At 46.2% G+C, this 59,607-nt stretch overlaps 2 protein-coding genes across 2 annotated transcripts; both read right to left on the reverse strand.

The window, feature by feature from the left end:
- Positions 1-4,811: 4,811 nt before the first annotated feature.
- LOC119522464 (claudin-34-like) lies at positions 4,812-35,600 on the reverse strand. Its single transcript, XM_037820918.1, has 3 exons — positions 35,587-35,600; positions 30,925-30,984; positions 4,812-5,481 (listed from the first exon to the last, which is right to left on the reverse strand). The coding sequence occupies exons 1-3, from the start codon at positions 35,598-35,600 to the stop codon at positions 4,812-4,814; spliced, it is 744 nt and encodes a 247-aa protein (XP_037676846.1).
- A 140-nt stretch (positions 35,601-35,740) lies between these two features.
- Positions 35,741-38,923, reverse strand: LOC119522465 (protein Shroom2-like). The gene is made up of 2 exons (XM_037820919.1): positions 38,653-38,923; positions 35,741-36,142 (listed from the first exon to the last, which is right to left on the reverse strand). The coding sequence occupies exons 1-2, from the start codon at positions 38,767-38,769 to the stop codon at positions 35,741-35,743; spliced, it is 519 nt and encodes a 172-aa protein (XP_037676847.1). The 5' UTR covers positions 38,770-38,923.
- Between the last annotated feature and the right edge of the window lie 20,684 nt (positions 38,924-59,607).

Genomic DNA, 59,607 nt, shown 5'->3' on the forward strand with positions numbered 1-59,607 from the left:
AGGACGACCCAACAGTGGTGAGTCCCACTAGTGCCCAAGTTCTGCTTTCTAGATACCACTTTCATTTCCAGGGCTCATGGAGGCATGACTAACTCTAGGTCTGAGGCCTGGAGTGCACAAGATGCACCGGGAACATCCTGTTCAAGGACCCAAAAGCAAGCCTCAAAGACGAACAAGGACTGCTAATGCCTTCCGGGTTTCTTCTTGGGGTGATGAAGATGTTCTGGAATTCAGTAGTGGTGAGGGCTGCACACCTCTGTGAATATACTAAAACCCACTGAATTGTACATGTTAAAGGGCAAATTGTATGGTATGTGAATTGCATTTTAATAAAACCATTAGAAAATATTATTTAAATAAAGCATTTTTAAGAAAATAAAACAAAACAAAAACAGGTTAATGGGAAACACTGTCACAACCACCCTGCAAGCCGTGGGAGCCATGGCTAACAGGAAAATCCTAGGAAGCGTCTCTCGGCTGGTGAGGGCAGTGCTGATGACCAGGGAATTCACCAGCTATTGACGATTCATTAAATGGTGCGACGCTGGGTTCCAGGCAGAGGGAGATGACCACTGCCAATGCATGCTGACAGTGGGATGTGCAGTGAGCAGAACCTTGCTGGTATAGGATACGAATCTCAGAGAACTGGAAAATCATGACAAAAGGTATAAAGACAAAGAGTGTAACTAAGCTGAAGAATGTGGGAAAAAATTGCTGATAGCAAAAAGCAGATGTTTCAAGCAAAATGCGTAATGGAAAATATAGTCAAGGATATAATGCTTGGGAAAGGGACTGCAAACACGTATGAGCATTCAAAGAACTAGCACATTCTCACATATCCAAGAAAATACTGAAAATAAGCTGGAATTGATTTGAAAACAGTTTCATAGTCTTTGCACCATCCGTGAACTTCAGTAAAATGTGGAAAAGCTCCCCAAAGTAGAAGAAGTTCAAGAAACAAGCATGGAAACAGTTTCCAGGTCAGTTTTCTTGACTGTACAGATGCCTGCATGATCTTACCAGATTTAGAATTTTCTGTGCTCCTGAGATAAAGTATGTTTACAGTTAAATCCCTTCCTTGTAAATATTAACGCATTTTAGTCATATTTCTTCAAAGAAAGAAAATGACTTCAGCATAGATTTAATTTCATTAAAATTGCTTTTTCTCAGACTTTAAAGGTAGGGAGTGACACTCAAAAATGTTCAATCAAATATTTTTAAGCAGGATGTATTGTTGCACATTAATAGTTTCAGTAGTTTTTTTAACTTTTAAAGTTAATTTGTTGAAAAAATCAGCTGAAGATTATGAGAAGGGGGAGTTTTCAGGAGGTAAATGAAAGAACGAATCAATTTTTGAAAATCGTTACTTTTTTAAAAATTAGCTACATGAATAGGCCTCAGGAGGGTTGTGGACATGTGCAAAATTGTGTGTCTGTGCACTACTCCAGGGAGAGTTTTCATGAGCTTAAAATCACTGGTATGAGAGGTGTGTAAAAGATGTAGAGTAAATAAACATGCTTTAACTTCTACAACTCTCCTTAACAATTGATGAATTGTTCTTCTACCTTTTTGCTCTTTAGGAAAATCATTTTCAGAAAACAAACTTTATTGATAAAGTGAAGAGTTGTTTGCAGTAAACAGTGTGTCATGATGGTCTTGAATAAAGGATTTTTTTTTTTAATCTGGGAGAAAAAAAGGACAAATGGAGACAAGTCAAAGGATATGTGTGTAACTGAGGCTCCAAGGACAAAAATGGCATGATTGGATCATAAAAAGGAATAATGGATGCAACTAAATGATACACTTTGAATACATAGAAACCCACAAGTTACAGTTAGATGCATTTCTGAGCCAATTAAGGACATTGGAACATCAACTGAGGATTTGATTAGATTAAGAAATGATTGTTAATCTTTTGTGTGTGTGATAAATGACAATGGAGTTATTTTTAAAAAGAAGGAGTCCTTATTTTTTTAGAGACGCTTATTGAAATATTTCTGGATAAAGTGATGTGTTGCCAGGGACTGGTTTCAACATAATCCAAGATTGGAGTTGGAGGCAGTGAGTGAAAATACAGTTGAAACAAGATTGGTGACATATTGATAATTATTGGGGCTGGGTAATAAATATATGTGGGTTCATTAAAATAGTCTCTCTACTTCTGAATGCATTTGGAAATTTCCATGATAAAAACATGGAAGAAAATTCCATGAGGTCATACTCCAGAGTTGAGTCAATACTCAGAACCAAATAGCAAAATCAATAAACAATGCTGTGAGGATTAGGTTCATGTGTCAACTTGGCCAGGTGATGGTACCCAGTTGTCTAGTCAAGCAAGCACTGGCCTAACCATTACTGCAAGGACATTTGTGGCTGGTTAATAAACCAGAAGGCTGGTTTATTAAATCATCAGTCAATTGACTGCATCTGTGGCTGATTACATCAACAAAGGGTGTATCTTCTGCAATGAGGGAATTTAATCAGCTGGATTTAATCCAATCAGTTGAAAACTTTTAAAGGAGAAGAGAGAGAACTTTCACTTCTTCTTCAGCCAGCCAGCCTCTCCTGGGAAATTCGCTGAAGACTCTCATTGGAGTGCCAGCTTGCAGCCCACCCTATGGAATTTCTCTTTAGCCAGCCTGCATCTCTTGGGAGTACATCAAAGACCTTCATCAGAGTTGCTGCCTGCCCTACAGAATGTGGACTTGTACATCCCCACAGTTGCGTGAGACACTTTTATAAAAGCTCATATTCACAGATATCTCCTGTTGGTTCTCTCTCCCTACAGAACACTGACTGATACAAATGCACTGATCACCACTGAAGTGTTACTAGGGTAGCCTCCCTCCTTACTCTGGAAAGTTTTAATTAGAGGGAAAAGATGAAGCATTTATCCCAGATTTTTAAAATGCAAACTGAAAAACCATAGTTGACAAGAAAAATTATTTGTTACAAAAGTGTGCCGGTTTGAAACCATTATGGACCCCAGAAGAGCCATGATCTTTTAATCCAATCTCTTTGGTTGTTTCCATGGAGATGTGACTCACCCAACTGTGGGTGAGACCTTTGATTAAATTATTTCCATGGAGATGTGGATCCCACCCTGATTAATTCACTGGAGTACTTAAGAGAGCTCAGGAGCTGACACAGACACTGATGCTTGGAGACACTGGGAGATGCAGACGGGGCATTTGGAGATGCTAAGCTAAGAGACGAAGCCCAGAGCTTACCCCTAAGAAGTTGAGAGAGGACTCCCAGATGCTTAGAGAGAAATGCCCTGGGAGAACAAGCAAAGAGCTGAGAGAAGCTGAGAGAGACAGAGTGCCAGAGACATTGTGGAGAAAGTCATTTTGAAATGCAACCCAGGAGCAAAGGACCAGCAGACACTAGCCACATGCCTTCCCAGCTGACAGGGGTGTTCCAGATGCCACTGGCCTTTCTTCAGTGAAGGTATCCTCTTGTTGATGCCTTAGTTTGGACAATTTTATAGCCTTAAGACTTTAAATTTGTAACCTAATAAATCCCCTTTATAAAAGCCAATCCATTTCTGGTATTTTGCATAATGGCAGCTCTAGCAAACTGGAAGAAAGCATCCCAGCCAATGAATCTGGCAGGAATATGGGAATTAGAAAGTCACCATTTTCAATTTTTAATGAAATAATTGATTCAAACTGGGACCATCAATAGACGAAACCATTAGGTGGAAGTTGGATGAGGAAATTTACAAGGGGCATCAGGCCTTCACCGGGAGAATCCACTGATCAAAACAAATGTCCATGTACCTCCTGGTACAATGCAGTCAGTAGGAAGTACCTGGTATTACCTATGAAATCCTCGTCCTTCAAAAGCTGAGCCTGAATCTATTCAAGCCTGTAGAGATAACAAGTTAAATGACATTACAAGGCAATGGACCAATTCAGATTGTGGGAAATTCTACAGGATGATTGACCCAGTTTCCTCAGCAAATTAAAGAATCAAAAAAGAAGGAAAAAGGAGGTGGGGTGTTAGGGGGTGGGGAGTGAAGGAACCACTTTAGATTAAAACTTAAGAGAAAAAGTGGGCACCAAATGTCAAAAGAAAAACTCTAGAATTATTTTGGAGGCATTGAAAAATTCTGACTGGGTAATCAATGATAACAAGGAATAGTTGTTAACAGTTTGTTTAGGTAGAATGTGGTCATGTAAGGAAATATGCCTATTTTTTAGAGAGGGACACTGAAATATGTGGGGATGAAAGGACATGATGTCTGGGCTTTGCCTTAAATTACTTTGGAGAAAAAAATAGACAAGAAGGGGGAAAGACAGGAGAGAGGACGCTAATGTGGCAGGATCTTGGTGACTGTTGAGTCTGGAGAAGGGTGCACACGGAGGGCTCACACCATTCTCTCTACTTTTATGTGTTTTGGAAAATTTTATAGAATAAAAGAGGGATGTTCTTATCATGCCTTAGGAAATAAGGTCAGTCACTGGCTAGCAGAAGTTGAAGAGGGAGGTGTGCAAGGTTAACGTGATCACAGACGCTGATTTCCACACATAGTATTGATTGTTTATTTTAGCTAAGATTAATGGAAATCCAGAACCAGTCCGAAAGATTGGCAGGGAGGCAAGATTTTCTTTTTAACAAAAGTTCCTTAATTCAACCAACCAAATAAGGAACCCGCTTCAAACACAGAAGGTAACAGAAGGCAACAGTTGGTGACTTTCTGCTCAAACGCCCTCCACTACAGTCTTGAGACCCTGAAAATAATTGGATGACCAGGGTGACCTTCCCCTGGTAACCAAGAATTGGCAAAGCCAAAGCAACCAGGAAGTTCACAGCTCTGAGATCCTGGGATGCACTTGGCTGTTGAGGGGAAATCTGTAAAAGAGGAAAGAAAACCCGCTCAGCAGCAGCAAGAAGTTGGCCAGCAACACCATGACACTGGCACTCCCAACTTCCTGAGCATCTGGCTTGAAGGGCAAGTCACAAGAAGGTGGAAAGGAGATGCCCTCCTCCTTCATCACTGAGAAGTAATTCCAGACCACGGTGGCTGAGATGCAGATGCCAGCGGCTACGTACAGAATCCCCGAGGCCATGAATGGGACGTGGGTGGCCTTCTTCTGAAGAATTCCCATGTGCGTGTTCCTAAGGGCAAAGATGATGGAGGCTTTCCCCAGGAGCCCTAGAAGGCTGGTGACCAGCAGGAGATTTTGAGCCATGAGGATGTCAAGAGGGAGGAAGGGTTCGTGGGAGGTGTAATGGTAACAAAACGGGACTCTGTTGACATTGCTGACGTGGTGGTAGATGCAGACTCGCCACATGCCCACGCAGGCCAGGCTGGAGGGGAAGAGCGGGTTGTTGTCAATGTACCACACTTGCCACACCACCAGGCCCATGGAGGTGATGGACAGGATCCAACCCACGGTGGCAGCAGCAAAGCCCACCCCTTGGCGGTGGATGCTACCGAGGGACAAGATCACAGGCGCAGCGTGCTCAGAGTAACTGCAAAGAAATACAGGGCATCGTGAGCGGGCGCCCGCAGGCCTGGGACAGCCCCATTCCGTCCCTGGAGGCGAGGAGCCCCCGGGAGGGAAATGCCGCACTTGAGAAAGGAGACATTTGACCCTCACGCTCTGCTGGTGGGAGTTCGGGCTGAGCGAACTTTGTAAAGGGCTGTTTGGCGATATTGACTGGAAGCCTTAAAATGCACAGACCTTTTAAACATGCATCCAAAGACATAATTAAAGTTGATGAAATTATTTAGTCATGAAGATGTTCACTATAGCACTGTTGGTAAGATTGAAAAATGGGAAACAACTTCAAAACCCACAAGAGGGGCTGGGTTAAATAATTTATGCTGGATCCATGCAATGGAGTTATGCGGCAATGTTAAAAGTATAAATGGAGTCATCAAATGTGTAACATCTTGTGTTTGGCTCTTTTCACTTAGTATAATGTTTTAAAGGTTCATCTACATTGCAGCACGTAGGAGCAGTTCATTCCTTTTTTTTTTTAAATGCAATTTTATTGAGATGTATTCACACACCATACAATCCATCCAAAGTGTAGTCAGTGGCTCATGGTATCATTACATAGTTGTGCATTCATCACCATGATCAATTTTAGAAAATTTTCATTACTCTAAAAAAGGTTTGTTCCTTTTTATTGCTGAGTTGTATTCCAGCAATATATGGAAAGACCACAATTTCTTTATTCATTCATGGGCTTTTGGATGTTTGGATTGACTCCACATTTCGGCTACTATGAATAACACAGCTGAATGATCTTATCTAAACCTTTGTATGGACCTGTGTTCTTAGTCCTCTCAGGTAGACATCTGGGCATGGAACTGCTGGATTGCATGTAAGGGTATGTTTAACATTTTAAGAAATGGCTAAACACCTCTATCAGGTGAGAAGGCATGTAGCTGGCATCTGCTGGTTCCTTGCTCCCAAGTTCTGGTTTCAAAATGGCTTTCTCCAAAATGTCTCTGGGCTTCTGTCTCTCTTAGTTTCTCTCTCTCAGCTCCTGTGCATCCTTGCTTGTTCTCCCAGGGTGTTTCTCTCTAAGCATCTGGGGATCCTCTGTTAGCTTCTCCAGGGCAAACTCTGGGCTTCATCTCTTAGCTTGGCATCTCCAAACATCTTTCTGTCTGCATCTCCAAACATTTGGATCTGTGTTGGCCCCTGAGCTCTCTTAAGGACTCCAGTAAACTAATCAAGGCCCACCTTGAATGGGCAGGGTCACACCTCCATGGAAACAACCTAATCAAAAGGCCCAAACCCATAATAGTCTGCCCCACAAGATTGCTTTCAAGAACATGGCTTTTTATGGGGTACATAACAGATTCAAACCAGCCCATGGCCGTAACATTTTACATTCCCACCAGTAATGTACAAAAGTTCTAGTTATTCCATCTCTTCTCCAATGTTTTGTATTTCCAGTCTTTTTGGCGATAGCCATTCAACTTGCCATTAAAACAAACATGACTAAATGAAGATACTCATCATATATTGAGCACAGAGAGCATGTCACAGATAGATATAGAACTGGGAGTCTATATGCTAAGGTTGTAAGAGAAATTTTTAACTGGGCTGGAGGGATTATGATTTTTTTCCTTTAAAACCATAGAAAAGCACACAAAACCTAAGCGTACAGCTTAATGAATCATTGTGGGGCAAACCCCCATGGAGCTACCACTCAGTTTACGGTATAGAATACCACCACTATTGTGCTTTTCTGTTCAGTTTATCATCCCAGGATGCATCCTCGAACACCACAGTTCCATTTTGCCTGTTTTTCAAAATTGAAATCGTGCCGCAGATGCTCCTTTTTGACTGGCTTCTTTGACTCAACTTTGTGTTAAAGCATTTGGAGGCAGGAGGCCAGTTAGGGCACTGGTGATTCAAAAGTCCATTCAGAATGGGGGTGGGGGTGGGAGTTCCAACCTGCAGTTCTGATGGTGTTCAAATCCCTTGCTCCACCTGTCCCTGAGGGCCAGCTCTAAACCTGGTTGGATTATAATGGGGCCTATAAATCCTCTTCTTTGCTGACAGATGCATCTTGGGACTAATAAGAAACTCTGGAATCCTTAGCCTGGCATTGAGGCCCCTCTCAATCCAGTCCCAATTGACAGTTGCCATCCCAGCTCTCCCTGCACCTCCAAACCACCTGCCACTCTGCCCATTCCTGGCCTGACCCCATCCCCTCCTGCCCATGCCCTCTTAAGGCAGGAGAACAGAGGATGGGGTTTGGAAACTTCTGGGTCACTTACATGCCACCTTCTGTCTAGAATTCCCTCCACACCAAACCCCTTGTCCAACACCCACCCATCAAAGTCTAAATCGTGCCTTTATGCTCTATTCACATCCTGCCCCTCTCCAGGACCAGTTCAAATTCCTCAATTAAAATTTATCTCTGCCTTCTTATTGCATATTGAGCTTCTGTCAAAGCATTTAACAAATTTGCTTTGAGATAATAATTATTTATATCACAGATCTAATTGTACCTCTAGTGAATGGATCTCCAAAGAATGGAGTCAATGCCTTTTTCTTTTAACCTTTGTATCATGCTCAATGTTTGGCAACACAAATCGAATGAATTTCCTTGTACAAAAGTGTCCTGGAATTGTCACGTGCTGTAGAGAGTCAGGGATAATGAAAATAATAGTGATCCAAAAAAAAAGTCCATTCACCTATGGAGACTGGAGCATACAAGCTGGATTCCTTCCAAGTAAGACACCACATGTCATGGGAAGCCCTTGAATGGATCTCTCATGTGGGACTGAGATTCCCTTGAGATCCCCATGGAATGCTCTTTCCTTCTTCTGGAAAGCAGATGGCTCTGCCAGGCTGTTTGCAGACTGCTGTTCTTGAAGCAGACTGTGGCATAATTCTGTGAAGGAAATGGTCAGGCTGAGGCCCTACTGGCTGAGGGTGGGACCCAAATCCTAATGACCGGTGTCCTTATAAGAAGAGAGAAAGGTGGACACGGAGACCCAGACACAGAGAAAATGGCCATGGGATGGTGGAAATAGAGGTGAGAGCAGTGCAGCCACAAGCCAAGGAAGGCCAAGGATTGCCTGCACCCACCAGAAGCTGGAAGAGGCAGGGAAGGATTCTGCCCTACAGTTTTCACAGGGAGCACGGCCCAGCCGACCCCTGAATGGTGAATGTCTGGCCTCCAGAGCTGTGCAAGAATCCAGTTCTGACTTTCAGCCACTCAGTTGGCGGTGCTTTGTCATAGCAGCCCTGGCACACTCAGCCCCTCGCCCTTGCCGGTTCTGCTCACCGCTGTGTCAGAGCCCCTACAACACTGCCTGGGGTGGAGGCAGCCTGCGTGAATGAGTGAAGGACTGAGTGAATGGAACTGACCATCCTCCGTGTGATGACAGCTCCTGATTTCCTTGAGTGAAGGATGCACGGTGTGCCCCGGTCACTGAGGGTTGCATCCTGCTTCTCCACCCTTCGCCAGCTGCCCCTTCCTGGCAATCCAGCTGCTTCCCTTTTCCTGCCTGTTTCTCTGAGGACAACAGACATCCCAGAGGGTGGTGAGGCTCTTCTTGTCACACCCCTCTCTTTCCTGTTTGCCTTTCCCAGGAGACCATATTTTCCAGTAATCAACACCACTTGGGTTGAAATCCGGACCTGTGTTGTTGAAGCAAATGGCCCAGGATAAGCTAGACTCGTGGTCTGCCCAGCCTTCCAGTCAGCCTCAGTTTTTCCAACATGACCTATGAGTTCCAGAGAGATAGAAGGTAAATGTCAGTCACGTACACAAACCCAATGCTTAGCCACGTGGGCCCCAGGGGCCCATCTCAATTACTCATGAATAGGTATTCTAGTTGCACAGCACAAAGCTTACTTTTTGGTGGATGCTGCCATTGTTTCCTCTTGTGCTTAATAAACCTTTTATAGATGGGATTTTTTTTTAACCATAGAAGGATCCAGAAGAGAAGTCCCTTCACACCTCACACAAAATGTCTTCCTTGCTTCGGGGAGGGCCTGGCTATAGATTTCAAGGGGAGTCTGCTTGGCTCAGTCAAAGAAGTTGTGTGGGTCTCAGAGGTGCTGCCTTCCAATCCTTGCGAAGAAATGGGGAACACGTGACAGAACGGGGAAGGCACATGGCTACCTGACCCCATCCCCACATGACCTCACCATGTCATTCACTGTGTCATATCAAGTGTTGTGGGCCCCCCAGACCATGGGGTCTCCCACCCCAAGGCAACGTTCAAAACCTCCCTCAGGGAGTCGGGCCTTGTGGGGTCTCTTGCTTTTGTCCCTGACACCCCAGGCCTCTTCGATATTGGACTCTATGGACAAGAACACTTTTTGCTTTCAGATTCAGAAGACATGTTTTTCTTTTTAATTAGGTAGTGCTCCTTTTTCTTCAATTTTTTCCAAGAGTTTGAGCAGGAATGTGTCAATTCTTTTAGGAAAGCTTGGTAAAATTTTATTGGGCTTTTATTTGTAGGTAGATTTTTGATGACTGATTGGATCTCTTTGCTTGTGATTGGTTTGTTGAGGTCTTCTATTTCTTCTTGGATCAGTCTAGGTTGTTCATGTGTTTCCAGGAAATTGTCCACTTCCTCCAAATTGTCTAGCTTGTTGGCATACAGTTGTTCATGGTATCCTCTTATGATTTTTTTTATTTCTTCAGGATCTGTAATAATTATGCCCTTCTCAATTCTGATTGTTTACTTGGATCTTCTCTCTTTTTGGCTTTGTCAGTTTAGCTAAGGGTCTGCCAGTCTTGTTGAACTTCTCAAAGAACCTTTTGGTTTTATTTTTTTTTTTTTTTTTTTTTTTTTTTTTGTTCTCCAGCTCATTTACTTCTGCTTTAACCTTGTTATTTCTTTTTGTCTACTTGCTTTAGGGTTAGTTTGCTGATCATTCTCTAGCCTCCTCAGTTGTTCAGTTAGGTCTTTGATTTTAGTTCTTTCTTGCTTTTTGATATATGCATTTAGAAATATAAATTTCCCTTTCAGTATTGCCTTCGCTGCACCCCACAGGTTTTGATATGTTGTGTTTTCATTTTCATTCATCTCTAGATAATTGCCAATTTCTCCTGCAATTTCTTCTTTACCCACTGGTTGTTTAGGAGTGTGTTGTTTAACCACCATATATTTGTAAAAGATCTGGTTCTTTGTTGGTTGGTGATTTCTAGTTGCATTCCATTGTGGTCAAAGAATGTGCTTTGAATAATTTCAATCTTTTAAAATTTATTAAGGCTTGTTTTGTGCCCCAGCATATGATCTATCCTGGAAAATGTTCCATGGGCACTAGAGAAGAACATATATCCTGGTACCTTGGGATGTAAGGATCTATATATGCCTGTTAAGTCTAATTCATTTATCATATTGTTTAGGTTCTCAATTTCCTTATTGGTCCTCTGTCTAGTTGTTCTATCTATAGAAAAGAATGGTGTCTTTTTTTTTCAAGTTTAAAACATGTGCTTAAAATACAATTAATAAAATGTAACTACTGTTTAAAAATAGTAGAAATACAAAAGAAGTGTTATCATAAATTGCAACAAATGTTCCACACTGAGGTGTTGGTGGTAGTGTGGTGTATGGGGATCCTGTATTTCATGCATATTTGTTCTGTAAACCCACAACTTCTCTAATAAAAAAAATAAAAACAAAACAAACAAACAAACAAACACTCTCCTGGGTGTGGGAAGGACATGGAAGGGTAGTGTGCATGTCCCTCCTCCAGCTCACAAGCAAAACTGTTATGAACCCCAGAAGAGCCATGATCTCTTGATCAAATCTTGTTGGATGGAACCTTGTGGTTGAGTGTTTCCATGGAGATGTGACTCACCCAACTGTGGGTGGGAATTTTTTATTAAATTATTTCCATGGAGTTTAGGTCAGGGTCAGTCTTGATTGGTTCACTGGACTACTTAAGAGAGGTCAAGAGCTGACACAGATTCTGACACTTGGAGATGCTTGGAGATGCAGACAGAAAGATGTTTGGAGATGCTAAGCCAAGACATGAAGCCCAGAGTTTGCCCCAGAGTAGCTAAGAGAGGACCCCCCCCAGATGCTTACAGAGGAATGCCCTGGGAGAAAGAAGCAAGGACAAATACACAGCAGCTGAGAGAGAGAAGTGAAGAGAAAAGCCCAGAGACATTTTGGAGAAAGCCATTTTGAAATCAGAACCTGGAAGCAAAGGACCAGCAGACACCAGCCATGTGCCTTCCCAGCTGACAGGTGTTCCAGATGCCACTGGCCTTTCTTCAGTGAAGGTATCCTCTTGTTGATGCCTTAGTTTGGACACTTTTATGGCCTTAGAACTAAAAATCTGTGACCTAATAAATCCCCTTTATAAAAGTCAATCCATTTCTGATATTTTGCATAACCATATCTCTAGCAAACCAGAACAGATTTTGGTAGACCAGAGAAGTGGGGTCCTGCTGAGCTTGCCAATACCAAACATGTTAGAACAGCATTTTAAATGGATCAGGAGAAGATTCTGGAAGAATTTTGTGGAGCTTGACAGAAAAGGCCCAGATTGCCTTGAAGAGACTGTTGGTAGAAATATGGAGTCTAAAGTTACTTCTGATGAGGTCTTAGAGAGAAATGATGCATGTGTCACAGTGAACTGGAAGAAAGGCAATCCTTGTTTTAAAGTGGTGGAGAATTTGGCAAAATTGAGTCCTGGTGTAGATGGAGGGTGGAATTTGAAAGCAATGAGCTGGGATCCTTAGCTGAAGAGATCTTCAAACTAAAAGCGGAAAATTCAGCCTGGTTTCTCCTTGTACCTTATAGCAAAATGCTAGAGGAAAGAGATAAGCTGAGAACTGAACTCTTGAGTACAAAGAAACCAGAAATTGATGGTCTGGAAAATTCTGGGCTTCCAGAAAGTGAGACCCCAGAGGTTAGTGCACCATGTGAGGATTTAACAAAACCAGGAAACAGCCAGCCATTTTGGTACAAGCCAGGATTGGAGATGGAGTTATCCAGAAAGGATTTGTGGAAAGTCGTATTGTCTGACAGTTTTGACCCCTGTATGCTGCATGCCAAGCCAACAGATTTTCTGTGAGATCTGTATAGATGGAGCCACTGCCAGTCAGGACTGGAGGGGATGGAGAAGGAACAAATTGAGAGAAGGATGACTTCAAAGGCAGAACCATGGAAGCTAAGGCCTGGAGCCAAGAAGTCTCAGGCCAGGAGAGCCGACCTACCCATGAACACACCTACCCATGAACGTGGAAAGGGTGAGTTTGCCCTGGAGGCAGAGGGCGGGCCTTCTGCCTCGATGCTCAGGAAGAGTGCTACTGCCCCAGTCCTCAGAGAGGGTGGGGCAAATTCCCTGGGGATTGGGGAGAGCCTGGCCATCACCCTACTGTTCTGAAGGGGTTCAGCATGTGCCTTGGAGGTGGAAGAGAGACCGATGCCACCCTGATGTTTGAGGAGGGTGAGGCCGAGAAGAAGGTGGTCTCCCCAATGCATGGATATGTTGGAACAATCACCCCAGCATTTGGAGAGAAAAAAGGCCTCTGTGTAAGCCTTTGGAAAGGGTGGGACTGTTGCTCTCTCAAGACCTGAGGATAAAACGTCCTTCTGTAAATGACTCCCAGACTTTGAAATCTACTGAAGTTTGCCCTGAGGGTTTTAGGACCTGTTTCAGTCCCGTGAACCCTGTTTTCCTTGCACTTTCTCCCTATGGAAATGGGAATGTTTATCCTATGACTGTCCCTTCTTTGTATATTAGAAGCAGATAAATTCTTCTGAGTTTCATAGGTCCACAACCAGAGGGGAATGTTGCCTTAGGACAAATCATGCCTGTAACTGATTTTGATAAGACCTTGTACTTATCTATATTGTGATGGAATGAATGTATTTTTGCAGTTGGAAAGAACATATCTTTCTGGGGTTCAGGGGGTGGAATGCACTAGTTTGAAACTGTTATGGACACCAAGAGAGCCATGATCTTTTAATCCAATCTTGTTGAGTGGAAACTTTTGATTGAGTGTTTCCATGGAGATGTGACCTGCTCAACTGTGGGTGAGAACTTTGATTAAATTATTTCCATGGAGGTGTGGACCCTGCCCATTCAGGGTGGGTCTTGACTGGTTCACTGGACTACTTAGGAAAGCGCAAGAGCTGACACAGATGCTGATGCTTGGAGATGCTTGGAGATGCAGACTGAAGGATGTTTGGAGATGCTAAACTAAGAGATGAAGCCCAGAGTTTGCCCCAGAGTAGCTAAGAGAGGACACCCAGATGCCTACAGAGAAACACCCTAGCAGAAAGAAGCAAGAATGCATAGTAGCTGAGAGAGAGGAGTGAAGAGAGAAGCCCAGAGATATTTTGGAGAAAGCCATTTTGAAATCAGAACCTGAGAGCAAAGGACCAGCAGACACCAGCCATGTGCCTCCCCATCTGTCAGAGGTGTTCCAGATGCCATCGGCCTTTTTTCAGTGAAGGTTATCCTCTTGTTGATGCCTTACCTTGGACACTTTGATGGCCTTAGAACTGGAAATTTGTAACCTAATAAATCTTCTTTGTAAAAGCTATCCATTTCTGGTACTTTGCATAATGGCAGCATTAGCAAACCAGAACATCAGGGAAAACCTGCTCTGGAAGAAGGTAGACTTTCAGGTGACAGATGAAGACAGGAAGAAACTGGTGTTGTGAGCCAGGTACAAACGCATGCTATGGAGAGCTGAAGATGGAGAGATGAAGGTAGGTGGGCGAGAGGGGAGGGCCCTTGGAGGAGAAGTGTCCTGACCCTACAGGAAGGATCCAGGACAGGCTGCTGTGGGGACAGCTGTGCCCACGAGCTGCATTAAGTGGGAAGGTCAAAACCAACAGTCTCATCGGGCAGGCGGGTCGGTGGTGTTAGCAGCATGCGGTCTATACAAGCGCAAAGCAGGAGGGGACACGGATACCAGTTTACAGAGACAGGGAGGGGCCTGGGCTTTATTATGGGATGCCGGGAGCTCAGGGTGAGGGTGGTTCCAGGCTGATGCCAGAAATCCCTTCTGGCATGAAGAGCATCCATTGTAGAGACCGTATTTATAAAGATTGTTCTTTTGGGGCGGAGACTCCTGAGCAATTTTGAAGAGACAATTGAAATGATGCGTTGGCAGGAACTGAACAGGCAAGTTGGGTGTGTTTAATTGACTGTGAGTGCTGGAGCCTGGGGGCTTGTGGGAAGGATTTAAACACACAAGGCAATTGAATAAGCTGTTAAAGAGGGAACTTCAAGTGTGTCCCAGTGATGGCCAGCCACCCCAGCTGGCAGGGACGTGGGTGTTGGCTTGCCCTGCTGCTGAGGGACATGGGGACCTGAAGCCCACGTATCTTTAATGTGATGCATTCAGGAGAACAATGCTTTAAAGGACATGAATGCGTAATGAGATAGTCACTGGCATCCCCTGAAGTCCCTGGGACGGGCAGGCCATGGGGGCACAGAGCCTCTCTCAGAGTCCAAGGCACCCATCAGTGCCAGAGAAGCCACACTGGAAGAGTCAACGTTCCTCACCCCAAATCCGCGGACTCTGCAAAACAGCCTTGCATTCATTCCAGCGCCCAGGCCTGTTGCTAGAAACCCCGACTCAATAAAGGCTTATGTTGACATCTGTCTGTCCAGTTAGAAGGTTTACTCTGCAGGATGAAGAAAGGGGTGTGGCAGTTTGCAAGGGAATGCTTGTGGTGATGCCCCCTAGAAGGCTAGCTGTGCCAGAAGGGACCAGAAGACAGGAGGGGCTGCAGAGAAAGCGGTGGCATGAATTAGGATTCACACAGTTACAAAAATACTCTTGATAACTGTATTTCAACATAACGGGATTTCGCTTGTGATTCTGGGTATTTAGATTTATGCATCTATGACCACTTTTTCCTGGGAAGGGGTCCATAGCCTTCAGTGGGTGTTAAAGAGGTCTGGGACCCCTGCTCTCATGGGTGGGTCCTGGCTGCATAGCTGACAGCCGCCTGCAGGGGGCGAGAGTGGGACCAGGAAACCCTCCCCCAGGCTACTGTAGCGATCCAGATTAGAGATGACACAGATGCCTCCCCACCCCTATACACCTATATGCACGTGTGAATGTGTGTGCATGGCCACACCCTGGGGTAGACAGATCCCTCCCTGGGGAGAAACATTACACAGCAAAGTGAATCTTAGAGACCCCTTTGGGTAGCTATGAAAAGATGCACGTAGCTTCTTTCCATACCTACCAATGTGCATGGAAAATTCTGGAAAGACACCACCAGGGACTGTTGAAGGAAGCAGGGGTCTGGGACGGGAGGGCAGTGTCCCACTCAGAGTCTTCTTTGGGCACTACTGTAAGTATTTAAATAGTTACCGTCCATGTGTGTGGTTTCCATTAGAGAGAAAAAGAATAAGAGAGAGGGGAGAGACGGCTAAGCATACTCATAAGGAAAGTCAAGAAAAATGCAAGTGGCAGGAGAGTTTGTACAGAGATGGCTCAATTTCTGTGAAAATTAAGTGAAATATATAATACATGTTTGTACATTAATAAATTATCCTATATAAATATATAATACATATGTTTGCCTATGAATAGAAAATTTGGGGGTTCAGAACTGGTCAAATGTTTTTTGTTCTGGGAAGTGGAACTGGGATTGGGGTCACTGGCAAGAGAACATCATCTTCTCACCCGACACCCCCTTTGCAGGTTTTAATTTTTTGCCATAAACAAGTATTGCTATTAAAACATAACCAATTAGTTAACTGACAGCAGTGGGAGCAGAGGAGGGTGAGTGACATCACCGAGGGAGGAGAGCAGGCAGACTAGGGATTCCCGGCAGCGCTGGGAGAAGAGCCTGTGCAAATGGGGAAGGAGTGGGCAGGCTGGGGCAAGGTGGGTGGCTTCTGCTGAGATTCAGAACCTGCACCCCCCAGCCCAGGGGACTATGGGCACCCACCCCTGCACATCCGAGAGACAGGCGCAGCTCCAATTCAGCTACTCCACAACATTCTGGTCTCAGGACCAAAAAGATCTCCTCTATTTACACAATTAAAAATTCTCAAGGACCCTAAAGAGTTTCTGTTCATGTAGGTTGTATCTATTAATATTTATTATGTTAGAAATTCAACTGAGAAATTAAAAAGTATTTATTAACTCATGTAATAATAACCCCATAATACTACTACTACAGGCAAACATAAATAATGTTAACATATCTTTATGAAAAGAACCGTGTTTTCAGACAAACACAATTTAGTGAGCAGAGGGGCAGTCTGTGACTCGCTTTCACCTCTGGCTTAACAGAAGGCAGCTGGAGTCTCACATCTGCATGCAGCCTTTTTGATATCAAATGTCTTGTGGCCTCTGTAAACTTCAGTGCACACCCATGAGGGAATGAGAGTGAAAAATGCTCACAACATCTTAGCATTATGAGGAAAAGAGTTTGGACCTTGTGGAACCCCTGAAAAGGTCTTTGCACCCCCAGCCCAGGTGCCCCAGTTCTTTGAGAAGCACTGCTCTATGTGCTATGTATTTAATCCCCCAACAATCCTACAAAGTGGGGACAGCATTCTTAATACCCATTTTGTGAGAGGACAGAGATGTTAAGTCACTTGCCCAAAGTCACACAGGAAGTAGGTGACGGAGCGGGGCAGCCAGGCACAGACTCCATCCTCTTCCCCACCACTGTGGTGCAAGATGAGGGTAAGTGCAATTGAGATCCGTGGTAGTGAGGCTTATCTGAGGAGGAAAGGGCACATCTTTGAGCTGAGAGGGGAGGAGAAAGAAGCTGGGGCAGTACCTCCCAACCACCTGTTCCGAGTGCCTTGTCTAGTTAACTACTAATTGAATTAGATCACTAATGAGCTACTGACTGAATTAGCTCAGGGGATAGAGACTGGGCACAGATATTTTTAAAGCCCCCTGGGAGGTTCCAGTGTGCAGCCAGAGGGGGAGAACTACTGGGTGAGGTGCAGCCAAGAAATTCAGAGGGAGAGATGGAGGATCAGAAGGACTGGATCTCAGTCCTCACTTAATTTGAGTGAGGGATGTGTTCTACCCTGGAGGTGGGGAACAGGCTAGAAAAGAAAAAAAGAGAGATTCTGCAAAGAATGCAGTGGGGAGATTAAAAGAGATTTAAAAAATTAAAAGCTGGCCAGCAGTGGTGTGCCCCCATCCAGGGCAGGATGGTCTGAATTTGTGGTGGCCCCACTCAGCCCTGCTGTGTGACTTTCTTTAGTACACATGTGCGGGAGGCGACCAGATGGCATTCAGTCAGGCTTTGGGCTGCCCTTTCAGCTCAGGAAGCAGCCCAGCAAGGCAACCTCCACAGGCGAACATGGCAAAGATAAACAAATGAAAGCTTTCATCCTAGGCTTCAGGCACAGTGCTCAGTTCCCAGCACAATCACTACTAAGTGTGGAAGAGGTGGCCAGCCAGCTGTCACAGCTGTTGTAGAAAGGTGACACAGCAAGCAATGGACAGTAGGGCTGGAGTCTTTCCTGAACCACACACTTAGAAAGGACACAAACATCACCCTATTCATTTTTCTTCACTCATCACAACTTCCTCATCATATCCTTCATCCACTAAAAAAGCGAGAAAAGGAAGGCAGTCAGCCCACGAAAACATTAGAGGATGCTAGTTCTTTAACATACAGGAGCTTGAGGGATGGAGGGATGGAGACAGACAGACAGGAAATGCCTGCAAAGCCAGAAGCCCAGCACCGGTCTGAGAGCCTGGCACAGAGAAGCCCCTCAATCATTTGTAGCCTGGAAAATCAATCAAACATAAGGAAATCAAAGGACTATTCTTCATGAGTTTAGTTTCAATTATACTATTACCTATAGCCTGTATTTCTTACCTGCGGTATTGGCATTGGCTTCTTCCTGCTCTCTTTTAACTTTCCCTGGCTTAAGAATCCTTGGGAATTTGATCCTCCTTCCTCCACCAGGTCTCGGGTGCACTTCCTGTTCTTCCCACACTCCTCACAAGCTCATCTTGTTCACATGTGGCTTTATCTTAGTTGGTTTCCAAATACCCAATAGGCACCCTGTGTGGACCACCATCCCCTGGAGGGAATGCAGCACCTGCTCAAAGAGCTCAGAACACCTTCTGTGGGCTTGGCCTGCAGAGTGAACTTTCAGTGGAACCCCAACCCTCTCAAGAGTTCCAGCTGCAAACATTCCCCAACACCACAACAGTGGGGTCAAGAAGAAGCCGAGGGGGAGAAGATGACTCTCTAGAAGACTCCTATGCTTCACAGCCACCGAAGGTCTCCAGAAAATCCACTCCTGGCCACACCCACCCTTCAGAGTCCAAGTTTGCATGTCACACCCAGGATGCACAAATACAGCAAGCACTATTTCCTTCACAACCACTCCACACACTGCATTCTAAGTCATTCTGCCCTTTCTCAGGATAGAGATTACCAGAATAAACAGGCATGGAGCTAGATCTAGACTATGCTAAAAATGACACATTTGTATGCACAGCACAACTGGATCCGGTTCTGCTAAAAAATAAATGAGGGGGCTGGGTAAGATGGCAGCATAGAGAGGTGTGGAATTTAGTTAATCCCCTAGAGCAATTAGTAAATAGCCAGGAACAACAAGAAAAGAGGAACAACCGATGGGGGGACATCCGTGATGGGACAACATCGTACCCCAGTCTGTAATGGGTGGAATGGCTGAGATTGCAGCACAGAACTGTAAGTAAAGCTCCCCAAACTGTGGAGCTGGCACTCTCCCCCATGGCATGGCAGGCGAGTTGCAAAACTTTGCTGTGGGGAAAAGAAGCATTCCCTGCTGGAAGCAAGGGAATGTAGCTCAACCAGCTCCAATTGCAGTTTTAATTAATAAATTTGGACTACTGAATACATGCTATGAGCAGAGATCAACTGGGAGCAAGCAGAAAAGGAACCTGGAGGTTTATCCTGGCAGAGAGGAGGCATGGCTGATGGAAAAAAAAATACATAAATAAAAATGGAGGCTTTTGGAGTCCACAAGACAAGAACACTGGAAAATGGCATGTCCCAAGAAAAGGACCACACAGAACCAGGTACCAATTCTGGTTCTTGCCTGGTGAACTGGACAGCTGGTGACTGCCTCTGAAAAGGGTACTTTTTCCTTTTCCTTGCTTTTTTCCCTTTTTTCCCATCTCATTCTAAGTAGCTAACTAGAGAAAGACTCAGGCATTTTCAATTGTCAGCCCTGATCCAGGGAAGAGTGGAGTTAAGATACTCAGAGAGTCAAAGGGAAAACTCAAGTGTAGGAGACAATTCACTAAAGGGCTTATCTTTCCTAAGAAAAGAGGGGGGTGGGGCTCAGTTCATGTGGTTGCCCTCCCTCAGAGAACTCAGACCCCAGGGTGGGGGGTGAGGAAAAAAAAACAGAAACAGCTTAAGTTTGGCTTCTGACACCCTCAGCCCCTGGTCAGGAGACAGGGTCCACTGAGAATTAAATATGCTGCACCTCTTTACACCAGTGGGGAGCTGTGGGCCAACAAGCACCACCTGCTGGGCAGGATAGGAAAAGCACAGAGTCTAAAGGCTTCACAGGAAAGTCTAACAATCTTCAGGGTCTCACCCTCATGGAAACCTGGTATTGAATACGGCCTCCTCCTGCGACCTGGGCCTGTCAAGTCTGGGAAAGTCTGATTGGGGGTAATCAGGGAAACCAGATGCCTAGACAACAAAAAATTACAAATCACACTAGGAAAAATGAAGATATGGCCCAGTCAAAGGAACAAACTTACACTTCAACTGAGATACAGGAATTGAAACAACTAATTATTAATCAAGCAAATCTAAATCAATTCAAAAATCAAATCAACAAGTTGAGGGAAGATATGGCAAAAGAGATGAAGGACATAAAGAAATCATTGGGCAAACATAAGGGAGAACTTGAAAGCTTGAAAAAAACAATTGGCAGAATTTACAGGAATGAAAGGCACAATAGATGAGATGAAAAACACAATAGAGACATACAACAGCAGATTTGAAGAGGCAGAAGAAAGGATTCATGAACTTGAGGACAGGACATCTGAAATCCTAAACACAAAAGAACAGATAGGGAAAAAGAATGGAAAAATATGAGCAGGGGCTCAGGAAACTGAATGACAATACGAAGCGCATGAATATACATGTCATGGGTGTCCCAGAAGGAGAAAAGAAGGGAAAAGGGGCAGAAACAATCACGAAATAATTACTGACATTTTCCCATCTGTTACAAAAGACATAAAATTACAGATCCAAGAAGTGCAGCATACCCCAAACAGAATACATCCAAGTAGACTGACTCCAAGACACTTAATAATCAGATTATCAAATGTCAAAGACAAAGAGAGAATTCTGAAAGCAGCAAGAGAAAAGTGATCCATCACATATAAAGGAAGCTCAATAAGACTATGAGGAATTTTCAGTAGAAACCATGGAGACAAGAAGATGATGGTATGATATATTTAAGGTATTGAAAGAGAAAAACTGCCAACCAAGAATTCTATATCTGGCAAAATGGTCCTTCAAAAACAAGGGAGAGTCTAAAATATTTTCAGACAGACACTGAGAGAGTTTGTGAGCAAGATATCTACTCTACAAGAAATACTAAAGGGAGCACTACAGGCAGATAGGAAAATATAGGAGAGAGAGGTTTGGAGAAGAGTGTAGAAATGAAGACTACCAGTAAGGGTTAAAAGAGAAAGGGAAAAAATAAAAATAAAGTAAGATAGACATATTAAATCCAAAAGACAAAATGGTAGACAGTAGACATTATGTTGCATGAAATTAGCCGGAAACAAAAGGACAGAAACTGTATGGTTTCACTAACATGGACTAACAATGATGAGCAAAATTTGAGAGTTGCGAACACAGGTTCTCAGGAGATAGAAAGAGGTTGTAGATTGGGCATTTGAAGCTAAAGGAGTACAGAAGCTTCAATGGGATTGATTGTATAGATCCAGAAACGGATAGCACAATAATGTGTGATGGTAGCACAATATTGTAAGTACTCTGAACAAAGATGAGTGTGAGTATGGTTGAAAGATGAAGGCTAGGGGCATGTATGACACCAGAAAGAAAGATAGAAGATAAAGACTGGGATTGTATAACTTAGCAAAACCTAGAGTGGTCAATGATCATGATTAAATGTACAAATATAAGAATGTTTTTAAGTGAGGGAGAGGAAATAAATGTCAACATTGCAAGATGTTGAAAATTGGATGGTATAGATGAAAAAAATGCAATCAATGCAAACTAGACTCTATAGTTAACAGTAACATTGTAAGATGCTTCCATTAATTGTAACAAAGGCAGTATACCAAAGCTAAATGTCTATAAGAGGGGGATTTAAGGGAGTGATATAGGATTCCTGGTGGTGGTGGTTTGTCTGAGCTTTTCATTGTATTTTATTTTTATTTTTCTTCTATCTTTTGTATTTTTCTTTTTTTCTCTCCTTTTCCTCTTTCTTTGGGGAAGAGGTGGAAATGTCCTCATATAGATTGTGGTGACGAATGCATAATTATGTGATTATACTGGGAATCATTGATTGTTCACTTAGGGTGGATTCTATGGTGTGTGAATAAAACTGTTAAAAAATAAACAGAGGGATACACGTGCTGGAGAAAATTGAAGAAAGGGATGTACCTAGTCACTGTTGGTAGGGAAGTAGAATGGCAGAGCCCATCTGGAGGGCAAGTGCGGTGGTTCCACAGGAAGCTAAGCATGGGGCTGCCTTATAATCCTCCAAACCTGTTATTGGGCATATATTTGGAAGAACTGCGAGCAGGGACATGAGTGCATATTGCACAGTGGTGTTTATGGCAGCCATATTCATGATTTGCAATGGATGGAGTTGGCCTAAGGGTACATCAACTGATAAATAGAATGGTGAACTGTGGTGCATACATACAATGGAATACCAAGTGGCAGCAAAAAGAAATGAAGTTGTGAGGTATGCACCATGAGGCATGTTGAGTGAAATAAGCCAGAATCAAAAAGACAAACTTTAGAATGCCTCACAGATATGGACTATCATGTGCACACTCTGAGAATTGAATCTGAGAGCATAGGTTATCAGGGGAAGGCTTATGGTAAAAGTTCCTAGATTGTAAGCTCTTACAGAGTCACATCGATTCATGAGTTGTAATGGTTATCTCTAAATTCTGAGATGCTGAGCTGTTTGTGTATAACCTGGTGGGTCCCTATAACTTCAGGTACCTGTGTGACACCTGAGACTCAGAGCCAGAGTTCAGCAGCAACAAATGTCAGCATTACCCCATATAGCAAATGTTAAAAAAAAAACTGAAAAAGAGCTCAATTAGATATGATATTAGAAATATGAATGAAATTGACTTGATTATAACAAAGGTAAACCAGACTAAAGGGTAAAGGATGATATTGACTGTTTTTTTAATTAAATTCAGTTTTACTGAAATATATTCACATACCATACGATCATCCATGGTGTACAATCAACTGTTCACAGTACCATCATATAGTTATGCATTCATCACCCCAATCTATTTTTGAATATTTTCCTTAAATCAGAATCAGAATAAGAATAAAAAATAAAAGTAAAAAAGAACACCCAAATCACCCCCCATCCAACCCTATTTTTCATTAGTTGTTGTCCCCATTTTTCTATTCATGCATCCATACACTACATAAAGGGAATATGATCCACAAGGTTTTCACAATCACACTGTCACCCCTTGTAATCTACATTGTTACACAATCATCTTCAGGAGTCCAGACTACTGGGTTGGAGTTTGATAGTTTCAGTATTTACTTCTAGCTATTCCAATACATTAAAACCTAAGAGGTGTTATCCATAGAGTGCATAAGAATGTCCACCAGAGTGACCTCTTGACTCCATTTGAAATCTCTCAGCCACTGAGACTTTATTTTGTTTCATTTTGCATCCCACTTTTGGTCAAGAAGATATTCTCAACCCCACGATGCTGGGTCCAGATTCATCCCTTGGAGTCATATCCTGTGTTGCAGGGAGACTTACACCCCTGGGAGTCAGGTCCCAAGTAGGGGGGAGGGTGGTGAGATCACCTGCCAAGATGGCTTTGCTAGAGAGAGAGGGCCACATCTGAGCAACAAAGAGGCACTCAGGGGGAGACTCTTAGGCACAATTATATGCAAGTTTAGCCTCTCCTTTGCAGTAATGAGCTTCATAAGGGCAAGTGCCGTTATAGAGGGCTCAGCACATCAAATCACTATTGACTGTGTTTTAAAACATCAACCTCTGTGTGAGACCAAGGGAAGAGATGTTTATTTGGTGCAAAATGTATACTTTCTGTAGCACACCATATAATTTAACTTGTATGGTCAGTTTATTCAAACACCATAAGTAAATGGAAACTTGAATAGGGGGTGAGAGCTGGTTGGTTTGTACAGGGTAGTGTGAGAATAAAATGTGCAAAGCCCCCTTGAGGGCCTGGGGAAAATTGTGGAAACATTAAATTTCTCAACCTGGGGAATTCCTGATATTCTTGCAAGCATTGGGGAATATCATTGTAGTAGTCCAAGACCTCGATCTTGGGGTTGTCCTTATGAAGCTTGTTACTGCAATGGAGGGGCTAAACCTACTTATAATGGTGTCTAAGAGTCACCCCCAGAGAACCTCTTTTGTTGCTCAGATGTGGCCCTCTCTCTCTAAGCCAACTCAGCAGGTAAACTCACTCCTCTCCCCTCTATGTGGGACACGACTCCCAAGGGTGTAAATCTCCCTGGCAATATGGGACATAAGTCCCAGGGATGAGCCTGGACCCGGCATTGTGGGATTGAGAAAGACTTCCTGACCAAAAAGGGGAAGAGAAACAAAACAAAATAAAGTTTCAGTGGCTGAGAGATTTCAAATGGAGTTGAGAGGTCATTCTGGAGGTTATTCTCATGTGTTATATAGATATCCCTTTTTAGTTTTTAGTGTACTAGAAAGGTAGAAGGAAATACCTGAAACTGTTGAAATGAAACCCAGTAGCCTTGATTCTGGAAAACAATCATATAGCTATATGGTGGTGCTTATATGGTGTGACCATGTGATTGTGAAAACCTGGTGGCTCCCACTCCCTTTATCCAGTGTATGGACAAATGGGTAGAAAAATGGGGACAAAAATTAGATGGATTATGGGGGAGGGAGGGGAGTAAGAGATGTTTTGGGTGTTCATTTTTACTTTTATTTTTATTCTTATTCTTATTTTTTGGAGTAATGAAAATGTTAAAAAAAATTGATTGCGATGATGAATGCACAACTATGTGGTGGTACTGTGAATAATTGACTGTACACTTTGGATGATTGTATAGTATGTGAATATAGCTCAATAAAATTGCATTAAAAAAAAACAAATCCTCAGTTCCATTTCCCAAGTATTTTTGAGTTCTTGTTATGCAGACATTGAAACATACATTACTGCAGAGGATGTAAAAGGAAGGGGTTGTTCCACCCCTTAGAAGCTGATGGTGGAATAAGACACGAGACAGGGCAGTAGTCACACGAGGGTGAATTCTCTTCCAAGAACTCCTTTTGGAGTAGCTGCTGCTGCTTGGACCTGAGTGGGGTCCCCAGTGGTCAGCCCCTATGCGGCAAACATCACAGAGGGGGGCCCACCAGCCAACAGCTATGGGAAATGCTGGAGGGGACACGGAGTGTTCTCGAGCTCCACGAGGAAGCTTGGTCAGGTGAAGCTTCTCTGGAAGGAAGACATGGGAGCCAAAATCTGCAGGTGAGAAGGAATCACTTACGTAAAAAGCTGTGAGAACACTCTCCAGGCTGCAGACAGGCACAAGCAAAAGCCCTGAGTCAGCCCAGAGCAGGAGAGAAGGTTCTTCAAAATCTCGCTCTCAGCTGCACTGAGTTCCTTCTGTTTGCCAGCTCATTTATATGGCTCCAGTGATTTAATTTAGACCCACCCTGAATGGGTGGGGCCACACCTCCATGGAAATTATCCAATCAGAGTCATCACCCACAGTTGGGTGGGGCGCATCTCCATGGAAACACTCAAAGAATTCCAATCTAATCAGCACTGATAAGTCTGCCCACACAAGATTGCATGAAAGATAATGGCATTTCGGGGGACATAATACATTCAAACTGGCACACCCACTCACCATGCTAGCATGTTCTACTGAGCACCCAAGGTCTGCTGAATGGACCAAACAGGTGTACCAAACATGGGGCCCCCTCCAGAACTTTCTCTCTGACCTGAATCAGTCCGTAGCGGGGAGAGACCCAGACTGGAGCTAATGACTGAAAACAGGGCTTTCTCACAGAATCAGAGAGCCTTTTCAACTCACACCAAGGCATTCTCTCTCCTACATAAATGTTATGAAGCAACATGACCTAATTGGGATAAAGGAGGAGAAAGTCACACGTTTGCTTCCAGCCATCACTCTGGGGGTACTTGCTCCAGGAATCTGATATTCCCCTCATTCACTGGCAGCCGTCATCTTCTCTCCTGTGCCACTTCGTACCCACCATCTGACAAGGCCTGAGGGACTCTGAAGCATGCTGCCGAATTCTCCTTGTCACAAGAGGAATCATGTCATCAAAGTCATATGGCTCACGTACGAACCATTTTAAAACTACATATGCACTCATGGAGCATTTTATAGCCTTGTAAAAAAGCTGTGGAATGACGATATCAACAGCCATTGCGACCTGGGAGCCGAGGGAACGGCCAAGCTTTCTAGAGGTTCTCAACCGTGTGCTAACAGCACGGGCCACCTACGAGAGGACCCTAAGGAACAGAGCTGGTTTCCTGGTGTGGCTTCCGGGAATCCACCTCCTAACTTCCCGGGCACACTTTGTCCATCCCTGTGTATCTTTTTATTTTTTTTTCATTTTTTTTTTTTTACTTTACTGAGATGTAATTCACATACCATGAAATTTACCCTTGTAAGTGTACAGTTCAGTGGGCTTTAGTATATTCACAAAGTTGCACAACCATCACCATTATCTAATTCCAGAAGAGTTTTCATTACCTAAAGAGAAACCCCATACTCCATAGGAGACACCCCCCATCCTCCCCCTCCCCCAGCCCTGGGCAACCGCCAGCCCACTTTCTGTCTCTATGGATTTGCCAATTCTGGCACTTCATTTAAGTGGAATCATGCAAAATGTGGCCATCTGTGCCTGGCTTCTCCCACTTAGTGTAATGTTTCCAATGGCCATCATGTGGTAGTGTGTCTCAGTATTCTTATGGCTGAATAATACGTCATTGTGTGGCTATGCCACATTTTATTTATCTGTTCCATTGTTGATGGACATTTGGGTTGTTTCTACTGTTTGGCTATTATGGATAATGAACATTTATGTGCAAGGTTTTGTGTGGATGCATGTTTTCAGTTCTCTTAGGTATTAACCCAGGAGTAGAATTGCTGGGCCATACAGTAACTCTGTTTAAGATTTTCAGGAACTGCCAGACTCTTTTTCCAAAGTTTTTGCACCATTTTACAATCCTACCAGAGGCATATGAGGGTTCCAATTTCTCCACCTCCTTGTCAATACTTGCTATTATCTGTCCTTTTTATTTTAGAACACTGCATTATCTTGAACCACTAGGTATTCTCAGTGCAAAGGAATCTTGGGAACAGGGGATACATTAAGACTAGGCTTAATTACAGTTTTCTGGCTATTGTTTTGGCCTGATGTAATTTAAAACACAAATTTCCTAACCAGATCCTGACTCATAATATAAAAGATCCAGGGATTTGGATCCCTTGAATTCAGCACAGCTCTATGGACTCTGAAATGCTTTCTGTAAGATAGGGAAACTTCCAGTTGGCTGGGGTGAACTTCATAGTGGCTGTAAAATGGATTTGAGCCTCTAAAGGGAAAACAGGACAATGAGATACCAATTGCCTACCTTTAAGAAAATAATAGTGAGGTTGTTTCAAGATGACAGCACAATGGTGTCATGGTGCAAATACCACATAATGAAGGAGGGAATTTGTGAATGTTCTACATGAGATGACATGGCTTGACTGGAAAGCAATCTATTTGTGAAGGGCATTTTGGCCAATGACTGGCCAGCTGCCCCTCCTCCCATCAGGCATTACAGATGAATAACACTTACAAAATCTTATTTGAAACCATGTCAGGAGAGACCCAGGAAAGGAGCATCAAAATGTTAAAAGCAAGATATGGTCAGTGCTCTCTCTTTGAGCCCACTCTGCAAATAAACTCTCCACACACCCTTTTATATGGGACATGACTCCCAGGGGTATAAATCTCCCTGGCAACATGGGACATGACTCCCAGGGATGAGCCTGGCCCTGGCATTGTGGGACTGAGAAAGCCTTCTTGGACCAAAAAGGGGAAGAGAAATAAAACAAAATAAAGTTTCAGTGCCTGAAAGATCTCAAATGGAGCTGAGAAGTCATTCTGGAGGTTATTCTTAAACAAGCTTTAGCTAGATATTGCAAACTACCACAGTATGTCAAGCCCCAACCAACACTATTCCCAAAAACCCTAGGGAGTGCCCTGGGCTCTATCTAAGTCTCTATAAAAAATCTTTCTTAGTAAGTTTTTTTTTTCCAGAAATTTAAGGCCTCCAGATTGATCCCACGCTGGATAAGCCCTGAATCCCAGAGGCACCAGTCTCTCCAAGGACACCAACCAGTTTCAAGCCTCTACCCCATAAAGTCAACACCCCTTTCCAGCACAAAGAAGTTAAAATGGTCATTACCCAGATATCCATGAAGACTGAGAGAACGGTGAAATGAAAGGGAGAAGGTGTAACTGAGAAATCTGAATTTAACAAATGACTGTGAATACTGACTCATTATATAGATATTTCTTTTTAGTGTCTGGTGCTTTAGAATAGCCAGAAGAAAATACCTGAAGTTGCTGAACTGTAATCCAGTAGCCTTGATCTTTGATAATGATTCTATAACTATATAGCCAAAAAAAAAAAGTCAGTTGCCTGTGTTTGTATGAATCTACTTCTGGATGTTTTGTGCTGTTCCACCAACCTATATATCTATCTCTGACAATACTGCACTGTCTTAGTTAACCTACCTCTATTGAAAGTCTTAAAATTGGGTAGAGTGCAATATTCATCAGTAAGGGGGTATGTGTGAGGGATATGGGATGTTTGGGGTCTTCTTTTTTCTTTCTTTTTCTGGAGTAAAGCCAGGTGATCATGGTGATGAATTCACAAATATGTGATGATACTGTGAACCACTGACTGTATACTTTGGATGGATGGTGTTGTGTGTGAATCTATCTCAATAAAATTACGTTTAAAAAAAAATTTGGCCAACAACCCATTGTGAGCGAGTGAAACAAACACCTGCACAGCCAAAGAATAAAAACATAATCAAGAAGGACTGCGAATCTGAGCATGCTAGAGAAGGGCCGAGCCTCCACTCACCTGCGACGGGCTCTCCAAGGAGAAGGGTGCCAGTGGAGGAGGGCGGCCGGCTCACTGGGCCAGCGGGGCGGACGCGGCCCCGGCCCCTCTCAGATGTGTTGCCGGGATCTTCTCCACTGGCTCCAGAGGCAGTCTGGGGTTCTTACCTTTCCCAGCCTTCCGTTCTGGTTCCACCACCCATTGTCATCGCCTTCCACATTCTCGGTTGCCCACGCCGATATCCATGCCTTGGTGACCGTGTGGTCCTTTTCTTCAAGTATCCTCATCGTCTTGCTGTCAGCTTTTTCAGGGGGTGTAGGTGTCTGTGTTTGTTAATGGATCATGAGAATCCCCTTTCAAGGGCTCTCTGACCAATTGAGACTCGCCTCCCGATCACTTTCTCTCCTGTCCCCCCATGTTACCGGGAGGGAATTTTGACCTTTTGCTGCCTTTGCCATATCATTGTCTGCCTGCCTGCCTGTCTGTCTGTCTATCTATCTATCTATCTATCTATCTATCTATCTATCTATCTATTTGTCTATTTTCTGAACATTTCAGAGCAGGTTGCACACATCATAATCCTTGAACACATAATACTTCTGTGTACATTTCCTATGAACAAAGATATTCACTTATGTAACCACCTTAAGTGCAGTTGTGAAGTTCCAAACATTTAACATTGATATAAAGCTTATGTTCTATGTTCCAAGTTTTTCTTACATCCTAATGTCCTTTTGAGCCCTCTTTCCTCCATTTTCAGATTCCATCCAGGATAATGTGCTGCATCTAACTGTCACTATCTCTTTAGTTTCTCTCTCTCTTTTTTTAAATTGTGGAAATATATATACACATAAATCTTCCCATCTGAACCCTCCCAAACACACCACTCAGTAGGATTAATCACATTCACAACGCTGGGGTACCCTCACCAGTATCCATTACTAGGACTTCCTCTTCACCCCAAACAGAAACCCTACACTCATTTTGAATTAAATCACAATTGCCTTTGCTCCCCCTCCACTCCTGGTAACCTGTACCCTAGTTTCTGTCTCTATGTGTTTGTGTGTTCTCTGATATATATATTTTTTGTGGTTACCACGAGGCTTAAGTTTAACATCCTAAATCTATAATAATCTTGTTAGCTTTGATACCAAATTAACTTCAATAGCATACACAAGCTATGTTTCTATAACCCTCTGTCCCCCTACCTTTATACAATTCTTGTCCCTAGTTACATGTTTATATATTATGAGTCCCAAACTACTCATTTATCATTACATTTTATACATATACCTTTTAGATCCTGTAGGAAATAAAGAGTGGAGTTACAAAGCAAAGATATAATAATCTTGGCATTTATATTCACCCATGCCATTATATCTACGAGATCCTACCTCTTTTAAGTGGCCTTTGTTTTGATTCAGTACTCGCCCTGCTACTGCCAGTCCTTTAACTGTTTTCTGGAGCTTTGAGAAAGATGCTGCTGCTAGTTCTTGGTGGTCGTTGAAAGCTTCTGTGGGGGAAGGAGCCCTGAAGTTCTCACTCCACCATCTAGATCAGATTTGGGGGGCTGGGGGGTATTAGCACTTTTTTAAAATGGAAAAATCAATACAGACACATGAATTTTCCTCCAGTCACTCTGCAAAGGCCACTCAAATGACAGGAAAGGTGTACAGGAAGCGTTCACCCTCCAAGCCATGGCCGATGATTTACCAAGACCATTCGGGCAGCGGGAAGGCTGAAGGCAAATGATAAGGGACTTGGTAGGTTACAATGCTGACAGGTGGACCTGCAGGGAACAACACTCTTTGGAGGCACCAGACATCTCTGTAGGGAAGGGTTTGCAGACATGTGAGGGCAGGGGCAGGCTCTTTCAGGATCCTGCATCTCTGTGAAGAGCAGGTGTGTGTGCAACTAGAAACAGGGTATTGGCTGAGAGTTTGTGTGCAATACCCCAGACCCCTCATTCACCCTAATGGCCACAAGATCACAGTTCCCTACTTGGTCAGAAGAAGGGAGGATCAATCTCTAAAAAGGCTGACCAAGAAGGACACAACTTGGGCACAGTGGGCTATGTTTGCGGGAGCTATGATGGAAAGACGGGGAACAAGTGGAAGTGCACATAATAACAGCCTTGCACCCTCTCACCTGTTCTCCCTTTCTCTCATCGCTTGCCTCTTCTCCTCATTGGTGGAGCCCAACTGGGATCTAGAAGGCAAGGGAACCCACTGGTAGGGTGGGTCCACACAGATCAGACTCTCAGGACACAGATCCAGGTGGCAAAGGCTGGAGAGTGGCACTGGAGGGACAAATGGAAGCCGTCCAGTACAGTGATACATGAAGACAAGACCCTGTGGCAAACTCATACTTAATGGAGAAACGGTAACACATTCTCTTCAAGGCGGGGACTGAGACGAGGCAGCCCATCATCTCAGCTGGACAGCACTAACTGTCCTGGACCATGCTATGAGGACAGAAAAAGAAATGAGGTGCAGGGATTAACCAGTCTTTAGTTGTTGAAGCTATGATAAGCTACTTGGTTAAACCAACAGAATTAACAAATTATTAGAACCAGTATAATTTCACCAAGAATGCCAAGTAGAAAACTAATCACAAAAATCACCATCTTTACATCACCATTTATCACAGAAATTATAATATAAAATAAAGTGGCATCATAGTAGCAAGGAAAACTATAAAGTGTCTACAAATTGCCTAAACAGAAGAATACACAAGACGTGTATAGAAAAATTCTATTAACATAAGAGAGGAGCTGGAAGGGGAGTTGTGGGGCTGACCGATTCCTCCAGAATCTAGATATTTCCCATCCCCAGAGCGTACACTGCAGTGGTCCTTGGCGAATGAGGGCTGACGGGGGATGAGTGATTTTTCTTCCCACCATCCAGGAGCTTCCTCACCGATGGTCTCATCTGTTAACAGGGCTGGGGGCTATTTCCTGTTGACCGGCAGAGACCCTGGGCCCACGCAGCCACCGTTGCTCATGCAGAAGCAGGATCGGGCTCAGATCCCAACGCAGCTTCTCCCTTCATTGTAAGTGTACCCCGAGGGCAGTGTTTACTGTGGCTAGTGGGCAGCAAGCTGGTGGATGGACTAATGAAAAGATCGAGGGAAGAAATGAAGCAGACAACGGAAAAAAAAAGACGCAAGGGCAGGCAGTTGATTCCGAGGGCTGGAGAGCGAGGCACTGGATGGCTCCAGGCAGCGACGAGGAGGTGGAAGCCGAGCCCGGAGGACTCCTGGCCTCTGTGTCCCGCCATCCTGGTCAGCTGTTCAACCCTCCTGCTCAATGCAACGCCGCCGGGAGAGCTCCCTGAATGGCGGACACGGCCCAGGGGTTACAAAGGAAATGCATCTTTCAATGTGAAACCAGGATTGGAAATTACTTTTTCTCAACCACATGCGAGAAAGCAACCAAAGCCTTCAGGGACTACGTTTCACACACAAGAGCATGGGCTCACGAGTGTGCATGATTCAGGAGAGACCCTCCTATGCGCCTCTGGTGGCCCACACACCCCTTGGTTGCAGGGCTTCTGCTCGGGTCCTGCTCACCCCCTGGCCTCTGTGCTCCCAGCCCTCAGCACCAGCTTCTCCATCACCAGTGGTGCCCGGAGTTACCCTGGCTCTAGGACACTCCAGCCTGCCAGGCCCAAGGATCACCCCCATCTCACACCCATGCCCCAACTTCCCCACAGCGCCCTGCACTGAGCCCCACGCTCATGTTGCTTCCACACCCTGAGGGCCTTCTCTCACTTCTGGGAGGACACTCCTGTCCCCATGCACCTGTTACATCCACATGCAGTCATACTGCCCACTACCTCTCATCACAGCCACGCTCTGGCCATCCAGGCCCCACACACCCCAGGGCCTTGTCCTATTGCGTGCCCCGCCTGCCAGGCCCAGGAGGAAATACAAGTACTCTAGATGTTGTTCTCTATGGAAAAAAGGGGAAGGGAAAGAGGAAAGAAGGGAGGGAGGAAGGGAGAAAGGAAGGGAGGGAGGAGAAAAAAGAAAAGAAAAAACTAAGCAAACACCCCCTTCCAAAAGAAGGCGCACAGGCTCTGTCCATGCTGGTGGGTACTAGTGAGAGGCCAGAAGCCACTGCTGCCCAGAGGACCAAAACTTTGACCAGTGCCCATCCTGGTTCCTCATCTCCCTGAGCAACCTCGGCCTCCAACTCCAGCTTTGAGAAGCCACAGTTTTCCCTGCCTGCCTGGCCCCACCCAGCCACCCCAGACCTAGACCATGTTTCCACAGCTATGGCTGTGGGGTGCAGGAATGGGGACTGGTGGCTGGTTCACTCTTGCCCCCAGTCACAGCAGCTGGAACCTCAGCACATGGAGAGAAGCCAGCCTGGATCAGCTGGCCGTCCAAAGACTGATGAGCTAAACACTTTTCACTGCACACTGCTGAGATGTTATAGTTGTTATGCAGCATTACTGTGGCAATAACCAACTGATACAACCTGTGTCCCTTTTTCTTGACTGCAATTATCAGCCTCAACTAGATTGACATAAGTACTTTATATATATATGTAATCACTTAGTACCACAATTTATTCTTTGGTTTATAATAAAAATCTGACTTGTGGCAAGGATAGTGTGATGTTTAAAAAACATAATATAGATAAATCAAAGAGATGCTCGAGTCACTCAAATAGACACTATTTATTTTGTTAAGGTCAAGCAGGATGATCTGTTGATGGGTACGTGTTAAGTGTCAAGCATGAAATCTGTACACACTTCCCACAAGGACTGCAGGATGAAGACACAGGCAAAACCCCTGATGGAAATCTGGTGACTTGGAGCATTCCACAGCCGAGCTAACAGAAGGGGAGGACCAGGCCACCGTCTGAGAAGGCCGAGGGCAGAACATTAGCACCAGATTGTTTTTATATGCAATAATATAACTATATACAAAGTTATGTGCATCAACTCACTGGAATCTTTGGCTCCCCGCCTAGCAGATATTTAAGGGACAAACAGGGGAAGGGACAGAACAGCTGTGATTATATGTGCTTTGCTTAAAAAGATACTCTAGAACTATATATTGCTATGTAAAAGAGAAGCCCTAAAAAAAAAATTAAGAGGTTAGATACAGACACACAGATTTCTATTATTCACATTTTACATACATATCATTGAAATGATCACAATACTGGTATTCGAAGGGGCAAAAAATCACAGGTAAGAGAATATAAGCTTTGTCTACCTTAAAAACAAAATCCCCTGCTATTACATGGGTTGTGTCTGCTATGGAGAAAGATGGAGCCGCAAAGACACTCAGCTTCAGCTTTTCTGTCATGACCAGTTTAACAGCATATGACTTTTAAGTGGGAAGGAGGAGGGCGCTTTGTTGGAAGTACAGGGTTTTTCAAATTAGGCATGGTTTAGCTTGAGAGGCATACAAACTTTTGCAAATACCTTTATCTTTTTGGCAAGGGTAGCCTGCCATGAAGGCTCTTGACTAAACCCACTGCAGAAGGTGGCTGATCTGTGCTCTCTGCTCGGAGTGGGCGCTGACAGTGACACTGCCCCAGAGCCCCAGCTCAACTTCAGCTCAGGCAGCTCCGTCACCAGCCATGACAACCTGCCCGACTTCCAGCCAGGCTGTGGGCACTGCCGACACGGGGAAACTGCTCTACTTGCTCGAAAACTTCCTTTAGGGAAATAAGAGGGAAAAAACAATCCCTTCATATGACAAGTGTCCTAACATTATCTAAACGTGAAGTCATCCAAGAGATTCTCTCAACATTATCCATGCATTTAATTAGATGAAAAATTTTGAAGAAACACACCAAGTCTACAATTATTAGATAAAACTAAGCAATTATAACCAAGCTGTTGGAGGTTGAGCATCTTTTTATGTGCTTATTTGCCATGCGTATATCCTCTTTGGTGAAGTGTCTATTCAAGTCTTTTGCCCACTTTTTAACTGGGCTGTTTGTTTTCTTACTGTTGAGTTTTGAGTGTTCTTTATACATTCTGGATACAAGTCCTTTGCCAGACATGTGATTTGCAAGTATTTTCTCCGAGTCCTTGAGTTGTCAGTTGGAAAGTGATGGCACAACACTGTTCTTTAATGAAAAGACTCTTTAGAACCTTGCCATTTCAACTGCTATAAAGGGTACAGACTCTTTAAACTCTATAGCAGAAAACAGATCACATTGAGTGCACAGGACCTCTGAGAAAGCAGAGGATGGGTGCTTAAAATAAACAGACCATGGCTCATGGCACACTAACTGATTTAAGGAGGCAAAATGACCACAAGCACAGAAAATAAATGCGCTGGAGAAAAAGTAATCTAAAGAACATTAAGTTGGTCTTGTAAAATATCTAACAAGCACGTTACACCGGACACACCTTTTAACCCAAATAATTTACTTTGCAACAAAACATCGTTTGAACTGTGATGTCACATGAGGAGTACTCAAGCTATGTGTCTGCTCTGTGCATGAGTGAGCTTTCAAGCATGCACACTATTTAAGTGACAACTGTCATCTTAGAACGAGCAAACCCAACACTTTAGGTCATTCATTTCACAGTTGGTTTTTAACCACGAGGAAATGATTCACTTTTCTAAAATGTTAATAAGTTATTAATTATATCATCATCATCATGCTTTATGCTTCAGAGGACAACATTATATGATGGAGACAATGAATGCTCACACTGCTGAATGAGTAGAGACAAAAGCAACACGGCAGCCGAGATCCAGGATGAAACCCGAGAGACGATGGGTGCCGGTGCCACCTCCACAGACAAGGGGGAGACCAGCAGAATCAGCACTTACCTTGCCCACTGCATGCACCCCTCTATCACAGCCCCCGCCCTGACTGCACTTGTCAGAGCTTAGGGTCAGCTGTCTTCACTTTTGTAGGAAAAAAGCTGTAGGCGACACAAGGGACACAGAAAATTAAATAAATCATCCTAAACAAACAAGGAATTTATTGCTTTTCTAATAGCCATTTTGCTATTGGAGGATTCTCTTCCAGGACACGAAGTCGGGCTAGGAGCTCCCACCGGCACCCCGGGAAATGGGCCTCGCAGGCCCAGCCTCCGGACCCTGCAGGGAAGGTCTCACATTTGCCTCTTTCAGGCTGAAGGCTGTTGAACAAGCACTTCAGCTGCTCTTTGCCCAGGCGGATTTTATCCTCCAGCTCCCGCTGCTTGATGATGAGGGCTGACTTCATCTTCACAAAGTGCTCATAGTCTGCCAGGTTCTCCTCACTGAGATAGTTGCCCAGGATGTCGAACACGATGTGCTCCGGGCGGTCCAGGTTCTCCTTGAGCTCCTTGGCATCCTCGTGCTGCTGGATGAGGACCCTCTGCTTCTCCAGCAGTGACTGCTGTGGAGAGAGGAACGGGCCTGTCAGGGTCTGGCTCCTAGAGCAGGGCCCTCCAAGCAGGCTCTGGCAAACACCTTGCAAATGCCGGCAACTTTTCTGGGCCAGCCCCACCGTTGAGCTGGAACAGCACAGAAATGCTCAGGCTCGGGCAGGAGGCACCTTGTGTGTGGCAAGCTCCCACCCCAGCCCTCCCACGGGCCACCCAGGAGCCGCCTCCTGCAGCCTTTCCCTCCAGTTCCCGCCACGGGCCTTAAACGGTTAACAGGAAATAGTGGTGAGCAGGAGACCCAGCCAGGGACTAAAAAGTGTGGAATTTTAAGATGCCCCAAAGGAAGGTGCAAAGTCCTGAGGGATCCCATTTGTGCCAAAGCCCTTTACGTGACCACGCTGTGAAAAAGGCAGCAAAAGGAAAATAGTCTAAAGAATTTCCAAACCCTTCTGGCAGGAGGAGGAGCCTGAGAAGGGGTTTGTAGCAGCAGGTATGAGGGCATAGGGGAGATGAGATGCAAGAGAGAGATGCAGACTGAGGACACTGCCTGGGCATCAGCCCCTCATTTCTCACAAAGCTGTGAACTGGGGGACACCGACGACCCCACTCCCCAGCCCAGGGCTGCCCGTGGCCTGCCACTCCTGCGTGCTCTCTGCCTACAGCAAACAAATTCGAGGTTTAATGCAAACAGAGTGAGGAGCAGAGGAGTTCATTCAATGCCTTCCAAGGCCGGGGCCCCAGCACACAGCCTGACCTTCCGATCTGACCAGGGCATCAGGCCGGCCACTCTGTAGCTCTGCCACGGAAGCACATCACCAGCCACATGGCACAGCAGCATGCTAAGGATCAGCTATCATCACTGTCATTAAAAGAGCAACTGAATCCAGAAGTTGCTGCCTGCACTGCTACTAGGAAGGGCCCGTGACAGCACAACCCTTCAGAGTATGTTGCCCACTATAACCCCTCGCAGGGGTCACCTGTGGCTCCATCCTCAGAAAGCAAACTGTCCACTTGCAAGCCTCATAGGAGGGTCACACTGGTCTTCAGGTGCGTGTGAAGCAAAGACGGCCTATTTTCATGAAAGAGGGCTGGCAGAGCAAATTCATTGCAACCTAAAGGAAACAGACACCAGCTGATTCTAGAGATGTGGCTCCGGTGCTTCAAATCCGCTGGGGTCAGGGGTGCCCTGCCCCTGCCAGGGCAGGGGGGAAGGATAGCATCTGCCCATGTGTACATTTTCTCTTTGAGAAGACAAAGGAGGACTTTCGAGAACTGGACTCCACATCTTTTCATTCCTCAGCATGAGTGCCTCCGAAAATCAGCCTCCCCAGGTCTCGGCTGCCTGCCTCCCCCAAAGCCGGCTCTCCTGGAGTCCTGGATACTGCCCTGAACCTGGACATGGCCATGTGAATGCTGTGAGCAGCAAAGAGGTTCCAGGACTTTTTCTCTCTGTGCCTCAGTTTCTCCACCTGGACAATGGACCCCTAAGGGCCACGTGAGGGCCACAGAGCCCAGTACCCATGAGGACTGTGAACCTGCTCCCTGGGGTTGTGACTCCTTGGGTCTCCCCGAAATTCTCAGTAAGTCAATGAGTTCAGTGAACCGGGGGGGGAAGACAGATGAAAAATGAGCTGCACCGACAGGTGTAAAGCCAATACTGGTTCCCCATATGAATTAATCCTTTGCATTTTAATCTCTCAATTACATTCATATAATTCTCTTTCCTGTTTATGTTATTTTCTTTCAGAGATGTTTTCAGATGTATCTGAGATTACAGCAATTTTCTTTCTTGAACATTATTTATATGTTGGACAAATTTGTCAAAGATGACAAAAAGAGCACAATGGCAAAATGAACATAAACCCAAGAGGTCAGGGCCTAAACTCCCAGTTCTCTCTCAAACACTTTGTTTAATGATATAGTTACTAACAAAAGAAAGCCATTCAGAATAGCAAGTTCCAAAGTCAGGCTATGTAAGATCTTTCCAGGTAACCTGAAGCCCCTTCTCAAGGGGACAAAGGGGGTGGGGTGGGGCTGCTTTTCCACTCCCATTATAAACAAGTTCAAGTGTTTTATTATTAACAATTATCATTTTTATTATTAACAATTATGTGCAAAGAACTAAACTCATCTTGTTTAATTTAATCTCAGCAACAACCCTACGAGTAGATATTTCCCTGGTTTTAGATAAAAACCCTGAAACATAGACCTGTTCAGAAGTGTCCCAAGCCACACAGCTAAAGAATGGGAGAAAAGTTAGACGCGCTCTCTTGACTCTTTCCAGATGGCCATATTTGCTCCTGCTAATGACAGCAGTCACACGTGACTGGGAATGCTCCACATCGGAGCACTCGGCGGCTGCATCGCACCTAGAGTTATGAGGTGCACCGGCTGCTCGGTGAACTGTGCAGGTTTCCAGAACTGAACTTGTATGGCACCTGCACCCCCACCCCGAAAGGGAATGCCTCCCCGGGACCGTGCTCGGCCCCCACCAGGCCCTTGCCCCTGCGCCCACACGTACCCGATCACCAGGAGAAGTGCTGTCATCCAGACTGTTGAGGGCGTTTTCCACCCGGGCCAGGTGCCCCGACAGTGACAGCAGGAGGTTCACCACTTTGTCCAGATCCCCGATGAACATGCAGAACTTGTCAAACTCATTGGGCTTGCAGACATCCTTGGCAATGGCCTCCACCTCGTCCCCAAGGGCCCCGTTGGCCTGGATGTCCTCCAGCAGGCTCTCCCGGGCTTCCCGCAGCACCTGCAGCTTGCGACCGATGCTCTCGATGAGCTCCTGCTGTTGGGCAGACAGCGCGGAAATGCTCGTTAGTGGGGACACGTTCTGCCACCTGCCTGCTCTGCAGCACCGCATCTGCCATCTGGGCCCAAGCCCCTGAACTTTGCATCCTCCCCCACAATAAAGGATTCACAAGATTATGAGATGGACAATGACTCCTGCTTAAGTCAATGGCGTTTAACTTAAAATAAAGCAAAACAGGAATCATCTCATTCTGGCGGTGTCTTCTTTGACATACTGGAGAGATGGCCCCTTGGTGCTCCTGACATCAGATCCCACAGCTGAACGATCGTTTTGTAAGGATTCATAGGAACTATGTAGTGCTTTGTGCTTCATACCTTGAAAGTCTCCAATTTAAATACTAACATATACATAAATTGTTATATCTATGTCCAGAACTAAATTTCATAATCCAAACTGTACATTTTTACATATAATTAGCAATTAAGAATTAAGGCAAATAAAAGGATGTCAATGAACGTAAAAGACAGCCTTCTATTTGAACCTACTGATTCCAATGTGACCAAAATGCAAAAACTGATTTTCTTTACAGCAAAAATTAAAAATGAATGTATGAAACCTTTAACAGTTGGCTGTCATCCTGAACAGAAGGGGCCACCATGTGGTCTGATTTGAGTGACAAAGAGGCAGACTGTCCTCCTCCTTGGTCATCATAGTTGTGAAAAATTGCAGAGGTCAGCTCAAAGGGACGAACCTTGAAAACACTATGCTGGCTGAAAGAAGCCAGTCACAAAAGAGCACACGTTGTATCATTCCATTTCGAAGAAACATCCAGAAGAGGCAATTCTAGATACACAGTACATTAGGGCTGCCAGGGCCTACGGGAGGGGAGAATGGGAGTGACTGCTAATGGGCCCATGGTTTCCTTTTGGGGGATGGAAACGTTCTGGAATTAGATAGTGGTGACAGTTGCACAACTTTGTGAATATACTGAAAACCAGGGAATTGTACACTTTTAAGTGGTGCATTTCATGTTATGTGAATTAGTTCTCAATTTAAAAATACTGATGAGAGGACCGTCTCTATGTACACAGTTCTTGGACTATATTTACAATTTTCTTTGAAAGGAGTCCCAGAGTAAATTTGCAAGGTCAAAAGAGATGAAGCTTTTACCCCTGTATCTTAAATTCAATGGAAAAAAATTCAGACAGCAAAGAACAGGAAATGAAATCACCCATCATCTAGAAGATCTGAACTCACATTTCAGCTTATTTTCCTCTCTTCTTCTTCCACTTCTACATAGCTGATCCAATTTGATATTCTAGATACACTTTCATATACCCAACTTTTTCATGTACATTTTCCCCCATTAATTAAGCTCCTTGCCAGAATCGCTTTCTGTGATGCTTGAATATTCCATCACGTGCAAGAGACCATAATTTATTTCCCAGGAACCTGAAGTCATACAACCTGGGAACATTCCAATTTTCTGCTCTTTATTATAAATAACAGTTATCAACTTACAGAAAACACTCGCTAGATATTGCCAAAGAGCTTTACCAAAAGGTCGGGCCAGTTTACACGCCCACCAGTGACGCACAAGGCCTTCTTTCTTCCCACCGTCTGGGGATAGCTTTAAGTGCATTCCAATGAGGGCTCAGAAGGAATCCTTATGGCCTGGGAGCGCTTTACCCCATGGACCAAGCTGCTCCAGAGTACAAGCATACACTTGACAGCTTTCTCCAAACCTGGGGGGTGTCGGGGGCAAACTGCTAAACAGGGGAACTGGAAGCACTGCACCCACTGTTCCCCATCAAAGCATCTTCTGACACTCCATCCCCAAGGTCCCCGAGCCAGTCCCACCGTTTCGTCACTGCCTCCCCCAAATGGGCAAGGTCGACCAGGAGGACGGCCGCTTTCCCTGCCCTCCACCACCACCCAGAGAGCTTCCCAAATTGCTTCTCTCAGCCTCAGCAGAGCACACGAGTAAGTTTTGCTGGCCATTTTTAGGAGAATTGGTCTATAAGAAAGGAGAGAAAGTGGGCTTCTTTTTGTTCCCTTTCTCTCATCCCACCCTGCAGGGCTCTTTGAGGGGTACCCCTGGGCCACCTCAATGCCAGATCCAAGAGAGCCGTTTCCTGCCATGAAAGCTTGGGTGGGTCATTCTGGCTCTCTCTGGGCCTTGCTTTCCTAATCCTAATTTAAAATGGGGATGAGCAGACACATCTCAGAGGGTCATGTGAGCTGGGTGGGGCCTTGCTAGTTATAGCATAAAGGGACCTCCCTCCACTCCCCTCCATGTCTCCCTTTCATTTCCCCAACAGACTTCCTATAGATGGCACTGGCTTGCTGGTGCTGCTGTTAAGAAATTATCAGAAGCTTGGGGGTTAAAGCACACACATGTATGATCTCGTGGTTCTGGAGGTCAGCAGTCTGAAATGGGTCTTCCTAGGCTAAAACCAAGGTGTCGGCAGGGCTGAGTACCTTCCAGAAGCTCTAGGGGAAAATCCATTTCCTTGCCTTTTCCAACTTATCAGGGCGACCCACCTGCCCTGGCCTGTGGCCCCTTCCTCTGTCTTGAGAGCCAGCCCTGGCTGAGCAAGTCTTCCTCACAGGGCCATCGCTGTGCTTCTTCCTGTGGCCTCCTTCCTCCACCTGGGCCACTGGTGACCCTGCTGGGCTCACCACTCAGATAACCCAGGACCCTCTCCCCATCTCGAGACCTTTCACCCCATCACATCCGCCAAGCCCCTTTTGCCACGTAAGGGAGCATATTTCCAGGTTCCAGGATCAGGACGTGGCCAACACCAAGACAGCAAGTGTGGGGACTGCAGGGCCAGAGAGGGCAGCAGGGAGGTGGGTCACAGTCCAGTGCCTCAAATGGCACCCCCTGCTTCCCAGCCAGGGCTCGGGGGGCTGGAATATCAGGCACCAATCATACCAAATTGCAGACAAGTACAGAGGTGCATCAGAGAAAGTGGAAGGAGAGAGAAAAGGGTAGCCGTGGATTTTTGTCACATTTCCTTATCAAAAGGAGGCCATAATAATCTTCAGGAGCTTATACTGCACTTTCCAGTCTCCTAGAACAAGCCAACCTTTATATTTCCAATCCATGTTTGTTTTTAATATGCTATTCAGAGAGGATACCATGCACCTCAATTTCAGTTCCAAACCAATCCTCAAGAAATTATAATGACTTCCTTCACCTTTTCTAACATAACCTGGCTCACAGTGAATTTCAAAGCCTGCAGGAACTTGGAAACTCGGCCTGCTTGTGGTTACTAGGTGGTGAATGACACCCTGTTTGCTGTGCTAGTTTCTCCAAGCTAAAGAAGGCAGCCCAGAGCAGGGGGTTCCCACCGAGCCCTGAGCGGGTCCCTGGATTTCCTGAAATTGTACACAAAAGTTGAGATGCAAAGTCCATAACTTTCAGCAGATTCCCAGAGAGGTCAGTCCTCAAAAAAATGGAGTTGAGAAGCTCTTTCAGAAAGGTTCCTCATTTCTCTGCCAAAGGTTAAAATAGTGGTGAATGTACCCAAAACCTGCCACTCGGACCAGAAGTCACTCTGAATAATCATTTAAAACAGTTGTGTCAACCCCAGATATTTGTTTAGAATATGCCTATGCATTGAGCTGGCACTTTGCTATCAAATCCCAATTCTGGAATTTTGAATAAAGAATAGTATGCCTAGAACTGAGGCGAAACCTCGCAACTGACACTTTAATGTCTGAAAGGGCAAGTGGCTCGATTGCTAGTGACAGAGCCTCAGTATCTATCATTTGTAAATCTAATATCGCCATTTCCATGTGAAAATGTCTTCTTGAAAATTAAAATACACACACACACACACACACACACACACACACACACATTGCCAGTCTTTAAACTGTCACCAACACAAAACTGAAAACCCATCAAAGTTCACGGACAAATTTTCAGACTCCTTGGATAAGGAAACGGCTCCTCAAAAACATCTCAGAGAAAGAGGTGGCTTAGAGGATTTTTTAATGGCAGTAAGTCCACAAGACAAATGACCACAGAGAATCAAACATGGGTGAAGCCTTTTCCCATGTAGTGCAAAACTGTACTTGTAGGAACGCTGGGAAATAAATAGCACATTTGCTCCAGTCTCAAAGTCTTCCATCTGAAAAACTAAAGGCACCCACTACCAGGCTTCACTGCCTCAGTATCGACAAGTGTCAACACTGTCCTTTATTCCTCAACCGGGTACATCTTGCCGAGACTTTTCTAAACAATCATGTCCCTCCTGAGAACAAAACACCTTTTACGCAGGCATGTGTCTTCCTGAAGCTCCAAATGTAAAGCCGGGTGCCATCATGTTCCACAGGGCACTGCTTTTTGCAGTGGAGAAACAGGGTGACTAGCTGGAAGGGAAGGGAGATGGTGGAACCTACTCAGGACCACCTCACCTGAGTCTGAAGGCCAACAATTACTGACACCTAATGGAGACACCAAGCAGGTCACAAAACCCCATGTAGAATGACTGCCAAGCACACCTTTTGGTAATCACAGTAAAAAAGGACCGTTCAATCAGTTGTGCCGATATTGTAAAGGACACCTCCTGCCACGATGCTATGGGTTCACCAACCCCCTGCCTCATTTTCCTCTTGGGCACACAGAAAAATCACATTTCCCAGTCTCTCTTGCAGCCAGCTGGGGTGAGGGGACTGGGTTCCAGCCAATGGAGTGTGGGCAGAAGTAATATACACCACATCCAGGCTTGCCCTTGAACTTCTCACAGGATCCTCCATGTCCTCTCTCTTCCCCCTTGCCTGTTGGCCAAAGGCAGAGGGGCCAACCGGGGACTGCAGAGCTGGAAGAAGTGGGAGAGCCCCACCATGGGAGGGGCCTGGGCCCCCGAATGACCATGGACCGGAGGGTCTGTGAAGCCCCTGCCCAACTCCACAACCCAGATCAAACTGACATGACTGTCCGGCGCTGCCCCGCTCGGTCCCCGGTTCCCGGCCGGCGAGGGGAAACAGGGAAGGAGAGAGAGAGATGCAGACTGCGCGAACTAACCTGGTCATGAATCACGACTCGAACCACACGGCAGTTGTGAAAGCAAGCCCTTTACTACAGCTAGATGAACATTCTGTGTTACTGGTTCCCACACGGGGCACGGCGCCTCGTGGGAGAGCAGCCTCGATGTGGCCGTCAGGCACGGCTCCTTGTGGGCTGTCTCACCCTACCCCGTCCGGGTAAGACCTTTTATACACAATTAACAACCAATAAGCTTCTAGGCTAGTATCGCGTATACAGGATTTCGATTGGTAGGAGCGGGGTGGCGGATACATGCGTCACTATGCGGAAACAGGATGCAGGCGCCATCTTGGCTCACTCGATGGGCGGGGGGGTAACTCTAGAGCAGGCTGCAGCGCATACGCTAGGCCCGATTCGGGAGGCGGCTTTCCACATCTCCCCCTTTCTTATTTATTTTTGACCCAGTGTCTCCAGTGATGAGCGTGCTCCCGTGAACCCAAATGGTTCACAACCTCTTTGGTGCTTTGGGGAGTCTGGACTAGGCCTCAGCCATCCAGCGGCGGAGCCTCTAGCACCAACCAGAATGCTCACGTCATATGGAGACCGGAGAGTCCGTAAGCTGGAAGCAACGTGACTCTCCCTGCAGTGCTTTGCCTGGCAACTGGGGAACAACGACGGGGGCAGGAACAGCAGTAACCAGAGTCGGGGGTGTCACTAGGTGTCTCTGTGCAATGGCTAGGGTCCAGTCTGGCCACAACTAGGACTCTGCCCTAGAGACCCACCTGAGACAAAATTATGACTACTGGTGTCGCCTTTTACACCCGAGAAACAGCCATGCGATTCGCTACAAATTTTGCTCCAAAGCGCCCCACCTGAGGCGACCAGGAAGGGGTATGGTTAATAAATCGGTCACTATCGGGGGGTAACAGAGGTGGGAGTCATAGCCATCATAGTGGTAACACGCAATTGCTGCTGCGCTTGAAACAGGCGTTCTAGCAAACATTTAACAACGACTAATCCCACCAATAATCCCACTGCAATGAGGATCCAATTAGTTAAACTGGGCCAAGAGAACCAGGAAGAAACACTGTGCAATAGTTTCTGTAGAACCTCGCCTAACCCGGAGAGATCGACTTTAACGGGTTTTAACTTGATCCCCCCAATTGTGTCTAAACTAGATTCCACCTGTTGGGAGAGATTAACAAATTCAGGAAAATATGACCTTTTCAGCCAATCAGAGACTCTGGAAATGCTTCCGGTCACGTTGGCCCTGACAGGAGTGACACAGAGTTTAACCGTAAGCCACCGGGTGTCACATGTTTGCTGAAGCACTCTCCAGAGTCCATCTATTTCCAGTCCAAGTTCATCTATCTCCGCTTGGAGTTTCTGAATGGCCTGGAAATTTAAGTTCAGCATCTGATTGTGGCGGCGTAGCACGTCTCGGGTAAGGTTGACCAAGCCATTTACCGTTTCCATCGTTATGGCGAGCTGCCGATCTGTCCATGCTTGTAGCACAGCCTGCCCGATCGTTGGGACAAACAAAGAGGAAGCTACACTGGCAGCATTCGATAGCCATTCTTTTATGCCTCTTGGACGCCTAGACTTAGAGAAGGGGATATTGTTAAGTGAAACAACTTGAGAAACAGGGCCAACCCAGTCGGTTGCCTTGACGGGGAGCCAGACATAACTTGGGCGATACACTAGGATAGCGGGGCGGCGAGGCATCCGGGTCTTTGGAACGGTTGCAGACTGTAGGAGCAAGCCCTGGAAGGAAAAGGCACCTTTGAGTCTCCTTTTTACTCAAGATCCCTTCACAAGACTGGCGGCTCTTCCCTGTAACGTTAAGAAATTCAAGCAAGACTCCCTTACTTAACTCGCCATTACCAGTTTCACAAGTAGCATTCGCCGCAACTGTGGTGTTGACAACCTTGACAGAGAGGTTAGCAAAAGAGAGGATCAGTGTGTCATTGGTGAGGGGGAAGGACTCGTTGAAGCAGAAGGCAGGTGGTGGAGACCTAGAGACAGGGTACGAGTGAAAAACACAGGAGAGGCGGGAGACCCAGCAGAGAATGGGGCCAGGGTCGGGGGATGATGCCACAGGCCCCAAAGACCACTCTCCTGCGCTACCACAGTTCCACTAAAAAGAAAAAGGCAGATTAGAAGGATTGCTATAGGAGAGCAAAGAACAGAGTTACCGATCCTCTTTTTGGGCAACCGCGGGGTGGTCAGTCCTACTATTATCGTCTTGTCGGTCGTCGCCATCATCAGCAGGGTCGGAGGCTTGGTCTAATGGTTCAGGTTGTATATTCGTTGGCGTTTCTGACAGCTGTTCCTTGGCTTCTTCAGGTGATGTCACGGTTCTCACCAGTCTTTCCGGAACCCACACTGGTTGACGTCCTGGTTCCTGGGGAAAAACACAAACAGAGCCTCTGGCCCAGCTGAGCACCGGGTCAGGGCCTTTCCACTGCCCCGACAGGACATCCTTCCAACGGACTAGACCTCTATGCGGAGGACTCGGGGTGGTGTGTTGCAGGGCAGGTGTCATTCCTTGTGAATTTTCGTTTAAAAAATTATATGTGAGCAAGGCTACAGACAGTCGAGCTTTTGGGGACAGGCCGTGGCCTATACCCTCTTTCTGTTTTTTAAGCAAGTCTTCGAGAGATCTGTGCGCTCTTTCAATGATTCCTTGCCCCTGAGGGTTATAGGGGATGCCATGTTTTAATTGGACATCCATGTTGTCACAAAATTTTTGGAAGGATTTACTAGTGTAGGCAGGCCCGTTATCCGTCTTTAACGTCTTTGGCTTACCCCAAGCTGCCCATGCAGCAAGGCAGTGTGCAATGACGTGGGAGACTCTTTCTCCTGGTTCAGCAGAGGCAAATAAAACTTGGGAGCATGTGTCCACCGACACATGTAAGTACTTGATCTTACCATACTCTGAATGATGAGTGACATCCATCTGCCAAGTATCCCCTGGGGTGAGACCCCTAGGGTTGACCCCAACCGAGGGGACTGCTCTCTGCTCTGCACAATTGTTGCAGGCTCGGACAATATCTCGAGCAGCTGCACGTGGTATGCTGAACCGCTTAGCTAGGGTACCTGCGTTGATGTGAAACTTGGCATGGAATTCTCGGGCTTGTTGATACGGTACCAGCGTCGGAAAGATGTGCAGCTGTCGAGTGGCTACATCTGCGCTATGGTTCCCCTGGGCCATAGGGCCAGGCAAACCTGTGTGGGCTCTAATATGGGTTATGTAAAAAGGGTGTTGCCTGGTCCATATAACCTCCTGTAGTTTGGCAAAGAACGTCCTTACTGTAGAGGAATGTTTAACAATGCCCACCGTTTCTAAAATTTGTACAGAGTTCACAACATAAGCAGAATCCGAGACGACATTTAAGGGCTCGGAAAGGCTTTCCAGGACTGCAATGATAACCTGCAGTTCTACCCATTGAGGCTTTTGTGGTTGGAAGAGCACTGTTTTAGGAGTGTCCCCCTCCACACAATACGCCCCTGTTCCAGAGCTGGAGCCGTCCGTGTATACGGTGGGGGGCGCCTGCTAGTGGCCTAGGAGAGGTTACTTTGGGAAAAATCACTGGGTGCCGGGTGACAAACTGCAAGAGAGGAGCCTTAGGGAACTGATTGTTAATGGGACCAAGAAATGTACACCGGAGAATGGCCCATTGATCTATGCATCCGGTGAGTATCTCAAGCTGCTGGGAAGAATAAGGCACCCTGAGATTTTTGGGCTGCTGACCGAAATGCTGCACAGCCCTTTTAATGCATTCTAGGGCCAAGTCTGCAACCGCTGTAGGATAGTGCTCTAGGACTTTTTTGGGGGAAACTCCAGGGTGGACCCAGAGCAGCGGCCCCCGCTGCCACAGTACCGCAGTGGGCTGTAATTCTGTCGGCAGCACGCAGGCTTCAAAAGGCTCATCAGGGTCTATTCTCTTCAATGCAGCGCCACCGAGCGCCTGTTCCACCTGGCATAGTGCTCGCCTTGCCTCTGGAGTGAAGCTTCGAGGTGAGTTTATATTAGAATCCCCCTTCAACAGGTCGAACAAAGGTGTTAGTTTGACATTGGGTATTTTTAGGTATGGACGGATCCAATTGATATCCCCCATGAGTTTTTGTAGATCATTGAGAGTGTGTATATTGTCTAGCCTGAGAGACACCTTTTGGGGGGAAACATGAGTGGGTGCGACTTTCGCCCCCAGGAAAGTGGTAATGTCAGTCATTTGGATTTTTTCAGGGGCAATCTCTAGGTTAGCTTCTCTAAGAGTAAGGACTAAATGTGACAAAACTGTTTTAAGAAGATCTGTGTCTCTATGGGCTAAGAGAATGTCATCCATATAATGGATGATTTTCACTTGAGGGAACTGCTGCCGAGTGCTAGCTAGCTTCGCAGCGACATACAGCTGGCACATGGTAGGACTATTAGCCATGCCTTGGGGCAGGACTGTCCATTCAAAGCGTTGACAGGGCTCCTCTTGATTACTAGAGGGCACAGTAAAGGCAAACTTAGGGGTGTCTTCAGGGTGGAGCGGAATAGAAAAGAAGCAATCTTTCAGATCTATGATGAAAATCGACCAGTGCTCCGGTAATGCCGAGAGGAGGGGCAGTCCCATCTGAACGGGCCCTAAAGGCTCCATACAATCGTTAATAGCTCTTAGATCATGTAGCAGTCTCCATTTACCAGATTTCTTTTTTATTACGAATATAGGGGTGTTCCACGGTGACGTGGAAGGGGCGATATGGCCCTTTTCTAGTTGTTCTGATACTAGGGCGTGCAACGCTGCAAGTTTTTCCTGTGGCAAGGGCCACTGAGGCACCCACACCGGAGCCTCGGTTTTCCATTTTAGTTTTATAGGTGTGGGTGGGAATCTCTCCTCAGTGGCCCTATGAAAAACCCAAGCCTCGTCTGTCAGACTTGGGGGCAGCTTGTATAGGCTCCGCACGTCCGTGCAATGAAGCTCCTAAACCCTTGCCGGGGGTATACCCCATTTCTTTTAGCAGTCGCTTAGAGGTTGGGGAGTAGCCGCTAATTAAAGTAACGTCCATTTGGGTCAGAATGTCTCTTCCCCACAAAGACACAGGCAGGGCTAATACATAAGGCTGGAAACTGCCTTGGTGTCCTTCTTCATCGGCCCAATGAAGGGCAGCTGCACTGAGCATGGGCGCTGAAATTTGGCCTATTCCTCTAATGGGCTCTTCCGCCCTGCTCGTTGGCCAGGTGGGGGGCCATTCTTGTTGTCTTATGATAGACCGATCGGCCCCTGTATCGAGCAGGCCCAAGAAAGATCTGCCTTGCACCTTAATGGTTAGCATAGGTCGAGACTCCAGGGACATATGGAGTCCCTCAAAAATCGCTCCACTGGATCCGAACCCTTTTTCCCCTCTCTGTCTGATTCTGCTTGGAAAGACTGCATGTAAGCTGGGTAAGAGCAGGAGCTGCGCCAGCTTATCACCTTCTGCAATGACTAAGGTGCCCCGCTGAGATTGAACCATAACTTGGGCACGGCCTGTGAAATCTGAATCTACAAGTCCTGGTATAACTGTTAATCCTTTCAGGGCCGTGGATGCTCTTCCCAATATGAGCCCTACAGTACCAGCCGGTAAGGGCCCCTTGAAGGAGGTCCCTACTAACTGGACACCCATGGAGGGGGTTAGTACGAGTCTGGAGGTGGCACAGAGGTCCAGTCCTGCTGAGCCGGGGGACGCACGAATTTGATCGGATCCTGTGTTGTCGAATGGCATGCAAGGGGGTCCGTCGAAAGGGCGGACCCCCTCTTCCCGTTTTTTGGAATCTGCTCGGGGCGGCCAGAGAGGCGTCTACCCTGCGCATCGAAAACCGATTTACAGTCTTCTGCGCGGTGGGGGCCTTTGTGGCAACGGCCACACGGCCTGGTTGCTGCACCTGGTTCGCCAAACCGTTGAGTGGCAGGGGGTTGACGTCTATTGGGACAATCTCTCTTAAAGTGCCCTGATTGGCCACAGCCATAGCACCCGTTAGACTTTGCCCCTAAGGTTCTCGGGCTTTTTGTAGCCACCTGTAGGGAGCTGGCTAGCATGGCAGCTAGACCTGCATTAGTTAAAGGGCTGCCAGCATCTCTACAGAGCCTGACCCACTCTGTCAAATTTTTTGCTCTGTTTTGTGCCAGGATAACTTTGCACTCCTTGTTGCACTGCTCAAAAATCATTTGCTTAACCACAGTCTCTGCTACTCCTGGATCTGAGAAGATTCTCTCAGCTGCGGTTTGCATCCTGGCTACAAAATCCGCAAATGGTTCTGTGGGGCCTTGGTGTATATTGCTGAGTGAGGCCTGAGCCTCTCCCTCACCTGTTAGCTTTTTCCAGGCACCCACAAAACAGCGGAAGATCTGGGCATAGACCTCTTGTGGGAAACCCGTTTGGTTCTGGGCATGGGCGCCTCTCCCCAACAGCATGTCAGCATTCCACCCGCCATGTCTCCCCGCCGCATTCCTTGCGGCCTGCTCTTCAGCTAACTCCTCAAACCATGCTTTCCAATCTATGAATCGGCCTGACGGCAAGCAAGCACGGGCTAGCTGAAAAATATCTGCGGGTGTATGATTTAGAGCAGAGAGGTTCTCGATCATGTTCAAGGTATAAGGGGCATTGGGGCCATACTGATGGACGGCCTGCCTCAATTCCCTCAATAGTTTGTAATCATATGATTCGTGCCGATTGCCACCTTGGGGATTGATAATAACCGGGTACATTTCTGAGACTGGCTGCGGCTCAAGTGGCTGGTAGCCACCCAGCATGCCAAAAGGTCTAAATGTTGTGAAAGGGTTCCATCTCCAGAAATGTCTCCCACCACTACCTAATGGCAAAGGGTCCTGAGGGCCTGTATACTCGGGCGGGGGGGTACGGCAAAGGTTGCCCCTCCCCTGACCGACCCATCGGGGTTTCCGGGTCTGGCAGCAAAGGATAATTACATTTACTGGGCATGGCCACTAGAGGGAGCTCTCGGCAAGGTCCTTTGGTGGGACCGCCCAAGGCGTCAGTTGGGAGCTGGGGTGTCCCTGGGGGTGCAGCGGTAGACATTGGCAGGGCGGAAGGCCGCACGGGTGTGGCGGGAGGCTCCTCCCACTCAATTAGCGGGGATGCTTCCGCCTTCTCGTCAGTATCGCTATCTGACTCTGAGTCAGAGTCACTGGACTCCGGCGGTTTGCCCTTACAGGAGCCGTCCGCTGACGAAACTGACTGGGTTTCTTGGAGCGCGCACCGTGCTTCTTGCAAGACAGAGGACGGGCTTAGGCCGGTAGCCGATTCTAGTTCAAGGACCGCACGGACGGTCTCCCATATGGGTACTAGAATCGGGTCCATACACACGCCCGTCTGGCGCGCTCGGTCTATGTCGCGACCGAGCTTCATCCAAGAGGGTAGGCTAAGGCTGCCGGTGCAGGCAAACCAAGGGGCAAAAGTATCAACATCATCAAGAAAACGCTGAAGGGAGCTTTTCCTGACCGAGATACCCCGTTGTTTCAAAAGGTTCTTTAAGGGAGCTAAGAGAGGTGAACTTCCGGACTGCCCCATGATTGCAGTCGGCACTATACTTCAGTCACTCGGAGAGCTCTTCCGAGTCCCCCGGGGTCACCTGAAAACCCACGGGCCCTAACTATCATGTAATAAGACGCACTCACCTTCTCGCGTTGATCAGGCGCGGGAAGTCCGCCGTAAGCTCGACGCGCAGCGCTGCTCTCCTCACAGAGGGACCGTCGAGAGCGAGGCAGGAGGAGGAGCTTCCCCGTACGGGCCACCACTTGTCCGGCGCTGCCCCGCTCGGTCCCCGGTTCCCGGCCGGCGAGGGGAAACAGGGAAGGAGAGAGAGAGATGCAGACTGCGCGAACTAACCTGGTCATGAATCACGACTCGAACCACACGGCAGTTGTGAAAGCAAGCCCTTTACTACAGCTAGATGAACATTCTGTGTTACTGGTTCCCACACGGGGCACGGCGCCTCGTGGGAGAGCAGCCTCGATGTGGCCGTCAGGCACGGCTCCTTGTGGGCTGTCTCACCCTACCCCGTCCGGGTAAGACCTTTTATACACAATTAACAACCAATAAGCTTCTAGGCTAGTATCGCGTATACAGGATTTCGATTGGTAGGAGCGGGTGGCGGATACATGCGTCACTATGCGGAAACAGGATGCAGGCGCCATCTTGGCTCACTCGATGGGCGGGGGTAACTCTAGAGCAGGCTGCAGCGCATACGCTAGGCCCGATTCGGGAGGCGGCTTTCCATACATGACCACAGAAAACTTCTGTTCTGTCAAACTGCTGACATTGTGGAGCTGTTTGTTGTAGCAGTTAGTTGGCTAACACACTTGGAGATCTGGAAAAGGAGGAAAATGGTCAGAGCCTGTGAAAAGTGTATCTCATTTGATGATTTCAGGATCTTTAGTGATTCACACCAAATTAGCTGACGGCAGACAACATAAAGCCTGGTTGGCTCTGCAGTGAACTGTAGGACGATCAGATACCACTTAAGCCATGTTTCCTGTGACAAATACAGATTTCTGTATTGAGAAAGGGGCCTAGTATAGGTCAACCTGATTGGAGAAGGGTGGTGAGGGGATTTGTGGGCGCTCAGGTGGCACACTGTTTTTACTTATACTGTAGGTTTATTTGGAAAGGATCAGATGGCTTGTCCCTCCCCCACCAAGGACTCTTGGGGACTCGGGGTAAGAAATACCGTATTTCTATTATGAAGAGCACTTATGACTCTGTAGTATAATTATTATTTTACATGGCTCCCTACCCCATCAGTGAGCTCCCAGAAAGAAAGGATGCTGTTCTCTGTTCCTCTAGTCATCTTTTTAAGCAAGAACCCTACAGCCAACAGACTTTCATGAAAGTAATTTAATAAATTCATCAGGCCAATTCCTGAAATGGACACCATATAAAAACCAGAATGGAGACAACTGACGGTGGAGAAAAAGTTGGAAGAGGACAGAACAGAGAAAGAAAGGGGCATTTCCAATTCCATTGCAATTGACAAGGCCTAGATTACAAGAAAAGCAGGAAGACTTGGGAGGCCAGAGAGCTGCAGGGTCTACAGGGCCAGTTCTTCATTAGACTGACGTACCCTTAGAAGGAAGAAAGGCCATTCGCCAGCCGACCAGAGCTTCAGGAACTCTCCCTCAAGACCTCCCACATCCTTTTGCTCTGATTCTCCAGCCAACTTCAGGTCTAGAATGTGGTTTCCTGAACATGGGCCTCTCCACCAGCAAGGGAGTGTCCACAGCAGACAACGAGGCAAGATCTTGGCAAGATGTTCTGTCCCCCAGCAAAGGATAAACTGTCCTAGGACACGTCAGTCTGGGAGGTATTTAGGAAGATAAGCAAAACCGTCCCCCTGCCCTGCCTGGCTCGTCTTCCCTGGCCATCCTAACACGTCTCAAACTCATTCAGGGGCTGCTACCATGGAAGTCAAAGCACCCAAAAAATGCCACTGCACTCTTGGGAGCAGTGGCTCCCCCAAAATTCATGTCCACCCAGAACCTCAGAATGTGCCCTTATTTGGAAATAGGGATTTTGCAGATGTAATTGGTCAGGATGAGGTCACAGTGTAAGAGAGCAGGCCCTCAATCCAATGGCCGGCGTCCTCCTAAGAGGAGGGGACGACAAACAGGGTGGAAGGCCACACGAAGACAGGCAGAGACTGGGGTGAAGCAGCCACAGCCAAGGAACGCCAAGGATGGCCGGCCCCCACCGGATGCAAGAAGCAAGGCAGGAGGCTTTCCTAGAGCTCCCCAGTGTTGATGTCGGCCTTCTAGACTCCAGGACAGCGAGAGAACACACTTCTGTTGTTCTAAACCACCCAATTTGTGGTCATTTGTTACAGTGGCCCTAAGAAGCCAATACAGCCATGAACTGGTGATAAAATAAATTTAAGGCCCCCCAGTATACATTTTGTTGAATCATACTGACTATGATCATAGACCACAATAACTACGGGGGAAAGCTTAAAAGAGAAGACACTGCTTTTAAGCACTTATTAGGAAGGATGCACCTCGGGAAATGACTGCCTTGCCGTGCTTCAGTTTTCTCGTGTTCACTATGGGGATGGTGGGGTGGAAGGGCTGTGACCAATATAAAGGTTTCTAGAACTTATTGCATATTCCCCAAATTTTTGTTTCCCTTCAGTGTTATACAGTTTTTAAAAAAAAAAAAAATGGGGGGGAAATATTATTTTGATTTAGCAGCATAATACTGCACAAGCAGAACATAGTTTAAAAGCCTGGGATTCAGATGCTTGAGCTCAGGACTGAGAAAGCAGACTCCAGCCAAGACAGGAGTCCACCACCAAGCAGGGGGGGGCGCAGGTGGGAAAACAGCAGAGTAAAGGCCTTTCTTGTCAAGCCATCAAGTGCAGACTCTGGAGATGACATGAAAATACCCTGTTCATCTCCATATATAAGCTCTAGCGATATGATTTAGAGTTTGAGATAAAGACACACCTCAGCCCAGCTGGCAAAAAGGATTCCCTAGCAGCAATATTCACAATAGCCAGAAGGTGGAAGCAACCCAAGTGTCCATCAACAGATGAGCGATCAACAAAATGTGGTACAAACACACAATGGAATATTATTAAGCCAGAAAAAGGAATGAAGCCCTGATACACACAACAACATGGATTGTAAGAAAGGGTTAAGTTTAGCTTTCACATAAAGGCAACGTGAAGTAGGAAAAATGGAAACTAAACAGAACGGGCTCAAACGGGCTCTGTGGTTAAAGGGAAGGAGAGAGCCCTTAACGTAAGCTCAGAGTTGGTGTTAGCTGTAATCAAAGGCGGGAACTGTCGGTGGGAAATCTAAACTGGGTGAGCTCTCTCGGATAGGCTGTACAATTTAAAATCCCAAAGGCAGACTAGTTAGCTCTCTCGGATAGGCTGTACCCTCTGGAGTATCCAGCCAATGGAGAAACGGGAGGGACTTGAGTGTTACACTTAGGATATAAAATGTTGTGTTCTATTGTTCGGCATGCCTGCCACGTTTCTTTGGTGGTGCGCCCACTCTTGCAAGATCGTGAATAAATTCTTTTCTCCTCTGCAATCGGGTGAGCATTTTTAGGTATAGTGCTTATTTCTAACAATGATACACGTGACAACACGGATAAACCCTGAAGACATCATGTTGAGTGAAATAAAGTCAGACACAAAAGGACAGATATATGATCTCGCTTATACAAAATACTTAGAACAAAGAAATTTCACAGACAGAGAGTAAATTACAAGTTACCAGGGGCCAGGGCAGAGGGAGTAATTGCTTATTGGATACAGAGTTTCTGTTTGAGGTGTTGAAAAAGTTGGAGTTACAAATGTTGGTGATCTAAATTATCAGCAATATTGTGAACATAATTAATACCACCCAATTATACATGGGAAAGTGGTTAAAAAGGATAATTTTGAGTTGTATACATGCTACTACAATAAAAAGTTAAAAATAAAAAAGGATTCTCTAGAGCAGCTCTGTCCAACAGAAATACAATGAGAACCAAATACATAATTCAAAATTTTCTAGCAGTCACATTTTAACAAGTAAAAAGAAACAGATGAAATTAACTTCAATATACTTTTCTTAACCCAATATATCCAAAATACTATCATTTCAACATGCAATGAATATAAAGAGATTAGAAATGAGGAATTTCACCTTCCTGTACTTGTATGAAGTCTCTGAAATTCCATGGGTGTTCTACTCTAAGGGCCCAGCTCAACTGGGACTTGCCATGCTTTAAGTGCTCAACTGGGACTCGCCATGCTTTAAGTGCTCAACTGCCCTGAGTCGTGGGCTTCCACAAGCCCCTCGTGGGGATCTGGAAGGATCCAGGCATGGAAGACCCCAACACCTCCTGCAGGGAACCACGAGGCTCCCTCTGGCCCCATTGCTCTCCAGCTGCTCTCCCAGCAGCCCCCAGGAACTGCCCTCCCCACATGCAGATTATTCTTGCCCTTTGTCAAGCCTCCCTCCTGCTCTTCTCCTACTCAAATCCCAATCCTTCTTCCAAGAGCCCCCTGACCAGGGCCAGCCCATCCCCAGCTGGAAGCAGAGTTCCCCTTCTGACGGACCTCTGTACTTCCTCTCTTCTTCCGGTGACACTGATTAAAACTAAAAGTAGACTGTGGTTATTTGCTCCTGCTGCATCTCCCCTCGGCTGGGTTCCTTCAGGGCCCGAATGGCATCTGCGCCCACTGTGCCCTAGCCCACTCGGGGCTAGGAGCCTGGCCCAGGTGGCCAGCACACCCGCGAGACAAATCACCCCCCATCAATGTGCAGTGGAGCCCGCCCCCCAGCTCCAGGTCTAGGCAGCTCTAGAGCTTTTCTTAGCTGCTGCTGGTCTCGACAGAATATGCCAGAGAGCAGGTGTGCAGATCGGGGCTTGCGAGACGGGATCCGAGGGGAATCGGGCACGGGACGCCCTGCGATATGATGGACCCAGTGCTTCCTCTTTGGCAATGGGGCCCGACAGGTGCTCGGGATCTGTTCACCAACGTGATCGGAAACGGGGGCTGGTTGCCTGGGAAAGGCATCCTGGACAGTGGGGAACCAGTGCAGGCCGGAGGCCCAGCCAGGAGACCCTGAAGTCGGTCCTGGGCCTTCAGCCGGCCACGGCCTTCCCTACAGGCCTCACCCCCACCCCACACGCGCACAGCTCGGGCCGGCTGGGCAGCCACCAGGGAGAAGTCCGGCCGCTGCGTTCATTCATCCCTAAGAGGAACCAGAAAAGCGGGCATTCGCAAATACACTGACAGAAAGCAGACCTGTGTCATCTGGGACTGGAGTGGGAGAGGGGACATCGGGGGTGATGGAAAAGTTCTAAAACCAAACTGTTGTGACGGCCACACAACAGTACACGTTAACTAAAACTCACTGAACTGTACTAAAACAGGTAAACTTTTAAGGTATGTAAATTACACTCAACAAAGCTGTTTAAAAAAATACACAAACACATGGAGACTCCTAAGTACTTCCTTTATGGTAGGAAGAAAAAAAAATTCAAGATTCCAAGTCATAGTAAATGGAGGGAGAAGAAAAAGAAAAAAATCATAGGACACGGTGCTGTCCTTAGCTTCACCGTCATCTCACGCACACTGAGCTGTTGGATGCGTCTGCGTATTTTGATCCATAAAATTCACTCTGGAGATGACTTGTGTGATGGCTGGGAACCATGCAACCCCAAAAACCATGTGCTTAAACTTATTCCGTTCCTGTGGCTGTGAACCCATTGTAAATGGGTTTTGATGCGGCTATTCACTTAAGCTGTGGCCTGAATGAATGAAAATGGGTCTTAATCCTAATACTGAAGGCCTTATAGGGAAGGCCACAGAAGGAGAAGGCCATAGGGAGCAGCCAGAAGCTGGAAGTCACCAGAACCCAGAAGAGAAAGGAGATGCCACAATGTGCACTGCCAATTCCCAAGCTAAGGGCCAAGGATGGCCAGCAGCCAGCCCCAGAAGACCACAGTCTTCTGGGAAAAGGCGTCACCTTGATGATGCCGATGATGCCTTGATTTGGGATTTCTCTTAGCCCCAAAACCATGAGCCAATAAACTCCTGTTGTTTAAGCCAAACCAATTTATGGTGTTTGCTTTGGCAGCCAGGAAACCAAAACAGGGGGAACTTAGAAGACCAGGTAGAAGAAGGGCATCTGGGAGCTACTGGATGGCCGTTCTCTGTTGGTGTTGGCATTTAGCGGGGACCCCACTGGCAGCCTCTAGCAGAGATCGCAGCCTTGACCAGATGGGGGAGTGAGGCCTTCACTGCCCTGAATCTTTGCTCATCCCACTGTTCTAAAATGGGTGAATTTTATGGTAGTGTACATCATACTGCAAGAAAGCCACCAAAAAATATATATCCACATACATCGAGACTCCATGAAGTACTTCATTCACAGTGGAAAGAAACAATTTCAGGATTCTAAGTCATATGAAACACTTAGGAGAAGAAAAAGAAAAACATTAAGCTATTAGACTCATCTGGCTATTTGGATCCATAAATTTCAAGTCATGGCTTATCAATGCCCCAGAATGTCTTGTCAATGTCTGGCCACATGTTGAAATGTTCCCAAAACTCATTATGTTCAATGCTCTGTATTTATTTATCACCTTACTTTCTATCAGCGTGCCTCATTCTACAGTCACAACCCACTAGTGAGCAGTGAAATCAACTGAGTAGGTTCTGACCAACATTTCCTTAAAAATAGATAATGTGAAAGCATTTCACACCTGGTAAGGCTAGTACAGGAACTGCCATGTCATGAAACATGTAGTGGTTGTGCGTGTGGTATAAAATACTGTCCCTGCTTCTTGGGGACAGTCAGTGGTATTAGAAAGGCACTGCTCCAGGACATAGCTGTATGTGAATGATACATTCACGTACAGCACAAAAGTGCTTCCTTACAACCTGGACAGTTTTGCAAGACACAACTAAAACTGCACGGCCAAACACCAGCAACGTAGCAAACCCAGGCACCAGGCTTGACCAAACTGAGACCATCTCTTGGAATTGGCCCCATAATTTTACATGGGGGGACTGAGCTCAGGGACACACACCTAAGAAGTGGTGAACCTGGGCTGCAGATGCAGGCACTCAGGGACCCTGAAGCCCCTGCTGGTAACCAGCCTGCTCCCTGCTCTTCCACACCGACCTGGGGAAGGTGGGAGGAGCAAAAACTAAAGGGTGTCAGGAGTCGATCTGTCAGGAAGCACCATCCCTGAGAATCACGCCATAATAAAGGTGATTCATTATGGTGATAAGAAAAGGCTAAATACGCACCATATTCCTTTCTTTTTTTCAATCTCCCTTACTTTCCTAACAGATTTCTAATGGTGATTACTCTGATGAGAACACAGGAAAATTAGCGACTGCTGTTTAGTTTTAATATTGCCAAAATGGTAGGTGGGAGTCTTAATGCAGTCCCTTAAAAATAAAAATAAAATATTAGAATATTTTGGATCTTCCTTTACTCCAGGATGCAACAGACAGGAAAGAATATTTAGAAATTAAAAGGGGAGGTTTTGAGGAAGGATTTGGGGGGGTGGGGGGAAGATAGCAACAACTGATGGGAAAAGTAGATTTGACTGGAAGGGGAGAGGCGAGGTGGAACAACAGAGGGGGTGCCGCCTGGCCTGGGCCTGCAGAGGCTACCCCGGGCATGGGGCGGGGTGTTGAGTGGCAGATGGCAGCACACATGACAGTCCTTGGGCTCCGAGTCACAACTGAAGCTATTCGAATACTGCCCCGACAGGGTTGTCCCCTGTACAGACTTCCAGGGGTAAGAGCAAAAGGATTTCTCTCCTATGTTTTTGGCAGTCATGACCTACCACTGCTCCCCCACCCCAAAAAATGATTTGTTGCTTGATTTGTTTCCTTTTGGGCATTTGTGTTCCACTGTTTATAGATGCATCTTTGCATAGAGCACCAACTGAATCCATGCAATAAAGCACAAGGGGGAAACGTAGCCACATCAAGACATTGAGTCATCCAACAGGGCAGGAGGACAGGACACATGAGCTGTGTTGGGTTGGTCCCCGGTGGACAGGGGACCCGCCCTTGCCAGTGCTGGTGGGTGAGGGCACATGAGGCAAAAAAGGAGAAGCCACTTCTAGAAGAGCATGGGGCGCCCTGACAGAAGACGGGCTGAGGTTTGCAGGTGGCATGCAGTGGCTGAGGTAAGTGGAGCAGGGCGTGCCCA

The sequence above is a fragment of the Choloepus didactylus genome, chromosome X (assembly GCF_015220235.1).
Source record: "Choloepus didactylus isolate mChoDid1 chromosome X, mChoDid1.pri, whole genome shotgun sequence".
NCBI lineage: Eukaryota > Metazoa > Chordata > Mammalia > Pilosa > Megalonychidae > Choloepus > Choloepus didactylus.

Bases quoted from the DNA above. Each gene is read 5' to 3' on its own strand.
- LOC119522465 (XM_037820919.1), bottom strand. From the start codon at position 38,769: ATGTTCATCGGGGATCTGGACAAAGTGGTGAACCTCCTGCTGTCACTG. The intron at 36,143-38,652 runs GTACGTGTGGGC...CTCTCTCCACAG, and splicing joins GCACTTCTCCTGGTGATCGG to CAGTCACTGCTGGAGAAGCA.
- LOC119522464 (XM_037820918.1), bottom strand. The intron at 5,482-30,924 runs GTGAGAGGGTGC...ATTTCTTTGCAG, and splicing joins ATGAGAGAAAGGGAGAACAG to TTACTCTGAGCACGCTGCGC.